Source organism: Plodia interpunctella, chromosome 5 (assembly GCF_027563975.2).
Source record: "Plodia interpunctella isolate USDA-ARS_2022_Savannah chromosome 5, ilPloInte3.2, whole genome shotgun sequence".
NCBI lineage: Eukaryota > Metazoa > Arthropoda > Insecta > Lepidoptera > Pyralidae > Plodia > Plodia interpunctella.
The window spans coordinates 1,021,800-1,093,888 of record NC_071298.1 but is presented as its reverse complement, the minus strand read 5'-3'; the positions used below and the strand labels follow the sequence as shown (position 1 = coordinate 1,093,888).

General features: G+C 34.2%; 1 protein-coding gene across 3 annotated transcripts; it reads right to left on the bottom strand.

Annotated features, from left to right (window-relative positions):
* Positions 1-38,147: 38,147 nt before the first annotated feature.
* Positions 38,148-52,234, bottom strand: LOC128670202 (uncharacterized). Of its 3 annotated transcripts, XM_053745679.2 has the most exons (7): positions 52,166-52,234; positions 47,082-47,098; positions 44,406-44,482; positions 41,918-42,016; positions 41,165-41,393; positions 40,637-40,829; positions 38,148-40,069 (listed from the first exon to the last, which is right to left on the bottom strand). In XM_053745679.2, the coding sequence occupies exons 4-7, from the start codon at positions 41,995-41,997 to the stop codon at positions 39,762-39,764; spliced, it is 810 nt and encodes a 269-aa protein (XP_053601654.1). In that variant the 5' UTR covers positions 41,998-42,016; positions 44,406-44,482; positions 47,082-47,098; positions 52,166-52,234; the 3' UTR covers positions 38,148-39,761. The 3 variants fall into 3 exon arrangements, with proteins under 3 accessions (XP_053601654.1, XP_053601656.1, XP_053601657.1); XM_053745681.2 differs by lacking the exons at positions 47,082-47,098; positions 52,166-52,234 and adding an exon at positions 46,963-47,067; XM_053745682.2 differs by lacking the exons at positions 44,406-44,482; positions 47,082-47,098; positions 52,166-52,234 and adding an exon at positions 46,963-47,060.
* Between the last annotated feature and the right edge of the window lie 19,855 nt (positions 52,235-72,089).

Genomic DNA, 72,089 nt, shown 5'->3' with positions numbered 1-72,089 from the left:
CTTATTTTTATGTAGATCTCAAAATCATTTAAAGTAATCTTTAATTCATGAGACTAAAAACAGTTTTTCACGAAACTCGCAAAGTTCAGTACATAGCCTGCAGCTACACGAAGTTCTCAACGAAACAAAAACAAGTCGGGGAGAAAATGGAAAAACGGGGAAACCCAGGAAAACTTTCGTAATAAAATTCAATAATTCTTAGCCGAAGTGAAGTTAATTGCTGAATTCGCAGATAATTAAGATAGATCGCGTAAAAATGCCCGACCTCCTTTGTCTTAAGACATAAATAAAACTGTTGATTTTGTTTCTAAATGTACTTTTTGCAAGAAGGAAGGAAATAATTCCATGACTTGTTCATTATTTTTACAAACCTTTTCTTCCACCTAGGTACTCCATGTGTTTGTCTGTAATCAAAGCTTATAATTTTAATTTCACCTATTTATTACAATTCTCCACGTCGATTCAGTTTCCACGTCAATACAATGTTTTGATAAGAATTACCTAATAACGCATGCGAAGTCGGCTACCAAGGAAGGTATTCCTCAAATGTTTTTTTTTTTTACATGCGTTAAACGCAACTTGATTTCTGATATTTTTTTGTATTCAGATGTTCCTGCGCAGCGGTGATCACTTAAAATCATGTAACCCGTTTCCTCGATTGTCACCCTATTCCATAAGAAAAGAAAAAAAAGGATTTTATTAATATGTGTATCATATTTTAACGACTAAGTGTTGGTTACACCCATAGGTTTCTTTTATCTATGGTTACACCCGGTCTATATAGTCTTATGTATATGTTACCGGCTAAATCCGATTCCTGATAGAAATAAACCCACTCAGCTTATACAGGAATGACCTGGTCTAAATTAACTTAGCCTAGTCCAACAAGCTTCATTAAATATTATTTTATTAAATTTACCTATATATTTTGTCTTTCTAGATATTCTATAATGTTTAGACTAGGCCATGCCAGGTTATCCTGTGAGTGTGTATTTCTATTAGGATAACCTACTTTGGCCCAGGCTAAACTGGTTTCCCCCCGACGGGTTCCCATCTTGTCGCGATGGTGGGGCTTAGTAACCGGGGGGGCTGGTCTGACACAACCAGCCACCCCGGTGAACCAAGAGGAACCCAAGGCCCAGAGACTTTGGTGGGTGCTCTGGGCCTGGTGGACGGTCCCCTCAGTAGTACTGCCATTGGCTGGTGACCCGCCACCAGCCTTTGGATGTGGAAACTAGAGGGGACCAGAGGTGGGGTCGCGGGGGTTTGTCCTCCGCGACCACAGCGCGGCCGTGGCGCTGAACACGGTGCGGTGGGGCCGCAGGGGAAGAGGAGAGTCGGTATGTCTCTCGACGATCCCCCTGTCCTCTGCGGCCGAAGGGTGGCTGCCTCTGTATCGGGTGCAATGTGTGGGTGTCACCTGCCTATCACCTCTTGCGCCCGTACAGAGGCAGACTTGGGTGCCCTGTGGCACCCAAGATTTTGTGTGTGTGTTGTGATCACTGGTCCCTTCAGGACCAGTGGTCGGTGATGCCCGCTCCCCCCGTCAGCTTTCTGACTGGTGTGCGGAGTGGGCTTGATGGTCCGCGCCACGCTCGCGTGGCGTAAGGGGCGGGTGGTTAGCACTTGTGCTTGCTGCCCGCCCAGGTCGGGGCCGAAAGGCCGGCCGGGGGGGCGTCGCGGTCGAATGCCTAGCGACCCCGTGACGTCCCCCATAACGGCAGCGTGAAAACGCCCCAGGAGTTTAGTGGGTAGGCTGGGCCGACTAGCGGCCCAGGAGTCCCACACTCAGTGCGTAACAAGCATTCCCCTGGGTAAACAAAAAAAAAAAGGCTAAACTGGTTTACCCTATCGGGCTTAGGACGAACTGGTTTAGCCTAGGTTACACCAGTTTATCCTATCGCATGTAGGAAGAATTCGTTCAGCCTAGGCAAAACTAGTTTGTCCTGGAATCGAGTTTGGCCGGTAACATATATATGCTTTGCTATTTATATTTTTTATTTTATATATGTAGTTATTATTGTATTTCAGTATGTGGTAGTATTTGCGTTTAAGTTACTTTTTTGCGCCGCACAACTTTTCTCTGTTTCTCCTAATGGTTAGCCGGGAGATAGTGCTTATAGCATTAAGTTCGCCATTTGTTTATAAGTATATATTTACTTGGAACAATAAAGTTTTCTAAATAAATACACCAATCAACTCTGACGTTAACTTTAATCTGCGCATAAAAACGCAAAGTACGCCATTTTGTCTACACGTCAGCGGCGCAAAGGTCAAAACTAACGTCTTAATAAACTTACGTCATTATAATAAAAATTATGTCCTACCAAGGTTGCTTGAGTCAAATAAATTGCTGTTATTTTTAACAGGCAGATTATATAATCTATGTTTATATCATCAGATAATAAAATCCTGTAGCTTGGACCAGCCAATATCCCGAATAAACCCCAAAACGTCTCACTACGTACAAGGCGGATCATAAATTATTTCCAAAGGACATCGCGCCAAGATTGCGAAGCTCTAGGCCAGAATAAATTGTAGGCAGTTTTCATGTCAAGTTTGTAGCCATTGGGTTGATAATTGTTATTATATGGTCATTGGTTTGAATTAAGATTATATTGTCTAATCTAATATTAATATCACTGATATTTTTACTATATATAAACTTATCTATAATTCAATCGATATATATATATATATATATCGATTATCAACTCACAAATCGATTAAAAATTTATCGATTTGTGAGTTGATTGATTTAAAGCCCAACAAAAAATAAACCTTTCTCGTAAAATGGGATAACTCAATATACCTCAAAGCAAGTAAAGTGAAGTTACTGGATTGGCTCTGATCGTCATTCCTGTTGTCGCCAATAGAGGAGAAAAATCAAGAAAAATTGCAACCCTTTGTCTACAAACCGACTTGGGGCAAAAATATATTTTTGTATATATGTTATGTATGTATGTGTGTGTGTATGTATGTATGTATGTATGGATGTTTGTAACGCGATAACTTTCGAATCGTTAGTCCGATTTTTATGGTATGTAGCATGTAAATTTAAAAGGTATGTAGCATGGGGTAACAAAATCGGTTAGGTCGTTTTTGAAATATTTACAATTTTGTAAAAAAAAGTATTGTGTTCGCGAGGTCTAAGTTCGCGGCGAACAACTAGTTTTATTTAGAACAGTATAACAAATCTACTAGGTTGCATGTACTGGAATTGTAGGGTACAAGGTCTCCAGATTTTTCCCGGTGTCCTTCAATTAATGAATAAAATGAATGAATGTATGTTATCTTAATGTAAAAAAATTATTTCCCGCATTATAAACGCCTAATAGTCGAATTTTACTAGTTTCTATTATAAATTATATGATCATTCTGAAAATTGTTTTACCGGGATACAAATTTCGTACACGGAAAAGTCGCTAATAACACGCTTAGTTGACTTTTAAAAAATCAGAAATCAGTGTAACACACTCGACAAGAAGACTGAGATTAAATCTGTTCAATTATTATTTTTATCAATTAATGAGGGACAAGGGGAATAGACAAGTAATAAAATCTAATAAAATTGGACTTACAGAGAGCTATCTGACAACCTGAAGTGGTGTACTTCTGAAATGTTATTCCATTAAAATTTTCCGAGAAAACATAATAATGATAAATACACTGTTTAATTTCGTATTTGTTTCGTGACTTGAGTACATACAGATATTATTTGATTTCACCGACGTTTGTATAAATATTCATTTTTTCAAGATAAAAATATTACGTTTGTATTATTTGATATTATTTTCGTGTTTACTATTTTTTATGTGGTTCATATTTGCTACGATATCTAAAATTATACAAATATGTATTGTATAATAACATTATGCTACCTTAAAACTAATAAATAAATATAAATATATTAGGACAAATCACACAGATTGAGCTAGCCCCAAAGTAAGTTCGAGACTTGTGTTATGAGATACTAACTCAACTATACTATATTTTATAACAAATACGTATATAGATAAACATCCAAGACCCGGGCCAATCAGAAAAAGATCATTTTCCATCATGACCCGACCGGGGATCGAACCCGAGACCTCTCGGTTCAGAAGCAAGCACTTTACCACTGCGCCACTGAGGTCGTAAAAAAAATAGAAATAACAAATGCGAAAGAAAATTTATTTATTTGTTACATTTTGACACTTTATCTACTCAACCAATATTCTTCAATTTTTTTTCACACATTCTTCATACCGAGAATATTTAGACTAAAATTTATCGTAAAACTTTTCTCAAGAGATATTTACGCGGAGACGTGGGAAAAAATTGTAATTAATAAATAGTAATTTACAATATCATATGCTAGTACCATATTCCGAAAATCTCTTAGACTATGACAAAATGTAAGAACTGTTCATTTCTATATATAGAATATTTCTCCAATAGTTAATTTATCACACTTCCTATTCACGCGAAGCAATCTCTTTAAAACATACCTGAGATACCTCCACGGCACTTAAATGGCAACACTATGACTATCCAATGTCCCATTTGGCAAAAAGCATTCCTTTTCAAAAGCATCTCCATTCAGCCTGCGGAAGGTTGGGTATTATTTCAGCGCAGAAATATTGTGATGGTATAATATTGGCCTAGCGATCTGCTCTCAAGATGCGAGCTTAGATCATGGAGTAGAAAAGATATATTTTAATTAAGATACATACAGGGGTTGTGATCTTACACAATATAATTATTATTATTAGTATACCTCAAACCTATTATGAGCCAAGCGTTTGTATATTTGAGGCGGGTAATCTCCGAAACTACCGAAGCGATTTCAAAAATTCTTTCACCATTAGTATATTATCCAAGATTGCTGATATACAATATTCTATTTCAAAATTCCCACGGGATCGAAGCCCCGGGCGTCATCTAATAATAAATATTTTTATCATTACTGTCAATATCATTATACTCTCTCTCATCTTCTCGTGGTAACTGTTGCATTTAGGGTTGTGACGCCGCGATTCCCATAATAGCGTAAAAAAGAAAAAACTTTAAAGATATAGCTGTTATTTCTCACCCAGTTGCCTGAGTGACGTCAACGACTGTTCATTGCTGTTATGAATGAATTGTGCCATACTGAGGGTCGACTAACAATTAGTTTTCTTACCTGTTCAGACATGAAAAAATTTCTAATTCGCTTTGTGAAAGCTGTGTGCATAGGTGAAATAGTTTAAATAAATAAATTATGCATATTTAGAAATACATAACCACTCTCTACTTTTTGGTCTTTACGTCTCCTCATATCTCATATCCTTGTATATGAGACTTATTGGCGCTTACTCTACGATAGAAATAGAAGTTGGGTGACCTACATTAACGGCGATAATCTAATGGACGCTTAGAGTTTTAAGATCCTGCCATTTTGGAGTAGTCCTGACATTAAATGATAGCCTTTCTAATTCGATCGACTAATGCTGATTGAATCGAGCATCACAATTTAGCCATTCGTAAACATTTTGACGAAAATTTTATGTTAAAATGCTTCTTAGTCTAAAATTTGGATATCCAAATAAATCTTGTACATTTTCACAAATGCTGTTAATTGATATTAAACGATTCATATTAAATGAGATTTTAAGAGCCCGGGCACAATTTAATAATCATATTTTTGACGAAGCATGTACAAAATATACATCGTAATAGGTACATAAAAATATAAAAATACATGCAAAATTTTTAACTAAAAAAAAATAATTAATATACCAAAAAAAAATTTTTTTTGGTAATTAAATAAATATGCAGATAATTATTTTTAATGTTTTTCTTTGATCACGAGTATCAGTTTGATTGCATGACCGTCATATTGGATCGGAAACTAACAAGCCATTTTGTAAGGCTTCCCATTCATCCTTCTCCTATGAAATATAGCAATAAAAGGCGGACAATGCACGGAAAGTGAATAGGAAGTCTATAGATAGGTACACTTCATTTTCTGATCGGTCGGGCGCAGCTGCCTTGAAGGTTTGCTAACGATCTCTATAGATAGATAGAACTAGTCTATCTATATGAAGTATAAATGTGAAGAAATTTTTGTTACACAATCACTCATCTCTCTCTCTCTCTCATATTCGCGTGTTCCCAGTTGTATTCGGAGCTGTGGCGCCCCAAAGAGAGGTAACATAAAAAAAATTGCTATGATTTTACAACAGGCAGCACTCTTGACGTCAACCTTTTTTGGGATTGCTATTATTGCCTATCAGCTACGACATCCATTGGAGGATATAGAGTAGTCTTAATGCAGGGCGGAACCACACGCCTAAAATGAGACAGTCACCCATCATTATAATGTAATATAAGTAACGGTATTCACGCTAAACCATTTAAGGTTTCCTGGCATCACACGCTCAACACCTGCGGAAGCAACCAGAAAAACGCTCAGATAAGAGAGAGACTAGAGATATCCATTGGCTATGATCATTACAAATCTTTTTCGTTTCTTTTATAATTATATTTCATTCATTTGTCTTTTAATTATTAATTAATCTTTCATTAATTTATCTTTTACTATACTTTAATTCACTATTCATCTGTAATCAATTCATCAGTTTCAACATTATTTTTAATTGTTCTGTTCTTAATAGAAGAAGTACCTCAAACTAATCATACATTTGTATCAATTAAGTACTTACATTTCCATTTGCCTTTCAAACCTTTTTCTTTAGTTTTGTCATATCCTCTCAATATACCTGAATAAATAAATAAATAAAATCTTATGTGAGATAAAAAGTAGATCAAATTTAGAACCTGAACTTAATAACATTTAAATCGTCCCTTGTTCAAAATTAGAATAATGAGAGTCCTTAAATTCAATTAAGGTCGTCCTTACGTAGATTTACGTAGATTTAGATAGACGTCGAATCCAGACAATTAATAGAGAACTTTGTATGTGATTATTCATTGGAATCATTTGTATTTATTGAAAGGTATGAAAAAAATTGATAAAAGATAATGTGGATGTTTTTTTATCTCATCAGAAGTTATGGTGGTGTAATGGTTAAGGCGCCCGCCTGTGGATCGAAAGGTCTCAGGTTCGTATCCTACTCGTTCCATATGAGTTTGTATACCAATCTGACTCATACTTATAGTAGTTTTCATCGACCACCACTTGCTTCCGGTAAAGGAAAACATCGTGAGGAAACCTGCACAATACAGTCGTCAGTTTCACTAAACTAAAAATAGTGGCAGGTAGTCGCATACACACTAGGGAGTTCCCTAGATCCCTAGATGGAGCGAAGTAGTCGTAAAAGTCATGTCATATGCCTTTAGGCGACTTGAATAAAATATAATAATAGCAATAACACACTTGGCATATAATTTCCAAAGCAGGAACGGAATAACGGCAAAACCAACTTAATATGTTACTAAAATGACCGGATTTCTACCTAATTTCAATTCCCCGAACTAACGTACAAAATACATTCAGAAATAGACGAGAATGAACTAGGAATGTCAAACCAAGCGTAGCGGAGTGGTATAAACTAAATAATCGGATTAGTATCGAAACAGATGTCTTTGGAGTCAGCGTCCTTTATGGGCACATTGTAATTGGATTTCGCGGTAAATTGGCTAATGTAAAAACGGACATTTAGATATCGTGTGAAAAAGCATATCTAATTTGTTCAAATGAGATAATTATTTTGAGTTTTCGATCAATTCTAATTGGTGAAATATGATAGGTAGGTATTTTAAATTTTCGAAAGTTTTTGGAGTTCTTGATCCTGCAGATTTAGATTTGAATAAAATCCAGTTTGCAAATTATGAACAATTTGAATAAATTTCAAATGGAAACTTGATTGCACTGCCGTCTATTTAAACGGCTTTTCTTTAACTTAGATTAATATAAACTACTTAAAAAAATTAAGAATTATTATGCATGTATTTAAAAAAATTACAGTCCCTGCAGTTCGTTGTCCGGAGGTAGTGAGCCCAGAGGGAAAATAAAGTATTTTAATACACATACAAGTACCTATATTTTTTTCAAGTCAATTTCAATCTGAAGCTCGTCTATAAAGACATATTGTTTTGAGTTCGGTAACACTCGGGGGAAATCGTGAAACTCGTTCCATATCTACCGAATATTGTGATAAAATAGAAAGATCTGGCTGGCGGCAAAAATGAGTAGGCATGTTGATATCGCTTCTATTTTTAACACCTGTCAAAATGGAGGTACGTTATATTTTAGGTGTCTGAAAGACCAATGGTGGTTTAGGTCGGAACAAAATTGCATAATATTTCAAAATTTTGTGATATTTGTTATAAGAAAATATTTTCTTTTTGTAGATAAATAAAATATGTGTTTGAATTAAATTACAGATGAAAATTCACAGACAAATTATTCGATAAAAACAAATAAATACATAAAATTTGTTATTAAACAGTTTAATAATGGGTACTATCCTAATTCTCTAATATTATAAATGCGAAAGTAAGTTTGTTTGTTCCTCTTCACGCTCTATCTACTAAACTAATCTTCATGAAATTTTACATACATATGGTTCGAAATGGGGAGAAGGACACAGAGTACTTTCCATCCCGGAAAAATACTGTTCCCGTGGGAAAAATTCGCGGGTGAAGCCGCGGGAAAAAGCTAGTTTATTATAAATACCAGCTATATAAATTTGAACACCACAAACGTACTTTCATTTTAATATTAACATTGTAAATAGCCATAGAGTCGACATGGTTACATTTAGCTCCAAAACTAATTTCAACTTTTTGTGTTTAGCGAACTGGCGGCGGCGGGTCATTGCGAAACGGCTAAAATCATCTTTTTATTATTATAATTATCACATTGTTATATGGTTACGGCAATTAGGTATTTCTATTTATACTATAAGTATGGTAAGGGTTTGTGAGTTTGTATGTTTGAGACGGGGTAATCTCCGAAAGTACCGAACCGATTTCAAAAATTCTTTCACCATTGGAAAGGTACATTATCCAAGATTGCTATCGACTATATTTTATCTCAAAATTTCCACGGGAGCGCAGCCTCGGGCATCGTCTAGTATTATTATAAAGAGGTAAGCGTTTGTGAGTTTGTATGTTTGAGGCGGGTAATCTCCGAAACTACAAACAAATGCTTTGAATTTGAAATGCCAGGAAGTTAAGCCGTAGTCATGCTAATCTGAGCCTGTTAAACAAGCGATTAAGTTCAAATCTCTAGGCGTTTGAGCTAAAATACTATTAATTCAGCTTTTAGATATAATAAGCCTTAGTAGACTCCTCTAGGGATGTTCCTCAAGTACAGTCTGCTAACTGACAAACATTGTTTTTTTTTAATTTATTTTTTTATCTAGCCCGTTGGTGTTTCCCACTGCTGGACAAAGGCCTCCCCTTTTTTGCCCACAAATCTTTGTCGAGGGCAGCTTGTTGCCACCCGCGCAGGAACCCAACAATATTGTCCCGCCGTCTTTTCATGAAACCCACGTTTTTTTACAAGTAGCTAAGTCAATAGTGATGCTGGGGAAGAAGAAAAATATAATCTTATGCCTATAAATAATTTCTAAATTCCTACACATCAATATTTTATTACGTTTACTAAATTAATTTAAATAATTGATTAGATTGAAGGATCTACGTAGGCTTCTATTGTGGGCGTTGATGAGATTTTGTCAATTCCTATACACGTGCCATATATTACTTTATGGGGTATCTATATAATCTAATATTATGCTATGGATTTGATCTAATACTTGTGAGACTGATTTATAAACAGACATGAAACATTTATTAAACTATTTATATAAAAATCTATGATCAATATAGATCCATATTTCAAAAATTGCCTACTAAAAGACACGCCAAACGCTTTGTTGCAACTATGTCTGGCGACTTTCCAATATAAGGTTAAAGGAATTATGAGCAATGGCCGCGTGTAGTTCACACGACACTAATTTATAGAACACGACACTACACTAAAATGAAATGGAACATTCGCCGTATTTTCTCCGAGTTATTCACTTAGAAAAGAAAAATTGGAACGCCTTTAAATTTGAATTTGTTTAACATAAAAAGTAAGTTATTTGTTTTTAATTCCCTGTCTACGGGCAAAGCTGGCTGGCTATAATATAATGCATTTAAATTTCGATTCGATTAACATAAAGGGTTATCTTTTATCTGAAATTTCCCAGGAGGCGGGGCCCTGGGGTGCAATCAGTCTGGAATAAATCTCCAATAAGTAAGTATCAAGTTTTTGTTCAAGCTTTTTTTAAAATGTAATTAAAATTTTTATGAACATTTTGCCAAAGATAACATATTATTTGACTAAATCTTTTGATTTAGATCGATAGGTAAACTCTTTATTGCACCATTCACAAAGGAGTTATAAGTTACAACAAGATATTCAAACATAATGAGTGCAAAAGCGGACTTATCGCTAATGCAATTTCTTCCAGCCAACCTTTGGATGGAAAGAGACACACGTAAACTGAGAGGGCGCAATAACAATATTAAAATAAATAGACAAAAAATTAAATATTAAAATAAAAAGATATAGGAGAAAAATATAAACATACAGACAAGCGTAAATGTTGTTGTTATAGCACAATTAATAAATATTTAATAGATTAAAGAAGACTAATATAATGAGACTTATATACTTTTACAGTCAGAGTAAAAGTCAAAATTCTTGAAAAGAATAACAAATAAAACTTAAGATTATTATTTTAATGAGAGAAGACTGGATTATAATTTTATTAAAGTCATCAAAATTGTATGATATTGAATTTATCAATTTATCATTGGTTGGTAGTTATGGTTATATATCACTCCCTTTACCCCGCACCCCCTGACATAATAAAAGTGAAATTAATACGAGTGTAATATTGTTGATACACGCCACTAATATGTGGACGTGGGTTTGGACTCAAGCCAAGTATCTAATAAAGATGGGAACACACAAAGCGCATTATCAGGTTAGTACCTGATATTGTCCACTGAACCTTGGACCTCCACACGAGCATTTAAACCATTATTTATTTGAGTATTGTTATTAAAGTTTGTTGTCACGGGATACCTCAAAAAATATTTTTTAATACAAATAACGCTTTTGTAGGAATTTAGGATAGTTACATAAAGAATTCTCCCGCTACTGATAGATTGGTTTAGTCCGATTGCCAATTGCCAAATTGCCGATGCCACACGAGTTTGTATACCAATCTGACTCATACATAGTAGTTTTCATCGACCACCACTTGCTTCCGGTGAAGGAAAACATCGTGAGGAAACCTGCACACTGGTTAATTCTTATTAACTTGTGTGTGAAATGGAGAAGGCAATGGCAAACCACTCCATTAATAATGCCAAGAAAGATGTTGTGTGTGTTTCATTCCACGTAATAACCACGACCCTCAGCCATGAGAACTATGAAGAAGATAACTAAAACGATGGTTGAGGCTTGGTGTGCCACCAGTATAGGTCAGACGAATTGGTACCGCGGCTCCAGATTGTCGTGATTCTTCGCGGACATTTAAATCTTTGACCGCATATCGCGAGGGCAACAAGCGACGTACAGTCGACTGTACATCAAGTTGTACCGCATGAATCTGTAATGCCGCGATAATAGGGGTGAGATTGTAATGAATGTGGGTAGGTTGGTACATACCCTTGTATATCCCGATCCCTTGTATATCTCGATGGGTGGAGAGAGTCTCGGAATTCGAAATTTACGATTTCTAAATTTCGATTTTGGAAAAGCATCCGGCGTATCCAAATGAATATACCGAATCACTATAATAAATATAACCACTATCACTATATTATATATCTTATATATAGTAACTCGCGTTCCTATCTATCCGGGACAGTTCCCGAATAGACAGGAACGCGGGTTCAATTCCCGCTCGATTCCAGAATTTTTTCACTTCATCATTATGTATATATATTGAGGACGGTATGGAAATGTTAACAATTATTAAGGTAAAAAGCAATGTCTTCTTTCATTAACTCTATATTGGTATGTAATTACCAGTATATATTATTATGAGAGTAGTTGATCACTGCTTTTCACTTTATATATCTCACTTATTCTAATTTCTATGTTTAAACATTAATTATTCTTGATAAAGTACATAAATGTCTACATACAAAGCCCATTATTATATTCCAAATACATTAATACTGCAAATAAAAGCGGTAAATAAAGTCTTCGCCTGTGAATATGCAGATAACGTCAGCTCGGGAACGGCATGGGAGCCTCATTCAGCGGTAGTTAGGCTGTAAGCAGCTGAAGGATGCTCAGCAAACAATAGACTCGCAGATCTGAGCGGAGCGTAGCATATGGTACAATATTATAGATGGAGCGAGTTTAAGCTAAAAGTACGTGGATTTCAAATAGATTAATTAATGAGTTAAACGGAGTGAAGGCAGGTGGAGTAAGACGTTGACTGAATGGCAACTTAGGATAGGGGTAAGAAGTGACGGACGTATACCAGCGAGGTAGGCAGATGACATTACTGCAGTGGCTTATATATGTGGGATGGAGGCTCAGAGTAAAAAATCTAATTAGGCAGCACTTTTTATTTTAACAAAAACACACCTTAGAATCACGTCTTAGCGCTTTCGCCTGAATCCGCCATTATTCTATTTCCACTTCCGTCCCTTTCACTCCTACATCCCTCTCTCTCACTCACTCCGTTCCATTTCCCACACTCGGCCATCCTGCTCTCATTATGTGGTGGGTTATTAGCTCAGCACCTCGCCCTACAATCACTTGGGCTGGCCAAGTGATTGTAGGGCGAGTGGCTAGTAAATCTTTCAAAAAACTCACGGATTCCTCCTCTCCTCCACGGATTCCTGACTCCGCGCGGATTCAGAAGTGAGTTTTTCTAACAGAATGCAAATTTGTACGTTAACTCGTACATAATTGTCACAAATTTTGGAGTGAGTTTAGTTCAACTCGCCGACGCACCCGCAAGTGTAGCGCTAATGCTCGATCGAGTTTTACAGAACACCAATTTATCATATCCGCGCGGAACCCGAAGTGAGTTCCGTCGACGGAGAGTAAGATGAGACGTCTCTTACAAAATCGAAACCCAGGATAGAGGGCAGAAAGGAGCTGTGATTTGTATTGTGTATTTTGTTATGTTGTAACTTTCTTGCATCGTGCACATTGATATAGAATGCCTGCACATTGATATAGAATGTTGTGCACGTCTGTCATAAATATAAAACAAGGTTAAGTTTTCAATATGTAAAATGTGATTGTCTTGTGTTTATGTTGGTGTATGTGCCTAAATAAAAAACTCGTGGATAAGTTAATTTTATAGATTGTGCAAATGAGCGTCAATACTATCACAATAATACAAATATCAATGAATAATGCGACGAGCTTTGAAGCATTTATTGTCTTAACTCGAGCCGCCCGTGAATTGTGGCACACAGAAGTTCCATCTACCGGTCACAGAGTTGTTTAATTTCGTCTGTCTCCAGGCACTCGACCAACTCAAGCTGTTTTCAGTACCTACTGGATGTCGACTAGTTTCGGGACAACTTACTTATAAAATATTTTATTACCCCTGAGCTGCCTTAACTTGGTTCAGGTTCATTTTAATCTATGAAAGGGATGGGATACTGCTATAGTTTGTTATGTATTAGGAGTTGAATGTTATGGTCCTAATTCACCTTTTTTTTAGTACTCCGTCATTATTTTGTATTAACATAATACATATGATACATATTTGAAATAAATATATTGCTTATTGTTCGAAAACAGAGATCAATAGTAATTAAGTACTTAAAATATATTTGTAAAATAAACTAATATCTAACTTTTCTACATAATGGAATTGTATCCATCATTTATGGTATATAAACACCCTTCGATCCTGGAGATAACAAAAACAATTGAATAACAATAGGATCGCAATACGATCGGGCCGCGCGCGAACTAAAAGTTTACAAAATAAAAACTGTATTTTTAAATTCATGTTCAGTATATACATTTATTTGATTACAAACTTTACCTATAACGAAAACTAGGTTACCACCTTCATTATTTCATGACAATGTGGTACCTATTACATTTAAAAAAATCAAACTGTATCAATCTAGCTGGGTACATTTCAAAGACATTTCACTATCAAAACCACAAACCAATTTCCTCTGGAACTTTTCAAAAAGCGTCCCTGAGCTTTCATCCCACATTCCGAATGCTGGCTCCGGTACTATTTTAGTGCAAAAATATTGTAATGGAATACCACAAGGAGCGGTTGGTAGATTTTTCACAGCATTTCACACTGGTCGAGTGAAAGTCTAATTTACAGTTAAATCCTTACGTGTTATAAAATAAAGTCGGCGTCTGTCTGTCTGTAACTTAATCTCTCGACTACACGGATTTTCATGCGGTTTTCACCAGTAGATAAAGAGATTCCTGAGTATGGTTTAGGGGTATAATTTATTGTGCTTTTACCTGAGCCAAGCAGGGACGAGCTGCTAGTAAAAAATAAACCAGCCATGTCCACCAGTGACATTAACATGAAGCTACCAGTACCTTACGCAATGGTAAAGTGCTTGCCTCTTAACCGAGAGGTCCCGGGTTCGATCCCGGGTCTGTTCTGATTGGCCCGGGTATTGGATGTTTATCTATATATGTATATGTTATAAAATATAGTATCGTTGAGTTAGTATCCCATAACACAAGTCTCGAACTTACTTTGGGGCTAACTCAATCTGTGGTGATTTGTCCTAATATATTTATTTATATATTTATATATTACCTAAACTGATAGCTCGATAGTCTTGGTTTCGACTTTCCATGCTGCGTAAATGTGAACGAAAAGGTGGAACATACATGAATGGTAAAAATTATCAATCCCACTAAAGCTTGTGAATATGTTTGTTACTTATTCACGCTCAAGCGGCTGGGCCAGCTGATACCTTGAATTAAAACATAGGTTTTATCCCGAAAGTCCGCGATTCGCAACAGATGGCGCAATTACGCATATAATTAATAAAAGTAACAATTTTATTCAAATTCAAAATTTTTTATTCAATATAGGATGATATACATCACTTATTGAAGTCAAAAAAATTACTTAAACTAAGTCTACTACGGTCGGGTCATGATGGAAAATGATCTTTTTCTGATTGGCCCGGGTCTTGGATGTTTATCTATATATATGTATTTGTTATAAAATATAGTATCGTTGAGTTAGTATCCCATAACACAAGTCTCAAACTTACTTTGGGGCTAGCTCAATCTGTGTGATTTGTCCTAATATATTTATTTATTTCAATTACAATGGATGCAACTAGTATATTATATTAGAATTGCTTCAGTCATATTATTAGAAAAAACCTTTTCCTACCCTGTTAAGTGAACAACTACATTTTTTTTGTAAACTTCCCTTTTTTCATATTTTTTAAAGATTAAATTAAAACTAACTGTCAATCTAAAAAAATCTTTACTCAACCAATGTACTTGCATAATTTGAACTGGATTTAAGAGTCGTATAGAAGAGTTATTGGCAGCTTGCTCTGCGGCGAAGAAAGTCGAGTGACCTAGATTACTTGTGCTAATCTAATGGGCTATAAAAACGCAAGTTTCCTAAAAATATTTTTTCTCAAAATGCATTAAAATGAACATTTTAAGAAAAAAAATCGAATAATGACATAATGAACTTAATAATATATTTCAATTGAAAATTTTTAAATAATTTAGTCAAAACAACTCAAGTCAAAATAACATAGAACAAAATTATACTAGAATTAAATAAATCTATACTTTTCTAAATTGTTTAGTCAAAGTTAACTCCAAAGCCAATAGATACAAGACAAATTTAAAATTATATCTACTACGAATAAATAAATCCATATTTTTCTTTAAAAGCTAATAAACTACTAGCATTTGGGAACGACTACTGCTGAGCAGATATACCGAAAGAAACTCCACAAAATGAATTTGGTGTGTTTACGCAAATCTACGCGCAAATGTGTGCGCGTAAGTATCTCCTTACACGCATATATTTACGCGCAAAGACTGTCCTGATACGCATTTAAGCAGTATGAACATGCCAGAAGGGCTTACCATTCTTTTTTTTATACATGTATTTTTTCAATAATATAACATATAATACACATATAATTCTAAACTGTTTCATACATAAACGTAATCTATTAAAAACAGGCGACAATGTGTAATCGCTGTAAAAATCCCGGAGACCAGGATCTTCACACTCGTGCGACGGATTACTCTGTAATATCATGTAAATTAGTCCCTTATTCAGGTAGATGGGGCAAGTCAACGTCTGACAGCGTAAATTAATATACGCTTTTCTGAACGCTTTGGAGCATATGGTTTTCATTAAATTTTACTTCATTTTTGCCACGAAATTGATTTGTTAAGGGTAAGGGAAAACGGGGTTTTCTTGTGTTAAATATTTTACTTTTATGTGGTATTGTAGCTTTTGGCCGCGGCTTCGACCGCGCGAATTTATCTGTGAAAGCGAAACAGATATAAAGTTCATAGAAACTTTCACACCTGGGGGTTGATTTTTGAAAAAAAAAACGTAGCATATATTTGAACGGGGTCTTTTAACTATGCATACCAATTCATCAAAATCAATCCAGCGATTTAGCCGTGACAACGGAACAGAGAGACAGACTTTTGGGATTTACAATATTAGTATGAAAGAATGGCTCTCTATCCATACTTCCATACTTATAGCGGAGTTCAGGACTAAGACGTCTGGACTTCATATAAAATTATTATTTCATGTAAATAAAGTTTGCAATTAAGGTAAGCAATAGTTAACATAGAATTTATTTATTTTATAACAGATGCTTTTGTTGACAACAAATTGTTACTTTCTTATTAAATATGTTACTAACACAACACAACCTTGGAGAAAAGGCTGCGGTGAAGTTTGTTGCGCCGCTTCTTCTTCACCTGCACTTTGGAAGCCGGCAGTAGACTTAGTTTAAGTAATTTTTTTTGACGTCAATAAGTGATGTATATCATCCTAAATTGAACAAAGAATTCCGATTTTTTTTGAAAATTGCCGCTATAGTTACACATCAACAGCGTAATGGAACTACACGGCGACAAATGCATATTATTTAATAGATTCCATTTGTGCAATATTTATACCTATTACTGTACTAAATAAAACATATCTCATATCACGTGTACACCACATAATATAGATACGACACGATGTCGCATCAACTTTATGTTTGCTAAATTAATTTTCTGTCTTTGCGCCAGCACCTCATGAATAATTCTCAGCTTAAAGTTTTAGTTTTACAGGTACTCGGCGCTAACAGCTTAATCTGTTTCTATGTCGCTGTTTTACTTTGTGTATTAAATAAATAAATATAAATATATTAGGACAAATCACACAGATTGAGCTAGCCCCAAAGTAAGTTCGAGACTTGTGTTATGGGATACTAACTCAACGATACTATATTTTATAACAAATATATATATAGATATACATCCAAGACCCGGGCCAATCAGAAGAAGATCATTTTCCATTATGACCCGACCGGGGATCGAACCCGGGACCTCTCGGTTCAGTGGCAAGAACCTTACCACTGCGCCACCGAGGTCGAATTATGGATTGATATAGTACCGTGAACAGCACATCAAGTTCTTCTTCATAGTCGTATTCCTCATGGCTGAGGGTCGTCGTCATTACGTGGAATGAAACACACACAACAACTTTCTTGGCAATCCACAGGCGGTCTTAACTATTATACCACTACCGCTTCATACTCGTAACATCATGTTACCCTGCATAAAACTCTATGGCACGGTAATAGAGACGAACTTCCACTGAATTTGGGTAGATTGATGTGCTGTTGACTGTACAGGGATTTTGTTGTTTTTACTAAAGCAAAACTATTGGTTTTCCAATTTTAAATTAATCAATATATAGCCGCTCCTAGCGCCACAACATCCCTTTTCAACCAATTTCGTTTTAGCGAATAATATAATACGAATCTTTAAAGTATTATATTTCGCTGACTCCGGACTTCGCGGCTTCATAACCCCGAACGCAACCGGGAACATGCAGAAACGAGAGAGATAATATGATCCTGAAAAATTATGCCGCACTAGATTAAAAATTCCTTCGGTATTCATAATAGTAACAGTATTAATTTTGCGACAGAGCTTTCTCAAAATAAAATTTTTTTGTATAAAAATCCATTGTTTATTTTAAATACATCAGATTGTTCTGATAACTGCAAATGTTGTCCGCGACGCAGAAATGTAGCCGCACAAAGGGAATCACATACGTTGACAACACAGTACATACACAAACTTTATACGTTTGCCAAATTAATTTCCTGCCTTTGCGCTGGCCTCATGAATAATTTCCAAGTCGAAAGTTTTAGTTTCCCAGGTACAGGCAACTGCATTATGTTGTTGCCATGCCCAAATCTCTATGCAGCTGTAACAGGGACGAATTTGCAATGATTTCGAGTATATTATTTTACTGTTGACTGTATTACGTGTTAACAACTTAATCTGTTTCTGTGTGATCGTTTTGTTGCGGATTTTGTATAGTATAGATTGCTTTATAAGTTCAATGTTAAGTATTTAAACGATTGGGGCATAATGTCGGATTTTCAATTTTATATGTTCTTTTTTTAATTTTGGAACTTGGATGAGATAAAGGTCTTTTCCACACATTAATATAAGGGGATGCCATTCATATGATTACATTAGGTTGAACCCCACGAGGGCTTTTAAGTAGATTTAGCTAAAGCTAAAAAGTATGCACGTGCGTTGCATACGTATGTCATATTTACAGTAATATCAGTTAAATAGTGATCAAAATATTAGCAATAAAATCATCGAGACGATAAAAAAATTTCCTATCAGCTAAACAGAAATTAAATGATTATGAGATGACACAATCAAACCTGCGCTGACGGCCGCCGTTTTGGTTCAACTTATGTACAAAGGATTGTACGTCGTTTAGTGTGGTTTTAAGGATTATATTATTATTCTAAGGTATTCAATTGGATATTTATTATAAATTCCAAAGAAATATAAATAGAAATTCGATCTCACATATCATTTGTTTGAAATTGAATATACTGTATGTAAACGCGTGCTTATTCTTTACTTCCTGATCTAACACGCATAAGCTTGAATTCCCAAATCGCCTACGCAAGTACACGAACTGACGTACATTTTAGATACCGCAATCTTGATGAATTTACTCGAGGGAAACGATCTGTCACGTAGACTTGCTTACTTCCTACATCTTAAGCCTCAGCAGGCTTAGTCCTTTTAAAATATTTAAACATTTTGTTCGTTTCCGAGTTTGGGGTCCTCGACAGTTGTCACCTAATTTATCTGTGATGTTATTTTTCTGTCCTTGATTAAATAAATAAAAATATATATTAGGACAAATCACACAGATTGAGCTAGCCCCAAAGTAAGTTCGAGACTTATGTTATGAGATACTAACTCAACGATACTATATTCTATAACAAATACATATATAGATAAACATCCAAGACCCGGGCCAATCAGAAAAAGTTCATCATGACCCAACCGGGGATCGAATCCGGGACTTCTCGGTTCAGAGGCAAGCATGTTACCACTGCGCCACCGAGGTCGTGATTAAGTTAGAATACCTATGTACATAGGTATGAATGGTACCTTTCATAATAAACACATTTTTATTTTATATCAGTTTTATTTATTTGCCTTTGGAATAGGATATTTTTTTCAGACAACCTAGCTTTAATTACTCTGCTTAACAATTATGTAATTAATAATCTCCACACATCTTCGCCCGTAAACTCAAGTACATTGTGAACTATACATTATCCTTTTACAACAAAACCAATTCTTGTTTCGTTACATGACAAGCAGTCTCAAAATTACCGCCCGGCTAAAGTTAAGGTCACAACGATAGCGACTAGCGATATAGAATACTAGATGTTGCTCGGGGTTCGCTCCCGTGGGAATTTTGAGATAAAATATAGCCTATAGCAATCTTGGATAATGTACCTTTTTAATGGTGAAATAATTTTTGAAATCAGTTCGGTAGTTTCGAAGATTACTCACCTCAAACATACAAACTCACAAACGCTTACCTCTTTGTAATTATAATATAGAAGTATAGATAGATAGAGAAAATAGCAATATAATTTGCTTATAACATTAAACAATATTTGTGTCGGTATATATTAATTAAAACAAATAATATAAACCAATTTTAGTTTACAATTTTCATGTTGGTTTGTTTTTTAAACCTCGCTCTATAGACAATCACAACAGGGCCTTCACTAATTAAACCATATCTGTAAAACACCAGCTTTTGAAACTAAAATACAAATTCGGAATAGATTTTACTATAATAGTGTTTGAAAAAGTAATGTATTTATTTACTTAGATTTTTTATTTTCCCAAGGACGCATCAATGGGGCCTTGAACAAATCGCTGTTAGTCAAGACTCCGCCTTACCCACCATTTATTGTGGTCGTTCCATGCTCGCACCCAATCGCTCTCATTTATAACTTACTTCTTATTTCGGCAATCAAGTTTATGTGGATGTTAGAGGGCTCTGTAAATGGCTGCTCTGCTACGTGGAACGCGAAACTAAGAAGATTTTCTTTGTTTTATCATGAGTGATAGTTAATCGTATTACATTGGAGGACAACGATGTGCCTATTAACAAATTGTTATTTAATTATGCTCTCAATAATACCAAAGCCAAATATTCAAATAATACCGTGATAAGAAAATAAATTTTAAAAAAAAAAGTGTTATTAATTTTTTTTTTCTGGTTTTTCTTCTTAATGGCGTGTCAAATTTTGACGACCTCGGTGGCGCAGTGGTAAAGTTCTTGCCACTGAGCCGAGAGGTCCCGGGTTCGATCCCCGGTCGGGTCATGATGGAAAATGATCTTCTTCTGATTGGCCCGGGTCTTGGATGTTTATCTATATATGTATTTGTTATAAAATATAATATCGTTGAGTTAGTATCACATAACACAAGTCTCGAATTTACTTTGGGGCTAGCTCAATTTGTGTGATTTGTCCTAATATAATATACATTATATAAAATGATAAAAAATCTATATAACTACTTTAGGAACGTACGTAAGTATACTGAATTTTTTGAACATGTTTTAGTGAATTAACATCAAAAAATTACTTATAACTCTATTGCCGACTTCTAAATCTCAGGTGAAGGAGAAGCGGCGCTAAAAATTTCACCGCAGCCTTTTTTTCAAAAAATGCGGGTCTCATAAATACATTAAACCTATGTGGATGAACACGATATGATTATGCATTGATATGACAATATGATTTTACCACGACCCTCTCAAGCAAAGCAGAGCCAAGCTGTTGTGCACTAGGGGCCTAGTGCACCACAGCTAGTTATAAAATAAATAACTAAATCATAGTGGTTCCTACAGAGATTGCAAGTAGTTCTTTGACCCTATGAATATTGGCTCGACTCGAATAACAAAACGTTATGATACAGCTATAAAACAGTTCGTACATCAACACAATCTCCAAGGATTCAGTGTTAATAGGAAATGGCGGTGGTATTCTGAAACACGAGGTTGTTGTTATTGGCGGAATTAGCACGTCTTTGAAGAAATATTGCTTCGACTCTCAGCGTTATAAGATGGTCTTCCATCGGTAGAACACGCAAAAAATGTTCATTTAAATTTAGTTGAAAAACTGTTTTTGACAGTGTAGTCTACAGCAAATTAATATACCTAAATACATCTCAACCATCGACCAGTAGTTTAACATGCAAAAAAATATTCATTGAAATATTGAAAACTATTTTCAGATAGTACAGTCCACAGCACATTTACCCAAATTCGTCGCAAAATAGTTGTTATTACAGCCAGCAGTATATTCAGGGTTATAAACTTTTACTAATCCACCAACATTTGCAATTTGAAATTCGAAACAAATATAATTACTTACACCGAATAAACGGCCAAAGATATTTCTGTCACCACAAACTTTCACGTTAATAACATGAAATACTTACGTTTGCAAGGATCCTGAAAACCTCATAAAGACCAAAGATGTTGACGAATCGTTTTGTTTAGGCCTCGGCTATTGGCAGACAACCTTTAGAATCATTACTGTGGGCACATCCCGGCTATACGTGACTGGGAAGCAGAACCGAGACGACAATTAAACCAATACGCTCGGCCATTTGGGGATTACCATATTGCGGGGGATTTATCTATTGCGGGATTCGAACATGCGATCTTTCAAAAGGATTTTAAGCGTCAATTTCGTATAATCAAAATAATAATGCTTTTGACTCTGAGTCTGGGCAAATGAGATTTAAAAATGATACGAACGATACGGGATATCCTTTGAATCAATTAATTTAACTATTAGGTTTTTGTCGGTAGAGTATATATTACGACACAAACTCTGCATTCTCTTTTGTTTCACCTATGGATGTCCTGTCTCGCTTCTAGCTTAAATATTTCTGTCTGTACATAGTTTTATAAAACTGTCGTGCCAACTCGCCTTTCAGATTGATATGTCTGGCTACAATGCTGCTTAGCAAGTCTAAGAAGAATAGTATGAGTATAGATAGTATGAGAGATGACCTTAGCTTTGACGCTGTATGGCGTCGGAAGCAACCAAGAAACTACTTCGAAGAGACCATAGCTAATGTGACCACAGCTATGGTCACTGTGTCATCGACATTCTAACTCAGGAAATATAGACAGACAAAAAAGAAATAAAAATGTAAGCCACATGGCGCCAGAAAGATAGGCCAGGAAAGTGACTACTTGGGTCCCAACTGATGGGAAAAGATTGCAAAGCAAGCCGAAGGTGCGATGGTCTGACGAACTGTCGGCCTTCTATAAGGAATGGTAGCAACTGGCGAGGAATATAGGTGGTTGGAAACAAACAAAGAGAGGAGGCTTTTGCCCAGTAGTGGGACCTGCGAGCTACATGAAAAAAAAATACATACTTAGAAATCACAATATTTAAAATTGTCAATATGCTCAGCACAAATTCAGTAAAGAAAACTTTAGCGTATTTCCTTCAAATTCAGTTACTAAAATTAGATGCACCTGAAAATGCGGCGAAACTTTCAATTGACACGAAAGCTCGGGCGGCACGAAACTTTTCTAAAAAAGCTCGCTGGAAACTGTCAAACTGAACTTAACCGTCTCACTTCATTGCTTATTACGTGACCGGAAATTGTAACTTCTATACCAATTTTCCAACGCCGCCGGTTTCAAGTTAAGATCATAGAACAAAAGGAAATACCTACCTACTTTAGTGTCGCATTTATTTTATAGAAGACTTTGTTCGTGGCTGTGCTGCGTGAATTTCCTACGGCAACAGTTCTTTCTTCCGGAACGAAAGGTGCTTATGTCCTTCTCTGTTCTCTTACCAACGTATATGCAAAACTTCAGAGCTAAAAAGCTTAAAAAGGTAATAATTTAATAATCAGGAAAAAAGTTAGTTTAATAAGAAGATAATTCCCAAGAAGAGAGTTTGTACCTTTTAAAATTGTAATCATGAATGTTTAAAAAATAAATCAGTACAGTGGTCCTAGTGTCCAATTTCTAAATATATTTTTTAATGTTTATACTTATTTGCCATCCAAGAACCATTATACTGCCTGCCAATTTGAACTAAGAAATAAGCTCTGTTTCTGAGCTTCACTTATCTGTGTTGCATTCAGGGCTGTGACACCGCAAAGTCCAGGGTCAGAATAAAAAATAAATCATAAAATGTCGGCTTCTATTTTGCAATCGGGATCAATCTATCCTTGGGAATGCTGTTGTTGCAAACTAAAACTAAGTGTTCCTTAGTCGCATCTTACAACATCCACGACATATGGAGTGGTCTTATTCTAGGGCGGGACCACACGCCACGAAAACAATGAACAAAGATACATATCTTCCATTTCCCGGGATCTAAGGCTGGTTGGTGTACTAGTTCCGCTTAATCAGATTTTCTGAACTTGCCCTGCGGGAGGATTACTTAATAATAATCTGCGCGGGAACATAAATTGGACTAGTTTTCATTGAAACTTTGCAGCTTTGTGAAATAACATCTCGATAGCTAATAATATAAATGCGAAAAGTTAAAGATTTCGCTTGAAACTTCTAATAATGTTAGATTTACTATTAAAATATGAGTGCAATAAATCTATACAATAATAGACGGCATCCTATTCTGCCTGGGATGTCATACAGGGCGACTAAGGGCATATAACCTGAGCTTCCTTTTAATCTGATCTTTAACTTCAGAGCAGAGCTTCAATGGAAACTAAAAAGTAACGGGGCAAGTTTATTTATTTCACTAATAAAAAATAAAAGTACAATTTTATATTAAGCAAAAGATTAATTACAACAAACTAAACATGTCATTTAGTACGACAATAAATTCAAATTAACAGCGTGTATAACGTTTGCCAAAAATACAATTCGCTGCTGTAGATATATATGCATCATGCATACACATGGTACATGTGCAAGTTTCAACAACATTTCCACTAGACGCAAAGTTTAAAGAGGTCCATAAATTCATAATGTTAGCTAGTTCGGGATCTGGGATCCTTGCCGAACATCTGTGACAGTCTGCGACCGCAAACGTCCCCATTGATTCGTATCAATTCACATTGGACTAGTAACTACCTTTTTGAGGATCGTTACTTTCTTGTATAGGTTGGTGGTCTAAAGATTAGGAAGCTTTTAGATCGAAACCCAATCGCGCTAATAGTATTCGCTGTATCGCTATTGAACTTCGATCGTACCGCTTTTTTATTTTCCGTTCCGGGATAGCTAATATAATTTAACAGTGTTCTGTAACTAGAATGCTTGGATCAAATTTAACCGTAAAACAACGTTGCGGTTGTCAAAACAACAAGTTTCGAAGATCAATTTGTAATCAAAACGATAAAAAAATGGTAGCTAAAGTTGTTTTCTTCTTCATAGTCGTATTCCTCATGGCTGAGGGTCGTAGTCATTGCGTGACTGCGTGACATGAAACACACACAATAACTTTTTTGTCATTATTAATGGAGTGGTTCGCCATTGCCTTCTCCATTTCACAAACAAGTTAATAATAATCACACAGTGTGCAGGTTTCCTCACGATGTTTTCCTTCACCGGAAGCAAGTGGTGGTCGATGAAAACTATATATGAGTCAGATTTGTATATAAACTCATATGGTACGAGTAGGATTCGAACCTGGGACCTTTTGATCCACAGGCGGGCGTCTTAACCATTACACCACCATCGCGTCCAAGTAGTTTTATATATATATAAATTTGTTTACTAAATCAATAACCGCTAAACAAGATGGAATTCTACACACTCTGGCTGACTATTAAATCGTTCGTCTATATTATTATGGATTTTTTTTTTACAATTTCATTAAGTAATTGTATTGTAGTGACAGATACTAAGGGTAAGATAAAATATTGAAAAATGTAATATTGATTCTTATCACAAAATATGTTTTGAATTGTATTATTGTAAAACTTTATAAAGAGAATATACTGACTCGTTTCGTCTATTTTACGGACACTTTCCCAAATGTATTTTCCCAACGTGAATAATATTCTAAGACTGCAATCCTGTGCATCTGACTGTCAACACATCAAAGTGTTTTATGGAGCTATACGACAACAATAACGGAGCAGAGATTTTGGATCTGCCAAGATTGACGCTTTCCATTTCTTCCGGATTTTATGGTTTTATCTCTTAAATTGTTACTGCGCTGTACGATTCAGCTGACGTTTTATTACTAATATGTTAAAACAAATAAATTTATGTAAGAAAATGAATTAAATAGACACTATCATTTACAAAATGAATTTATTGAATCAATTTATTTTAGAAGCAATGGTTTGCTTTTTGTGTATGTGAAACAGAGCGTAAAAAAGACGGTGACCGATAAATTTATATAATAAATGGCTGAGGATATAATTGGGAAAAGGCTAAAATGAAAGAGAGATTAAAATACAATGAAATGAACTGATGAAATCCATTTCTTCTAAAAATAGATTTATGCCATTAAAAGTAAGTAAATTTTATATCTCAGCCGAAAAATGAATGTAAACACTTTTTTTTTTCGAAAATACATATGAGAAAATGTATATACATATGTAATGTATACATAGAAAAGTCTCAAGTCCATAGAAAAGTCATATTGAATCGAAAGTAATATAACTTTACGCCCCTCGATAATTTATTAAGGTAATTCGGCACACTTTGATAATCTCCATTTTTATGGTCCTGCTATAAAATTTATGCGGTCGTAACGGAGAGCCAGCGAACATATAATTGATACGGAGCATTTAGCGGGTATGTAGGATAAATTGTCTTGTGTCGTGTGGTCCCGCCCTAAAATTGGACCACACCGTATCTTCCCGTGGATGTCTTACAAGGCGACTAAGGAACATATAGCCTTAACAGCTAATAGGCTAATAGCATTCCAAAATGCGACGACGTCAGACAGGCGGACGGTTGACAAATCATAGCGATATTTTAAAAATAAAATTGATTATGTTGTACGTGAACCCTGGGCTTTGGGGCGTCACAGCCTTGAATGTGAATACACGAGGATGAAGAAGTGTCCAAGAGCGAGCGACCGAGAAAGAACCAAAGTTAGGACATATTTGAAAGATATATTTGCTCTGATTTCACAATAGAATTAATCTTGACGATTAAAGAAATTTTATGTGATGAATTTTATCTGAGTAGATAAAGGTAACAATTAAATCATTTTGGTTGTTAAAAAATGTTTGAAACTCTTTAAAAATTTAAGTACAGTCAACAGCACATCAACCTACACAATTTCATTGCAAACTCGCCACTATTACCACGCCATAGAAGTTCATATAGGGAGTTCATATATATAACTTGATGTGCTGTTAACTGTATTCCTTAAAAACACAAAATTTTATAAAAATAAAAAAGTAACAATCACTTTAACTTAACATTCGAATCACTTGAATTATTTATTAATAAAACAAACAAAGAAATATTTCTTTCAGTTTTGGTAAATTCATAATCATTATGTCAAAATAAATATCTTCAATAATATTCTTGACTTTATGCCTATGTAAATATATAATTTTAAAATTCTACAAAGTTGCTTAATTTTATTTTTTAACACTAGTCTCATAAAAATCAAATATCGACGTAATTTTCTTAAGCAAATAGTAAGAAATATTATTCATAAATGAATCATTGAGGAATGTATCAACAGGCTACGTACATTGATCTAACAATATTGTGTTTGCTTTAGATTAAGCCAAACATAACATATTACTGGTAACAGCTTGGCTAAGAGATAAATCAAATATTGTGGCGGATACTACTAGGTGCAAACATAGTGATATTGATGTAAATAAAACTTTTAATGTTATTTGCATTGACGTTTAGTAATGCAATGCACAATTCTTAAGTAAAAGTGGGCTTCTTCTTTTCGAGTGTGTTATTACTAACACTAGTGTCATGTCAGCAAAATGAACTGATACATTCGCAATGAGAGTAACACAGAAATATGTATTATTTTCATACTATAATTTGATAATTACAAAGTTTAGTGAGCTTCAATTGTCAAAAATAATCAAAAAATAATTAATTTGATGAGTAAGCAAAATTCAAATACCTAGCCTACCTATTTACAAAAGTATCGTCAACATACCGAACCGTAAAATGGGAAAATATAACATAAAGTTCAATATAGAAATATTAAAACATTAAATAGAAAATTGCTCGCAATGTGTTTTGTTCACAGACATTTAACAATGTAGATAAACAATGTAGTTTTTAGTCCGCCATTCACATGTTTTTGTAAGTTTTTTTTTATAGCCTATTTAAGTGTCCAACTGCTGGGCAAAGGCCTCCCCTTTCTGCTTCCATAAATCTCTATCGGGTGCAATATGACGCCACCCCCGCAGAATTGCCTCTATATCGTCACGTTATAAAGTTAAATAAAATAAATAATTAAATTCAGAATTGCCAGAAGTTGACTTTAGTACATAGATACCACAATCTCATCTCTTTCTGCCAGCATTGGAAATGCTTGCATTATTGTGTGTCCGATTGGGGGTAGTGCAAATTATACTGTGGCAATACGTGGAGATAGACTAGTGCATGGTCATATACCGCGGACGAAGATGTACTCCAATAACTGTTACGGAATGTGTATAAAAATTTATAATAAGATTCCTGGGGCCATAAAAGGTTTACCATTCCGAAGGTTCAAGAAAGCTATGCATGATTTATTATTGACTGAACGTTTTTATAGTGTTAATGATTATCTTCAGGCCAAAATGTAATGGGATTGAATTTATTTTATAATTATTGACATTGTTTTTATTTATATTTTTTTTATTATTTTTATTTTGACATCGTAATAATTAGATGAAATTGTATTGAATTATTATTATTAATTACTATTTATTATTAATTATTATTTATTTTATTTTTATTATTAATTATTATTTATTACTATTTAATGAGATACATATATTTTCCTACGCCTCAGGTGGCAGAATATGTTTGACTTTATATAAGACCATCTGTATACCTACACATGTTTTAAAGGAATAAATGATTATGATTATTATTATGAATATATTCTAGGCAATAAAGGCCTCACTCCAGGCAACGCACGTGTGATTTGACACGTACCATTCTGTGACAATAGTCACAAGATGGTAAATGTCACGGTAGTGACCATCATCATCTCTAAACACAACCTAAACTGATCTGCAACGCAAATTCGTACCATCGACTTATTTTTTTTTTGTATGATTGCGATTCATTTTAGGTTCCTAAATTGAACTGAGTTGTATTGGAATCGTTCCGTAAAAGTTGATAATAGGCAACATGTCTGTTTGTCTGCTTGGTAGTATAAAAAAAATCAATGTTTCCAAAATATGACTAATAAATACGAAAAATCTGCCTACGATTATACATGATACATCTCAAAAGATGTTTTACAAAACAACGTTCATTAATTTAAATAGTTGAAAATTAAAGAATTTTATTAACGAATCCTTGACATATTATAAAACTACGTCGTCTATCTGTCTGTCTGTTTACGATAAGCTCAAAAACTACCGCACGGATTTTCATGCGGTTTTCGCCAATAGATAGAGTGATGTGAGTCCTGAGGAAGGTTAAGGAATTTTTACCCGATTGTGTTTTTACCCGAGCGAAGCCGGGACGGGCCGCTAAATATGTAATAAAAAAATAACTCAATAATAAATATTAAATTAATTAAAAAGTTTTTTGTCCTCTATTTGCTAAAGTAGATTTTTGATATTGTGAACAATAGCAAAAATGTAGCTACTTCCGTTGTCTGTTTCAAACATAGGTCTGTGAAATCACTCTGTATTGTAAACTCAGGAGTTCCTTATTGCGCGCAACTTTTAATGGTAGCGATATATTTTCCTTTTAGCTGTTGTGATACGATGAGTTCATATCAAGGGATAGCTTGTCTTTTGGGTTTGAATATAAGGATTATTATACAATGTATACAGATAGAAATAATAAAGAAATTATATCATAAAATGCATTTAGTGTCGGTTAAATACTATTTTCTGATCTGAAATCTAAATTACACGTGAGTTTTTAGGTAAATTTATTCTATACATAATAATCAACACATCTTGTGATTTTTAATTTAGCCAAATAAAGCAAGACTCCAATAAGTTATCTAAGTATAACTTCCTTTAAGTGAATATATATTCAAACTATATATTGTACTATATTTATAATTTGAAGTTGCAAGTATATAACCAATTTATATCGTTATCATCATATCGAGTATAATTATTATCGCTATATCAAGTCGATTAAATGCATCTGGCTTGACTTTTACGACTACTTACCGCCATCTAGTGGCAGGTTGCGACTACCTGCCACATTAGTGAACTAAACAGTCCACCAGTGTGGTTTCCTAACGATGTTTTTCTTCACCGGAAGCAAATGGTGGTCTATGAAAATTCAAATTCAAATTCAAATTCAAATCATTTATTCAGAAATTAGACCTTCACAGGCACTTTTTCTCGTCAATCTTTAAATTTATAGTTATTTCTCACAAGCTAGAAACTACTGGCATTTCGGAACGACCACTGCTGAGAAGAAATGCCGAAAGAAACTCATTTGAACAGTGTTGGTCCCTATCATGCCAGATCGGCTTACCATTATTGTTTCTTACAAAAAAATTTTTTTTTTTCTTTTCTTACTAATAATATATAAAAGTACATAATGTACATAGTCAAAAGGTATATCAAAACAGGTTATGATCGTGATCCGAGTGCTGATTATAATATATATATATATATATATATATATATATATATATATATATATATATATATATATATATATATATATATATATATATCGATGTGAAACACAATTAACTTACATGAAAATATATGAGAAACGAGATGACCAGTTCCCTCTGGCAGCACCCGTTCACGAGTTGACGCATGGGACAGCCATCGCGTAGCTCAACCATAATAGAGGGAACCTCACGACCCGGCCCACGACGCCACCACCAGATTGACCATTTGAGTGAGCATGACACACTCGATTCCCATGACTTCATAATTACAATTCTTATTCGTCGAAATAGAAGTATAATTCAGACACTTGAAGATCACAAATCACGTACATGTTTTACAAATAAAATTTAAATGCCATACGAATTATTATAACAAAATTCAAAATTGTGAATAAAATAATAAAAAACAGTAAAATAAAAATTAGGAGATCATGTGTGGAGTGGCAAAGTTGTCGGGAGGATCCATGCGTTTTTATCAGTCAAATAGGCGTTAATTGTGTAATACGCTTTATCCATTAAATTTTTCTTAACATAAATTTTAAAATTTTTCATTGGCAGATTAATAGCCTCTGCAGGGAGTTTATTGAATAATTTTACACTTTGACCCACGAAAGACCGCCGAACCTTTTTAAGCCTGAATCTATTCATACAAAGTTTGTGCTTATTTCTAGTGTTTACACTATTTACTTCGTTTAATTTTTTATATAAATGTAAATTTGATTTGACAAAAATAAGCACATCAAAGATATACTGACATACAACAGTGAGGATGTTAATTGATTTGAAGAGTTCTTGAAGAGAATCTCGAGGTTTTAACCCATAAATAAAACGGATAGCTCTTTTCTGTAATACAAAACTACTATATATGAGTCAGTTCGGTATACAAACTCATATGGCACGAGTAGGATACGAACCTGAGACCTTTCGATCCACAGGTGGTCGTCTTAACCATTACACCACCACCGCTTCAATTTATATGACATACCTGTATACAAAAGTGTATGGTCACTAAACTATATCATTGTATGCAACTACTGCACAACAACAAACACAAATACACCGGTAACCACAAAGTTAACTTTCAACACTATTTGTCGTGAAAATAAATATAATTATTGCACACAAATATCTACAAATATATTGTTACTATTACTGAATTGTTAATATTAATTATTACTTGTATTGTAAAGATTTATTTGCTTTTATTATTTATTTACAATTATTAAATACGGAGCTATCAAATTGACAAGTAAGCTCCAGTGTTGCCAGCCGCCAAAAAACAACAAGAGAATATCGAAATAAATAAGATGAACAAATAGAAACATACACAAGTTATTATCTCCGAAAGACAAAATCTCGAATAAAATGTATTCATCAAAAGTACCGTTCAAAATTACATTTTGTCGAATTGTTTGTTATCTGCATCCTCGCCACGGTCCTTCTGATATATCTACTATGAAAGTGGATCCTAACTGATTTATACTTGCGACTAGGGTTTGATAAACTGGTATCTAGTCGTAAAATATTGCAAACGTAGGGATCGCATGAACATACTTGCACATATTTCAATCTAGATGCCACACTCGAGCCGCTCTTTGCTCTCTGTAGCCGGCTATGACTTGTGGTAATGTAACATTCAATCGGTATAATTCGTTGAAGCTTTGTTTTTGCTGATGTTACAAGGGGTAAGGACAAATCCTGTGCATATGCTGAGGTATGTCCAATATTGATAGTTTATTGGGTGGTGGAAACGCGATTCAACCATTCAACATTTCATACCCATTGCTATTTGTTATGCGTAAATTTGGATGTGCAAACGGATATTTGTTTGTTTTGACATATTTCGATGAAATTTCTTACCCCGTGTAGAATATCTTCATGTCACTACCGTGTCATCTTGATTCTTGAAGTTACGACGGGAGCGAACGACGCAAGACGGACCCAACGCATCTAGTACAATATAAGAATTCAATTCTACTAGCTGTGTCTTATCCCAGTCCTAGAGTGTTAGATAAAAAAATAATTTATCTAATTAAAATTTGACGTTTGTATTTATTTTATTTATTTAAGCGTGCATGCGTACATGCAAAAAGCGATAGGCATTTCTTTTGTAGAAGCGGTATCTGGCTCAGTTTAAATCTATGTACACAACGTATGTACATAATGTAACCTTTGATATTTTTGCCATGATTTATTGTTATGGGGCTTAATAACCCCGACTAAGGAAGAATATTAAAACAATTTCTTTGTATTTTAACCTCTGACAGGAAAGAAGTGTAATATAAGTTTTACAAAGTTAAAATCAGATTCCGGTAAAATTGTAATCTTTCATTTTCTCTTTACTTCAATTTGACGTGTTGCAATTGTGGCAACCATTCATTTTGCAATACAATTATAATTGTGATGTTACGTGATCATGTTTGCGATAGGCAATAGACCAACTAAATGTACCTATATGTGCAAAATTAATTACCTAGTTAACTCACAACACGTCGGGATTAAACCAACATCATCACACACACACACACCAAACATCGTGTTATAAGCGAAAACCCATAAACCAATTTGGGAATTACTCTCAAATTGAATATCCGTTAAATTAGGGAAGCCACCAATACGCACCAATGATTCATGTTAACCTAAAACAACACAAGTGTACTGCATCCACGTAATTTATTGGCGATTAAATGCTACCTAGATTTGAAATTAATTTTGGTTAAGACAAATATTAGACCAAATCACACAGATCAATCTAGGTCCAAAGTAAGTTCGAGACTTGTGTTACGAAATACTAACACAACGATACTATATTTTATAACAAATACAAACATATATAGAAAAACATCTAAGACCCGGGCCAATCAGAAAAAAGTTAATTTTCCATCATAACCCGACCGGGGATCGAACGCAGGCCCTCTCGGTTGAGAGGCAATCACTTTACCACTGCGCCACTGATGTTGTAAATAATTCATATAGGTACTTCCTAGTAGTGATCGGATGGTTGAACTGCAGGATTAGGGAATAGGAATAGAGCCTAAGGTTCAAACAATCAAATAAATAAATTATGAATTGTTATGAATTCATACAACTAGGTTTCGGAATTACACTACTACAAGCATGCAATGCATGTGTGCGTGTCTACTAGCCGCTCGTTGCGTACGCGCCGCAACTGGATAAAACCGGTTTACGCGCGCTCGGCCAGTAGACAAGCTGAGGACTGCGCAACGGCTGTCCTAATGTTTCGCATCTGCTCAGTAAAAATGTATGAATAGGATCTGTCAATATAATTTTTAAGTTCTTGGGACATCACAATCGATTAAGTCGTTTTTGAAATATTCACAATTTTGTAAAAACTCATCAAAAATTTATTGTGTTCGCGAGATCTAAGTTCGCGGCGAACAACTAGTTTTATTTAAATCTCCTTTACCAACCCTACTAAAATTGGTAACAATTTCGGACGTTCCTTAGTAAGCTTAGCCTCTGTTCCGATTCCCTACTCCTGTGGTTGAACGTATGGTTTAAAGGTTACATATTCAAACCCTATCCGTGTAGGTAGATCTGAATTGCAGATCAAATCTCTCTCATTTTCGGTTATATTCGGAGCTGTGACGCCCCAAAGGCCAAGGTTCGCGTAAAATACACAAAATTTTAAATAGACGGCTGTGATTTCACAACCAGAGGGGACTCAACCCTTTGGGAATGTTATGTTATTAGCTATTAACTTTTAAGGCATGGATCAATAGGCAATCAGGCAATATCCTTTCCATGAATGAGGCGATTAACATAGCCTATGGAGCCGATAGGCAACAATAATATTCTCAAGGAGGGTTGACGTCAGGCAGGCGGTAGTAACAATCGACTCACTTAAGGGGAATTTAGCAATAAAATAACTTAACATTCCAATAAACAAACGCCTATTGTGGTTGGCTATGGCCGTTGCCAAATGAACGAACTTAGTTTACTTGTTTCGCCGAAACGCCCCCTACTTTTATTTACCTTTTCGACAATGTATTGTGAGACGGCTGAATTAACAAACTTTTGTCATTAGACGCTGAACTAAATAACAGATTACAGGAACATAGATTGCTTGTTTAGGTGATATGTGATCGGGTTTTCAATGAATGGTAAAGCCATTAGTGTAATTAATAGACTTTTTGGGTTTCCTTCTAATTTTTCGCTTTTTATTTTACATTATATTTCATTTTACCGATTGATTAAGTTGTTTCATATTGGCACTGTGTGAATTGTGAGAATTCAAGTACTATACCCACCAGCTTTGGATAGATACCAAAAATATATTGTACCAAAATTGACGACCTCGGTGGCGCAGTGGTGGAGTGCTTGCCTCTGAACCGAGAGGTCCGATCGACGGGTTCGATCCCCGGTCGGGTCATCATGACCCGAAAAATGATATTTTTCTGATTGGCCCTGGTCTTGGATGTTTATCTATATATGTATTTGTTATAAGATATAGTAACGTTGAGTTAGTATCCCATAACACAAGTCTCGAACTTACTTTGGGGCTAGCTCAATCTGTGTGATTTTTACTAATATATTTATTTATGTTTATGTTAAAAGATTTATGCATGACACTGTAAAATCTGACTCTTACTTAGACTTATTTTAGAAAATTATTAGCCTTTCGCTTCTAAAAAGTACACGAAATATATTAACTACGTATATTTTTCAGAATATTCCTAGAAAATGGCTAATGCACAACTCAAACTACTGTGTGTTAAAACTGATATCATATGGTAAATGTATCTTAATTCGATTGTAATTTAGTAAATAAAATTTTAAATATTTGTATCCACCAACCTGCAATGGGCCTGCGTGTTGGATCACTCCTCCACTCCTCCTTATCTATCCATAAGGAAAGCCTGTGCCCCAGCAGTGGGTACAATCAAATGCCTGACGATGTTGAGATATTTGTAAATATAACATAAAAGACCTCAATTAAGACAATGACAAGATAATTGAGGGTGTCCACAGTTCACAGAATTATTCTTCATCGAAAGCACGTTTCGCCGAATTTTTGTGTTTATTATCATGTTCTTACCCAACCTAACCTAATTATAATCAAGCAGAATTTATCGATTATTTTAATTCAAGCTTACCTATCCAGATTTTGAGAAACCAAAAAAATTTTTCGGCGAAACGTGCTTTCGATGAAGAGTGATTATGTGAACTGTGAACACCCCAGGTAATTGATGTGGCTACGTAGTGTCTAAATTAATATAATTTGCTATTTCAACTCGATAGTAAAGAGAAGACATACCAGATGACTTTAGAAATATTCAGGGTTCCTTCGTATGAGAGTACCCTTTTAAATAAATTACAAATCTCTTGAGTAACTAGCTTCTTGCTAATGGAATTCGCTTCGTACTAACAAATTGTAGGAATATTTGTATGTGTTTTACGTTACATTCACTGCGTTACTGATGTGTTATTTTATTTGTATGAAAATAAAATTAATGCTACAAAAATTTTTTATATATAAAATTTTGGATGTGTGTGTGAATGTTTGAAAGTTTTTGTTACTCAATTAAAAATAGAATATTAAGTAATTACTATAGATGTTCTATGATAATATATTATTAGAGATATTCATGTGAGCGGAGCACCGAGGAGCAACTTGTATGAAACTAAAAAAAATGATACAATGAAATATATTTGGAATGACTGAGAGCAAATCAGATCTGTATGGTTTGTTTGCTTTAAAAACGACGACAATTTGTTTGATAATATTTTATGTTTGTTTTCCAGTCAGTCATGTAATAATACATATATTTCTGTATTTAACTCTCAAAATGTGAAAAAGACATCTAATAATATCGACAAAAAGTTACCCTAACTCAATTTCCGTCAGCTTGCCAACGGCCAGTATGTATCGGACAGACAGACATCGGAACCTCTGAGAATAATTTATATGATAAAGGTTAGATCAAGACACGCGGTAGCGTTAAGCCAAGTTCAAGCTAAGAACTGGCGAGCAGCATCGCACGTAATATTAACCGAAGTATTAATATCCAATATTCAGCCATTCATAATTCAAAATCTATTTAAAATGAACACTTTAAATTTGGTTTATATGTTGAAATCTCCTAAACAAATAGTAGCTCAAAATTTAAAACATAGAAACTAAAACAAAAACAAGATAAACTTTGAGGTGTTGTAGAATTTACGTCGTTTGCTTTGTTTTACTAAAAATGTTAAACGATTTTATTGATGAATCAATTTCAGAATTGTCTACTGAAATTGCAATTATTTATATAAATCAATAATGTTTCGGTAGAGCCGAAAATGAAATATTGACTTTAGATATATTATAATTGAATCGAACTTGGCTATTATTTTCACATTTACGTTTTAGTGAGATATATATATATATATTAAACGTCAGGCGACTGTCTTCGAAGTTTTGACGTGGGATTTCAATCGACGTAGTTATTTTCTGGTCGGCGAAAGATGGAAAGGTAACCAGATTTTAGGGCCTCATTTAATTTAATAAAATATATTGTTTAGAGTACCGAAAGCATCTTGAATCGCCCATTTGGCTAAACAGAATTATTGAGATTATATTTCAAAGGTTATTCCTATAAGGAAATGTGAATAAACTAAAATCATAATAATGCTAAAAAGTAAAATCATAATAGTGTTACTTAGATTGATTATTTCTTCTGTAAAATCAGAAAATCCTGGAATACATTTTCAAATCTCACAATCTCGATCTTTTATCGAAATCGGTTAAGTCATTTTGGTTAAACACCATTACACTCGGAGTCAGTCAATGTAGTGCCTTGAATGTTACCTTTACAACCATAATATATCTTCAATGACACTATAAAATTGACAATCACTTAAGAAGCTGTCGCCAGGAGCTCAGGAATACCCTTATCATTTTCGTGTCATAAGGATTACGAAGTCGAATCAAATTAAATTATAATTCTATTGATGACTAGCTATTGCCCGTGGCTTCGCCCGCGTTTTTATGTGCGTCCACTCATAAATTATTTTTGTCAATATCTGGAGTTCTAAGTAACTTATGGCGATAAAACCTATACCAGATTTAAGTTACACCATCTGCTATACAACTGTGAAAACGCATCAAATCATCCATCATCAACCCATCTAGTCGTTTCGCGCGATACACTAACAAAAATACAGGCAGACAGACAAACATTCTTAAAATAATTGTTATGGCTTCAGTTAGTCCCATAAAGATCCCACCACACTATAATGTTTCTGTGATATCTCTTATATACTCCTATATACAGACATTGGCCTAGGTATAGTTTTATTATATGTATTATTATAAGATATTTTGACAAATTATAGATATATTTAATAAATTGTAATTAGATAGATAGATAAACTCTTTATTGCATCATTCACAATGGAGTACAGTTACAACAAGATATTCAAACATAATGAGTGCAAAGGCGGACTTATCGCTAATGCAATTTCTTCCAGCCAACCTTTGGATGGAAAGAGACACAAGTAAACTGAGAGGGTGCATTAAACTTAACAGTATTAAATAATTAGACAAAAAAATAAAATATTAAAATAAAAAGATATAGAAGAAATATATGAACATACAGACAAGCGTAAAAGTTGTTGTTATACAACAATGAATAAATATATAATAGATTAAAGAAGAGTAATATAATGAGACTTTACTTGCTTTCTAAAAGATGACCAGGTTTGGGCGTTGCGAATTACAGCCGGCAATGCATTCCACAAACAAGCGGCCTGGACAGTAAAGGAGTGGGAATAGAACTGGGACACGTGAACAGGAATAATATCATAATATGTTTCAGTATACCTTTTGACCATGTACTTTATTGTGTACTTACATTGTTATATTACTGATAAAAAATTATACATAAATTTATATTTAAAAAATGGTAAGCCCTTCTGGCATAATAGGGACCAACACTGTTTGAATGAGTTTCTTTCGGCATTTCTTCTCAGCAGTGGTCGTTCCGAAATGCTAGTAGTTTGTAGCTTTGGTAAACATCATTTAATTTAGAATATGACGTGAAAAAGTGCCTGTGAAGGCCTAATTTCTGAATAAATGATTTGATTTGATTTGATTTGATTTGGAATAACTAGGCGAAAGGAGTTAACGCTATGTCGTACCTCACGATTATTGATTATAATGAGAACAAGTATTAATTACGTTATGTAATTCTTAATTTACGCCTTATTGGAGGTAAATCATAGTGATACTATAAGTAATCATCACCGACTTAATGGATATACATACATATTATCACGCCTGTAGCCCATGGAGGTAAGCATAGACTAGGAATTTCCATTGACCACTACCCTGAAAAATCTCACAAAATCTCACATAATGTATATGTATGTTACGGCTAAATACTGAAGACAGCTGCGGCGCCTCAATGATTACAACTAGGCGTAACCTACTGCTTGTACGAGTAGGTGTTGCTGAATTACCGAATTCATATATAAAACCTATGTTTTACAAACAAATGACTGACGGAACAATTTTCAATATTACCAGTTTATTCATAATACCGGAATGTCAATATAAAAACTATTTTATTTGTGAAATATTACGGTATGAATGAAACAATGCGCTGATACGAACAATACTCGCAAATCTTAATTATTAAATTAATAAAATAAAAAAATTAAACATTCGTTACATTCAAAACAGACAAAGGCCAAAACCATTTATTTGCTTACATTATTTACAATGTTGTAAATATTTATTTCTTATCGAGCTCTTCACTAGCTCTCATTTTAATTTTACTATTTTTGAAGATTATATTTTTGAATTACTCTTTGTCACATTGCTGGGCAAAGATATTTTGTTAATAAAAAAACTGTTTTTATGGGACAGTCTTGCGCAAGTAGAGCAGGGATAAAGGTAACAATAACATGCATTTTTCATCAGTTTGATTAATCACATCTTTGTATTTTATATATAAATATAACGAAAACTATAAGATGATTCAGTCAGTATCAATAATCAGTACGAAATGCCCAATCTATCACGTACTTCTTATCAATAATACGCCTAATATTATCTAAGTAATACACGATACAATTCACGTAATTATTATCCATGCAGTTCACTAATTAGTTCCTAGTATTACTCAATAATCATATCGACTTATGACGATAGAAATGTAATTAACGGTCATATGCTGCAAATAATAAACATCTCTAAACACGATAACGAGAAATCAATTATTATTTTGATTCTGATTGACGTACAATTTTAGTAGCACCAATAATAATAATGTTGAAGACAAATAATGAGATGATCGTATGAAAAAAATCCCAAAAGAACCGAACCAAACTGATTCGTCTTTTCAAAGATCTAATTTCTTTAACATCTTTAAGATCAACGTATCCAATAATATGTTAGTTTCAATTCAGGATTATCTTCTTATAACCCTAAGAGTTTTATCGACAAAAATTACTAGTGGGTTGACAATAATAATGAAAGTGAATGTAGCAGTGAATGTGATGACAGTTGCAGCCATAGGTGCCGAGGCCCATTTCCTGAAGGAACCTTTGTCGAAGCCGTAGCAGAGGGAGATGCAAGCGGCCCCGAAGGCGACAGTTCCGAAGATAATGTGGGTGATCTTGGAAAGGGTTCCGGGCATGATGCGACGGAGCTCGTAGGCATAGAGGGATGTGATGCCGTTGACGAGTGACGCTACTGTGAAGACCAATGCGACGAGAGCTGAGAAGGAAACAAATATACTAAGGGCCTTGCACCGCTTGCTGATGAAGTACGAGTATGTGGTAGCGTGTAGGTATAAGCAATATACGGAACAATAGAATTAATGTGTTTAAATAAATAAATACAATAGGACAAATCACACAGATTGAGTTAGCCCCAAAGTAAGTACGAGATTTGTGTTACGGGATACTAACTCAACGATACTATAACGAATTTATAACAAATACATATATAAATAAAAATCCAAGACCAGGGCCAATCAGAAAAAGATAATTTTCCATCATGACCCGACCGGGGATCGAACCCGCGACAAGTGTTGATAAGTTTCGCAAGTGTTGGATACGGTTAACCACATATCACATCAGGCAGATTTATTTAGCAGGTTAGTTTATCTGTCAGATTACAATATTATGATATTTTATCAAGAAGTGGGAAAGGCCTGTTGCAGAAATTACTGGTTTAGTGGTAACCAAGCACACTGTGCTATTACGGTGAAGAAAATGCAAGTCCTTGAAATTATTTCTATAAATATGTAATCTAATTAAAATATATCTTTTATTATATTACCAAATTGTCCATGAAGAGTATTCCAGTGTGACGTTTTGTCTAGAATCTTAACGAAGCTGCCTGCAATTGCCAGAGCTGACCCCAAGATCTGTAGGATCCAGTGTGCTTGGCGTTTTTGCAGTAGCTTTAGAGAAGATGACCAGCTATTGTGAGGTGACAGACATAGAATTGCTTGAGCCATAAGGAGTTGGTACTGAAAATGGGAAAAATTAACTTATTGAGTGTACAAAAATCTATGTCAATATTTTTGTTAACAACCATTTACTAATTTACTATGAATACGTACATTTTTATTATGTCGCTGGTAAAACGTAGGCATTAACTGTACGCTTTCTAGAGGTTCTTTAAATATGAAAACGTAACTTATACTCAAAGTATAAAACTACTATTAATGACGTGCATGTTTATATTATGAGTATCTTCTTCTCCTAACTTAACCTTACCAATTTTGTTTAAAAAATATTAAACTACAGTATTTGTTCTAATAAGCCTATTGATATATCCCATTACTGTTGGCAATATAGTTACCCCGAGAACACAAAGTACGATGTGAATTGTAGTAGCATTCATTGGACCCTTCTTGAAGCTATACAGCAATGCTATTCCCACAGTAGCTCCAATGAGGATATGTATCAGAAGGTTCAAGGCAGCGTTGAAGATCTTCAGCTTGTTATTAGACTGGTCTTCAGTAACTATCAAAGGTAATGTATCGTCCACATTTTCTTCATCCATTTCTGTATTTCCAACGTCACTTTCACTGTACACAGACGCCATTGTTAAATAATTCAATAACAAAACAACACGAGATCACGTAAATAGTTTATAGAATTTCAATGATTTTACAATACCGTAATAATATCAAAATTAATCAAAACACACAACTCTTATTAGTGTGATGCATGCAATGACTGATAATGAACATAGTTTTACAATGAACGGAGATAAAAATCGAAGAAAATTCAATCTAGTGATAAGTAAAAGTCCTTGTCCAAAGTTTTACTTGCGTCAACTTCTTTCTTTTTGTTTCATTTGTCGATCTTGTATTTGACGAAACGAGATTATAAAAGACCAATTTTCTTTATCAACGTATTATCTATATTCTTTGTTAAAATTACTTAGAAATTGACAAAATCCGTAACACTAAGAAGAGCAATCAAAAAGAAGGTGAGAATATTATAGAAGTAATAAAAAAAACTGATTTTTATTCTATCCTTCAGTTTTCTTTTTTAATCGTGGTTCATTTCGTTTGCCCACAAATTACATCAATACGTAAACACTTACCTTTGCTTCATACGATCTTTCACTGTTTTTGTTCTTCTACGTTGTAACAATGAAGTACCATTTCCCCGAGACATCGCCATAAGATCGTACTCACACTAACTAATATAAAAAAAAATTAAACGCATTAATTTATTTCAAAATTATATTTCTTTGTTCTAAACGAAATGAATCTCATTTTATTACGTGAACAGTGGTCATATCTTTGCGTCCAGATAAAGATGACAGATGAATCAAATTTTATCACCACCACTAGCGATGATAACATTCTATTCGTTTGAAGCTGACAGTTCCATGGCAGCTGTCAACATACACAATTAACTATCATAAACTAATAGATTACCATTGCTGATTACTATGATGATAATCTATTCTGGCGTCATAGCTATTATGACAAAAGGGCTTATTATTAACCTAAAGACCAACACTGTTCAAATGAGTTTCTTTCGACATTATATCTCAACAGGTGGTCGTTGCAATATGACAGAATTTTTAAGCTTTTTGAGAAAATACTATATAAAATTTGACGTGTCTCTTAAAGTCGGATTTCTGAACAAATGATATGAATTTTATGTCAAGAAGCTGAAGAAGACATGCAATTAACTTGTGTCATGGTTTCCATACAATCCTGTAAATTGTTTATTTATTGTATTTATATTTGTGTTCCTGTTTATCAATTTGTTTAAATATTGAAAACTTTATTGCATAAAATTACAAATAAAAATGTACAAAAGGTGGACTTAACGCAATATGGCATTTCTAGCGACTGCTGGTTGACTAACAATTAGACCAAACAGAGATAGCAGGTTGGTGCCATAAAGTGCAACCTGTTATATATTTGGAAAAATAAAGTAACATTCTGTTTATTTATTGATACGTATGACCCAACGTATTCTTTTTACATCACAGGATATTCAAAGACTACATTGTGACTTCATTCAGAGAACATTTAAATTTTTACGGCCACTAAATTGAATAAATTTAATAATTGTAATTTATGCACACAAATATACAAAAATAATGACGCTCATTATTATATACAAATTAGGACCACGGTATATAAATACCTCTTGACTATATCCTGGCTTGGTGATCTACTCATCATGTTAAAAAAAAATCCTTAATTACTTTTCCTATATTATACTTTACAGCTTTTGCTATATAATTGGATTCGTACCTTAAATTTTATCTGTCACTTGTCAGATAAAATTTAACTGGGTGTAACTCATAACATGTATGAACTGATAACGATATGTCATGAAATGACGAATACTACGTAAAAATAATCTTAGGTTTTCCCAACGTCACAGTTTCACAATATGTCATCAATATTTTTGAGTTTTTGGACGGTGACAAAAATCGGATGGATCACGATTCGATCATTACGCCATTTAATTAGAGAGTATTAGGTACTCTTAACTAATAAACATACCTCACTGTTGCAAGTAAAAAAATATGTTTTTTGAAAATACTCAAGCGTCTATTTAAATGGATTTGCTAGTACATGTCACACATGCTTTTAACTTAAGTTTTAAAATAAAATTGACGAAACGAAAAAATCTGGAAAAAAATTCCAGAATTTTTCCATGTTTTTCCATTTTTTTCAAAATAAAGTCAAAAGCATGTGTGACATGTATTACAAATCCATTTAAAAATCTGACATAATAATAATATAATAATATATTAGGACAAATCACACAGATTGAGCTAGCCCCAAAGTAAGTTCGATACTTGTGTCATGGGATACTAACTCAACGATCCTATATTTTATAACAAATAATATAATATATAGATAAACATCCAAGACCCGGGTCAATCAAAAAAAGATCATTTTCCATCATGACCCGACCGGGGATCGAACCCGGGACCTCTCGGTTCGGTGGTAAGAACTTTACCACTGCGCCGTCGAGGTCGTCAATGATACTAATAGACATCGTCGTAACTATTCGTATATATTGTAAACGGAATCCTTTAATCCAGTATCGGAATGTCAGGAAGAGTCAATGGCAAAAACACAAAAAACTCTCGTCATAAAAATGTACAAATCTACAGTTCCATAGACACTGTTCGCAAATGTGTATGGGTGATTTTCGTGTTCACAAGTTTGGTATAATTAAGCTACTCTCATTCTACTATTACAGTGGGAGGTTCCATATATTGACCTTTCCTAATCGTATGCCCTCAACCCTTTTTGCTATTGTAGTCTATCAGCTGTCAATACTCTATATTCCTTAGTAAACGACGCAACGGAATCACAATTGTCCGATTTTAGGAGACCTCACGCCGCACGTGACCAAAGTCTTAATCATACGTTACAATGATCAATTTCAGCCTACATGAATATTATTATGTAATGCTTTGTCCTAATTTTTTTCATGTCACTTCCTACAGGCCTGTGTCAGTCTTATCTATCGATACAAATGATAGTAAAAATGCTATCTTGTACATTTCAATATTTGCTGCTACATTTGTAAAAAAAATAAATACTTACTGCGACCAAAGACCGATCCCCTATTGTTCTCCTTTTCCCTGTACTTCAAATTAATTAATTTCAATTACGTGACCCACCTGTAATTAAAACGGAAGAATTCCTTTGCAAATTACTCCCACTTGTTAATTCTTTCGAACGGTTTAACTAACGAATAAAATATACTTTTCCGGCAAAGTTCCAATGTTTGTTTTCTTTTGTTTAAAGTGTTCCGCGGTGTTTTAATCATTCGCGTCAATCAATCATCGCTTGAACAAATTCTATTAATTATTTTGACTTGTGATTGAATTTTAGTGTAATATAAAGAAGTCTCCCTCCGCGCCTAATCTTTCTTTTTATAAATCATGCAATGGATTTTATAATTTTTACTGTTATACAATTTATTTCTGAAGATTTATATACACATCTCGTGTGAAGCCAGGAGGCCGGGTCACTACTTATATGGCCTCAAATTTACCCATAAATATATGTGATACACGGAACATATTTTGCTATACGGCGTGTTTCAATACTTTGAAGTAATTACACGTTTCTCAAAATGATTCACGGTGGTTTATTTCGAATCAAAATATGTTAGAAAGATAGGGTCAAAAAAATAGTCGTTTTCTCGTAATGAATGCCGTAGCACAGGTGTTATCTATCAATTCGCATTTATCGATATAGAAATACACGATTCGCATTCGATTTCGAGATTTCCTAATGTGGAAATTATTTTTCTTTTTCATCACGAGAACGTACTAATATTTATTATATTTGCAGAGGGAGATAGGAAAAAAAAGGTATTTAACGTCGAATATAAATTATCACGTGGCTTAATAGGCTGTTTTCCAAGGAACAATATTCCTTGTAAGACTTTTAACGTAACACAAAGTACCCTATGTGTTATTCCAGGTTATATTCTACCCGTATACCAAATTTCATAACAATCCGTCCAGTAGATTTTGCGTGAAATAGCGTCGCCCGCGATGCACACAAATTTTAAACGGAAAATTAGATTTTTTATGTATGTATGAAAATAAAATTAATTGTAATAAAAACTAACATTCATATGTTAGTTAGCCCTGCGGCCTTGCTGATATTTTTTACGTATATACCTTTTTATATACCTTTTTGTATACCTTTTTCTTTTTTGGTCTCAGACGAAAGCTTAAAGTCTCAGAAAAGAGTCGAAAAGTGATATGTTAACTGAGACATCGAATGATATGTACAAGAAAATATTTATATTATATATAGAATAAGAGCTATGGCTTGAGTATTACCGTTTGTTTTACGAAATAGTGACGCCTGAGCCAAGTTTTATTGAATTGTTTACGATAAAAAAATTCATTGATACGTATAAATTTTATATTGGTATAATTTCAGCTGCGTTTTGTCTCCACATACCATATATTAATATTTTATTTACAGTTGATAAATGTCCACTAATGAATGTGCTACTTCTCCATCACCTCCGTTTTTTAAGTCGGCAGGAGAATTCGTTTAAAGGGAAGAATCTAATTAATATATACATACAAATCTAATTAATATATATTGTTATATATTATTATCTATCCGTATTACGAATAACGAGCGAATTTCACGGGGTCATTTAAATTTTGTACTTATATAAATTTTCGGAATTAATTTTTAATAATCTAATCAATAAAATAATAAAAATATCGTTAGCGATGTATACGATATACTCAGTACATCACTTATTTACCTTAGTAGAAATATAGATCTCCGATTTAATTGTAATAGATGCTTCGGCCAAATATTTAGCCGTAATGAGAACATACAATTTTAACAGTAAACTCGATTACTTAAATTACCAGCGCTTAAAAATCATAACAAGGTCTAAATATTCTTCTTCTTAGAACCACTGTGCTTAGTTATATAAATACCCTCAAGGAAGCGGCGCTATTCCTCCCTCTCTACAAAATGAAAACTGCGCACGTATACGTGTACAGTTTACCACTGAAGGTTTATCTTTCGAAGTTTATGGAGACTTATTGAATCTCCGGCAAAAGGCGAGGTGTCACTTAGTTGCTGCTGCTCGCATGTTACAAACATATTTTTAAAGAAAAAGTTTTGAACGCGTGCTCTGTGTATAGATTATATCGATAGTTTAAAATGTTGATAACTTAATTGTTTGTTTTTCAATCTTATGTTTTAAGTAGTCATTTCCTATTGAAGTTGTTGTCATTTACATTATTAGAGGTAAATACTTAATTAAAAACAAAGATTATTTGTTTGCAATAAGTAATACCTTGCAAATCGTATCGTGTCGTATTTTCACAATGGTGTACCGTAAAAAATGAATTACAATAAATCTCATAATTCATTTATATCTTGGTAAAACCTATACTCACTAAAATATTATATTGAATATAATTTGAATACATCGTTACATACTTTCCTTTACATATTATAAAACATAATCATTTGTCGTGTTCACAATAAACTGAAAAATTACTGCACGGATTTTCATGCGGTTTCACCAATAGAAAGGAATTGCCAAGGAATAGTTCCTTAGAAAGCTTTAGCCGTATAATATATATGCGAATTGTTATGTTTTTACCTGAGCGAAGCCGGGACGGGTCTCTAGTTACGTATATAAATAAATATTCTTCAAAAGACAAATAAAACGAATATTATTTATTTGATTCGTAAATAACAAATACAATATAGCCAGCTTACATCAATAAGTGAGCGTAATAATAATAATAATAATTTATTTATTTCATAAAAAACATACATATTTGGACTTACGTCTAATTAGGTACAGTAATAATGTATTTAGGTAATCGTAATCACATAATTATTGGTTGAGTCCATCACACTAGTGTTTAAACTAGGCCGAGCCTGTATTATAAACACTAGGTCCCTTCACAAAATAACATTTTAGGAATATTTATTTACATTTAGAAAGAACATTTATTATTTTCTCAAGTTAAGTACAAAATTATAATATATTACGAACATAAAGGTGTCTAACTAATTAAACAATTCAAACTACCTACATAATTACCACGGAGGTACAAAATATCCCAAGATTGGCGTAAACAAGCATGACTCATGCGCCGTGCGACTGTGAGCATTCAATTCATTTTAGTTAGACTACGAAGAATATGGAGTGTGGCAAATAAGTTAACGCTTTTATTTATATAAATTCAGGTTGTTAGTATTTTAGTTTAGTACAAAGTTTATTAACATATTAAGTTTGATTTTGAAAGGTATTTTATTAGTTTTATATTATGTGGTAAAGTATAATATATGTATATATAGTAAGTTATGTAATTAGGATATATATGATATTTAAAAATGTATTTTTAATATTTAAGTATTATCATTATGATTTATATATTAATATAGATTACAACTTTATTATGACAAGATTGATAGAAGATTTTCCGTGTCATCGTAATTTAAGGTTTTAAGCCATCTTTGTAGTTTTTTCTTCATTAGATATTTATTAAGGTTGTGTATTTCAGTTATTCCGTTTACTTTATTGTAAAGTTTAGGTCCTGTAAAACATTGAAATTTTGTAATAAAATAGGTTTTACGACTAAATGTTGGGCAGACTTTATCTTTTCTACGCATCAAATTATATTGATCAAGTTTAAGGGGTGTTGTTTTATGCTGAAACTTAACGATGTTTGCTACATAAAGCTGTCGCACACTCAAAACATCGCTTTCTGTGTATAGTGCTTGGGTCGGATACTTGAATGGCCTGAAATGGAGTACCTTCAATAGACTACGCTGTGCTCTTTCCAGAATCAAAAGAGTTGTCTTTCTGGTACCACCCCATGCTCTTATACAGTATGTTAAAATGGATTGTCCTAGCGCAAAGTAGACGGATCTTAGAAGCTTAATATCAGCGACGTGCCTCAGTTTCCTAAAGATTGGTATTAGACGCCTAATCCTCGCGGTAAGTGCATTTATTTGGGGTTGCCATGAAAGCGTTTCGTCAAGAAGTACTCCTAGGTATTTAATGTTACTAGATCTTTCCAAAGAGCTACAGGCACATCCTGAATGAGCATTGAGGTTACAGGTGTGGGCTTTAATTTGGAATTTTGAGGAGGATGGCAATTGGTTACGGTTTATACCAAATGTAATAAAGTTAGTTTTCTTAACATTTAGTGTAAGGGTATTAGCACATAACCAACTCATTACCTGTCCCAGCCCTACCTCAGCGTTTTTACGAGTTTCTTCCCAAGTGTCACCATGAAATATTAGTGCGGTATCATCGGCAAATGCGAATATTTCTCCCTTGAATAAGTTCATGTTGCACAGGTTATTAATATATATTAAGAAGAGGCTTGGCCCAAGCACGCTGCCTTGTGGTACTCCAAATGTTACTGCAGCATCGGAGCTAGCATAGTCATCAATGACAACTCTTTGCGTTCTATTAGAAAGATAGTCCCTAAATAGTTTTAGAGCCAGACCACGAATACCCAGCCGTTCCATTTGTTTTAAGAGCTTAGGAATAGAGACCGTGTCGAACGCTTTAGCCAAATCTAAGAAGATGCCTAAGGATTTCTTTTTATTATCTATTAATTTTGCGACATGTTCTGTAAGCTCGACCACTCCATCTTCAGTTGACATTCCAGCTTGGAATCCAAATTGTTTTATGGAAATGATGTTATTTTTATTAAGGTATTCTACTAATCTTTTATTCATGATTTTTTCCAATATTTTTGAGAGAGCTGAGAGTACTGAGATGGGTCTATAATTGCTTATTACGTTCTTATCTCCGGATTTATGTATGGGGTGGATAAGTGCCTTTTTGAATACCCGCGGGAAAACACCTGCAGATAGGCAAAGATTGAATATGTGCGTGATAACTGGAACTAATTTAGGGTGAGTCATTTTCAAAATTTTAGAGGATATGCCATCCCAACCCACAGCACAATCGGTTTTCAATTTGCACAGTATCGAGCCAACTTCGTATTTAGTAGTACAATCCAAAAATAATGAGTTACCTACCAAGTTTCCACCATTTGAAGCACCGGGGCAGTTATCGTTATTGGGTATTTTTTCTGCCAAGTCTCTTCCAACGTTTGCAAAATAGTTGTTTATTTGGTCTAAGGACGATTCAGGAGTAGCCGAAATATTGAGTAAATTCCTTGGCGGTGTTTTTTGAGATTTCAAATTTGTGATTGAATTTATTGTCTTCCATGTCATTTTAGGATCGTTTTTGTGTCTTTCAAGTTCATTTTTTTCATATAGTTTCTTTAGTCTTTTAAGTAAATCGTTGCAATGATTTTTATACAAATTGTATTCTTCTTTTAGAGTATGGTTATTTGGTTCTGACCTGCATTGCATGTGCATTTTATCTCTTTTTAAAATACATCGCATTAGCCCTGGCGTAATCCACGGTTTTATATTTCTTTTTTGTCTCGGAATCTTTTTAAGGGATGTGTTTTTGGTGATACACGTAGATAAGATATTAACGAGTTCTTCGGCGGACCATTCCGGATCACTCGACGATAGAATACTACTAAAATCAGTGTTGCTTATGTCCGTAACAGTGGTTTCAAAATTGATGTGCTTGATGTGAGTTTGAGCTTTGTTTCTCTTTACTCTAAGGTCAAGTCCAACAATGACTGCATTATGGTCGGTTATCGGGGAGTTTAAAACTATGTTTGTGGTCGAATTTATAGACTTAACCATCGAGTGATCCAGACATCTATCTTCACGAGTACACAAAGTATGCCCCGCTGTCAAACCGTGTGAAGCTAACAAATTAAGGTAGTCGGATGAGTCAGTGTTGGTACTTTCAGGTTTGATGTTAATATTAATATCACCAGTTATCAGAATATTTGAGAAAGACTTAAAACGTGTTAGAATGTCATTTAATGATTCAAGAAAATTAGAAATGTTTGTAAATGATGGTGATCTATATATAGCAATAATAAGAGTATCATAGTTTACTTTAATAGTCATGCACGTGGCATCAATCATTGGTATTTCCTCGATTGAACAAGGTAAGTCAGCTTTTGTGTATACAACAAGACCGTCATTTTGATTTTTGTATTTTGTCGTGAAGTGTATTGTATAATTTTCAAGAGTAGGAAAAACAACAACTGTAGAATTCCAGGTTTCTGTGAGTACAACAATGTCAAATTCTACTTTTATTCGCGCTAAAAGTAATTGAAAATGGTCGAAATTGTGCGATACACTTCTTATATTCTGCGTTATTACTTTCAGTTTGTTTTTGAAAGGCAACGAAGGGCATTGCTCAGGGCTACACATGCTAGAATTATTATTAGAGACATCGTCAATACTGTTAAGAAGTTGGTTTACACAATCGAATTTTGAAGTTTGGGGTTAATCGACTCTGAGTTTAAAATCGTTTTAGTTAATTCACTGTTTGAAAAGAAAAGTCCTATTATTTTAGATAAGTTACTCACAAAGCGCACAACCTTACAATAGTCCACACAAGAAAGTTGAAAACAAAAACAGACAAATTCAAAAAAACTACACAATTGCAAATATTGTATGAAGGTAAAATAGTAGTACGAATACACAGCATACCCAAGGACCATGCCTGGGGAAATGCCCACTGTCAAGGGCCAGATTAGCTGGTGGACTCTGACTAGTCATTTGGTTTTTTCTCTTAGTGCTTGCAGCTGTGACTCACTTCTAATTTCGATGGCAGGGAGGCCAACGTCCTTGCGCAGGGATATTCGCCCTCTCACGGTCCAGCAAAATTTGTACCCGCTATCATTTGCCACGCCCCGTGCCAGGAATAGCATTCTCTTGGTCTTAGGTGTTAGGCTTTCGGAGATGTATATGGGAAAACTGGGGCTATTGTAGCCAATCTTGGAGGAGTTAAATTTTTCAGTCGCAGATCTCCTATTGTAGGTCCTGGCTGCATCGACTATTTTATCCTTGGTGAGGACTGAGTGGAATTCGGTCACAATGGTGCTATTTCCCTTCTTGTCGTTAAACTGGTAAATGTCTCTGACATCTGAGGATTTGATTGGCACCTCTAGGGCCTCGCAACATTTTTCAGTAAACGCACAAAGTTCTTCTTTGCTTTTCAACTTAGCTGTCTGCACATTGCGAATTTCAATTTGAGAAGATTTTTGTTGTCGTTGTAAATCCTCGACCCTAGCTTCCAGTGATACGATGTGTTCTTTTTGAAGGTTACGTTCTTTCTCCAGTGATTCTACTTTAAGCTTCATATCATCATATTGTTTTGAGATGAAGTCCACCAGTTTCATAATTTCGTCATGTGATTGCGTCATTTTTGACATCTGTGTTGAAATGTCCGCCATACTTGAACAAAGGTTTTTTATATCTTTATCCTGGCCGGACTTCCAGTTGTTAAGCATATTCATGATATCATCTCGTGGTTTTCCTGAGGAACTTGGAGGAGAATCCTTTTTTCTTTTTTGTCGTTTTGTGACACCTTCCGTTATTCTGTCATCACATGGGGCAGCCTCAGACTCAGAAGTGTGAGCAGGTGTGGATGGAGGTGATCTCTCTACTCGAGGCATTTTTTTACCGAAAAATTGAGACAGGTCCACAGTTATTGTGGTGTTGACCACCAGTTCGAGTGTAGTTAAAGTAGGAAGTGTGACTCACTATTTGTTTCGCTCGTTTCACCTGTCCTGTCCTTGTCTTCCACTACGTCGGGCTTCTGCTCTCCTAGTACTCGTCACGAATTTATATTGTATTTTAGTAATTTTAATAATTAATTAATGGAAAAAGACACAACACACGTCTGTTCACTTCTAATGCTCGGACGAGATTTTTGAAAGCGAAAGAGCGTATCCATCAAAGCTAAACAAACACCGCGAATATAACCGAAATCGGAAAACTCCGGTGGACTCTGGCTACAGATAGATGTCCGGAGTTGTGGAATGGCAAGTGACGGATTCTTCCTTTTATTGGCCACACCGGAACATGGTTGCGGATTAATTGATTTCAGTATTGCAATTAAAAGTGTGAAATCGATGTTTCACGGTACAGGACGGTATTTATAGGTTCGTGTTTGTAGTATTTGTAAGTGTTACGTGCCTAATATATAATTTTTTCACCTTATAAATAATTAATCTACGCGTTAAATATGTTTCTTTAAATTAATAAATAGATTAAATGATGGAAACTAAATGTTGAAACTGCATATTTCAACTAGAAACTTAAAATTGATCTTCGGTGCAGAAAGGCCTAGAAAGCACACATTGTAATAAAACAAAGCTCATGTTACATTAGTTTTATTACGGAGCTCTCGTGACAACGTCACTTTGAATAAATTTGAACTGTTAAATTAAAGGGTTCCATATAGGTATTATTACTAATTAATATCATGTTCGTACCATTTAATATATATTTGCATTACTTCAAAATAAGCATATTCAGACAGCAATGCTCCAATTAAACTGGAAACAATTGAAGTAAGATAAACATAAAAAAGAATACACATGTTTGCTTTGAGATTCGCATCAACAATTTTTGTTTCAACAACACGTATAGTTTGAACACTGGAAAGGAAAATAAAACCGTAACTAACAAAAATAGTATATAAACCGAGTTAGTTTGAAACGATACTAACATTCATCATTGGAACGTCGGCAGGATTTTAACTGGCAAAGAAAGAATGAATTATAGTCTAACTTGTTGAGCCTTAGAAGTTTGCGCGGTTAGGACGTGTTGCGAGTTTTAATTTATATTGCTTTTAAACGGTGAAAATATGTTGTACAATAATTTTCTTTAGCTCTGAAGGGGCGACTTGAATAAAATACTATTTTTTATTTACACTGAGCTAATATAACGTTTGGCGGGGGTGGCGCCCTCTCTTTAGGTACCTATTATCGCATAGTCATGTCGCCGATGTCCGCGTCTAGGTCCAGCACTCACAGCCCTCCGTCCAGTCGATAGTCCTTTTTTCCTTAGCCTATCAAAAGGTCATAGAGACATAGTTAAGTATATAAAGAGGCTGAACGCCGTCACAAGCTCCAAAAAAATGAAGTAACGGCCCAGCTTGTGCCAGATTTTCAAAAACATCTATAAACTTAAAACTAATAGTAATGATACATTTATTTAAATACCATATTATCAACATTAATGATCTGAAGGCCTGTTTCGAAACATATAAACACATAGCGCGTTACAAATAATAGTACTTATCGATATAATAGTGTTACTTTTATTTAATAATTTGTATTGTGTTGTTTAATACGTTTAGATTCAATAACGTGCTATGTATTTTATGCTTCATAATAGCCTCTCCCATTTAATGCTATACCTACTGCATATGTTATTTGAAACTTTGAAGTATATTTCAAAGTGTGCAATTTATTAAGAAACATTTCTTCTCTCGAAACAATGGTCGATGAAAACGCATGGACATGAAAAGTCGAATTGATATTGTAAAAATACCCGTAGAAAAGTGGCTGCTGAAATCACAGCTCAAGATTGGGATACCTAACTAATATGTAGGTTAGGTTGTGAGTACGACTAACGTAAATTTTTCCCAGGCAAAAAGATTTTCTGCAGCGTCACGACCTAGATCGGACGAGGATTTCAGAGGATGATAGCTATCGATCTGGCTTCGTATCAGATAGCCTGTAATACACTATTCCACGTGTGATAGGATTAATTAATTGGAAGGTTCAAATGTTAAATATTGGAATTTAAATTTAATATTAAAACTACATAAATTCAGTTATTTGTAAAAATATTTAATAACAGACAGCTGAAATTTCATCTGACATAAAATAAATTGTATGATTATTTGGAAACATTGCCTTCGTTTAATCAATTAATTAACCAAAATATCGACAACTACGCATATTTGTTTAACTTGGCTCCCATTTACACATAGATAGTAAAAACAATGTTCTAACAGGGTTACGAAATGAAACTATTTATCGTGTCCAATACATGTCATGCTGAAAGATGACACGCGAACAAAAGCTGGTGTATATCTCGCTCAGAGAACATTGATATTCACCGTGCCAATTCTGTCAGCCTTCTGGGCACGTTACTTCAAGGCTAAGAACTGCAGGGACTGGCATTTTTGTGAAAATATTTAATTATGCATTATTCTTACGTTTTCATAAATTTTGCTAGTCATTTTTTTTTAAATTAATTTTCGTTTAACGTGCTCTTACAAGTTGATATATTAAAAGTTATCATTAATCTACGTAAGAAATGTCCAAGTATGTTTAGAAAATAATAGTGCGATTTAGAATTCATAACGTTTTTACACCTGAGAATAGCAACTTTGCTTGTTTCGGGAGTTATTACAGTAAGAAAAACTTCAGTGCTAAGTTAAACGACAGGTGTTTTACACCTACATCAGCGCAATTTTAAACTTTAACACAATTAATATTTAATTAACATTTTTAATTTTTAGTTTTATCTCTTTCAGTATACATATTATTAGGTTGTTTGTAATTTACTCTTAAAATTATTTTTTTTCTATAAAAGTTATAATTTTGTTTTTTCAGGAAACTCCTTTCATTTTCTGTCCTCACTTTTTAAATTTTAAATTATGTTTATAATTTGCTTTGTAAATAAAGCAATTATGAGATCATCTATCGATCTACCTATATATAAATTAGAAGAAAGTTAATTTCATTTTGACAAAAATATGAACGTACAAATATTTTTACGTGAATAAAGCAAATTTATCTCTTTTATAACAACATCTTTTGTAACCAACTCATGTCGTAAAGTCACCTGCACGTACGTACAGTCTATATAAGGTACTAAATTATAACTCTGCAGACATTTCTTACTTGCGGGGCGTCCTCGAGAGAACAGTCCTAAGTCTGTATTATACTCCATTCAGCTAGATAATATTTTACAGTTGAACTGGTTGAGCCACGACCAGGGGACCAAAACTAGACGGTTTCAAATGCCTTGAATGATCCATGCCCTAACGCGCTCCATCACGTTGACGTCCGTCGACGGATCAACGTAGAGATTTATGAAGTTTCGACGTATTTCAACACATGCTAGTATCGAAACCTATAGAAAATGTAGGAGCTGCAATGTGATGTGTCGTTGCATTGGAGCAAGACGGCGCAATGGGCATAGTTCAAACCATTAGGAATTAGTACGTATTCGTTGTACATAGTTCCATAGTTCTAACACAGTCATGTACAAAAGACAAACTTGAACGACGTCACGTCCCGAACACGTTGACGTCAAAGTTGAAGGTGCAACCCACCTTTAAACTATTTTAAGCCGACGCAAGCTGCTTTCAACAGTTCTTTGTGAATGTCTTTGAGAGATGCTGTGTCCAGCATTGGACTTCTTGTGAGATAGCATTAAGGTACCTATGATTTGAAAAGGCCAGTTTTGGTCGGAATATAGCCCAACGGAAGACACGAGCGCTTGTTGGAATTAAAAAAGGGTAACTAATGCGTTTACGGTAGCTTAAGAATTTTTATTACTTTGGCCCTCTGTGGTTTTAATTTTGTTCTGCAAAGTATTCTCGTCAAAGTGGCTCTTAGATGGAAAGGTACTATCCCAAGTTGAGATGTGAATTTCTTGCAGTCGTATTCTTGAGACGAGGGCTTAGAATAATGATCATGAAACACACCCAATGACTTTCTTAGCTATATTAATGAAGTCGTTTACCATTTCACACACTTGGCTTCATGAAAAAGCCTTAGAAGGCCTAATTTCTGAATAAATGATTTGATTTTTGACGATAAATATCAACTGAAGTTTCATGAGGATATTTTCCTTCAGCGGAAGCAAGTGGTGGTCGACGAAAATTATCGTGATACATGAGTGAGATTGGTATACAAACTCACGTGGCACGAGTAGGATTCGAACCTGCACCTAACGGTTAACCATTAGACCATCACAGTCATGTAACTAGGATCCGTAAACGTAATTTGTTTACAGTTTGCGTACAGCTATTTCTGTTTCTGACTTCACCGCATTAAAACAGACTGGTATACAAAATATATGTTACGACTAAACTCTGAATTGCGGCTCCACATATGTACAGCTGGTCTCACTTGTATACACCTAGATATAACCTACTTATATAAGGCTCGACATGTTTAGTCATGACCATTCCAGCCAGGCCATTTAGCTCTCTCTCATTTGAGCGTTATCTCGGTTTCTTCCTCAGCCTGAGCTTCTTCCGCAGCCTCTGTGCGTTGAAGCACAGGGTTCGTTTTCCTACTTTTTCGTCTACCCTTCGCACGGCCTTTGGTATTTCTAGTTGTCAGAATATTGTCAAGTATAACAACCTGGACGTGGTCAAGTCAGCTTTTCCTGGGTTTGCCCCCTCTGCCAGAGCCAGGCGAGAGTGGAATAGCCAGACATTTGTTTCCTATATAAATTGCCGGTCTACGTAAGACGTGGCCAGACCAGCGCAGGCGGTACTCCTGAAGTTCGTCTGCTATGTCACAAACACGAAGACCGCCTCGAGTACGTGAGTTCTACACGCGGTCGAACCGCGTGACACCACACGTCCAATGGAGCATTGTCATCTCCGTAACTCACTACTCCCATTAGTGCCATTCAAGCACCGGCCACGCTTCATTGTCATATAGAAGGACAACGTCGTAGGAGCGTAGGGGCATGGTGGTGATTAAGCTAGAAATACCTATAAGCATAAAAAATTAAGCCATAATGTAACACAGCATACTGTACTGTGGTATAATGATTTTTTAGCATAACGTTCTTACGCATAATGATTTACGCATAACAATTTGAACCATAACTAACCCAACCTAAAAGTTAATAATGTCACATTTACCTACATATGTATGCCAAAAATCAATTACGCCTTAGACCTATATACCTGCCAAAATATTGTATGCCAAAATCGTTATAATTAAATAAACAAATATATTATTATAAGTTCGAGACTTGTGTTATGGGATACTAACTCAACGATACTATATTTTATAACAAATACATATATAGATAAACATCCAAGACTCGGGCCAATCAGAAAAAGATCTTTTTCCGTCATGACCCGACCGGGGATCCAACCCGGGACCTCTCATATCAGAGGCAAGCACTTTACCACTGCGCCACCGAGGTCGTCAATGCCAACCAACCAATGTTATGCCAAAGAACAATAGGATAAAATAGTTTATGCGATAAAAAGTGAATAAATATTTATTATACAAAACATTACGGCATTAGCCGGCAAAAAGAACAGAGCAAAAAAAAAAGCGTGTGTCCTGCCATTTTCTAAAATTGTTGTGACAGTGACCATTGACAGTGACAGCTGTCATCCAGTTTATTTTTAATTAGAGCCGTCGCTAACAGTCTAGATGAAAATTATCCGATTACTCCTAGATATTATAACCACATTTCGAAGTTTTACTGTAGCATATAAAGCCACAACCGGTGGCTCAATGACGCGCGGTAACTTCGTTACCAATTCGGGTTCTCATTCACTATATACTCTATTTTATGTCTATCTATAGTCATGTCGTTTTTACTACAATACAAAATTAGTACATGGTACTAAACAAAGTTCCCTTCAAATTCTTGAAACCTATCTTATTTTAAACGGATTTAGATACCCACAGTTTTTATTTAGACGAAAACATACGTTAATGACCCCGTGCGAATCCAGGCCAGGTCGTTAGTAATAAATAAATGCAATAAAAATAAAATGCGTTTACATAACAAAATATTGTATTTATATATAGGTAACAAAAACTGTGTAACTTATTTAATTAAATAAACGCAGCAGCTTTCAGCTATTTCCCAACAATCGCATTCCTAAAGAGGGTTGTCGTAATGCGCATGCATTGTCCTGTCATAAAATCAGAGCCAAATTTTAAAAAAATAAGCGGACCGGGCGCCACAGCCGCGTTTTCATTCGCGAACATGCAAAGATGACAAAGAGATTTTTCTCCCTTCACCAAAATGGCGGAAAGGAATCGGAGGAGCAAATTTGCTAAAAATAATTCGTACTCAATAACAACTTTCACTGACGTAAAATTAAGGAAAATAAGGGGTAATAAATTCTTTATAAGCATCAAAGCCCCGGGGCAAGGAACCTTATTGTTAAGAGAATGGTATTTCCAATCGAATACAAAAGGCAATTAGTTCTAGAATTTTCCGATCATTGAATCATTTAACTTGTAAGCGGAGCTCTATTATTTATTAGAATTTTTCACTTAAATTATGTTATCAAATTGTACTCACTGTTTCCGCCGCCCGGAAACTGGTTACCGAATTTCAAAATGGTAGTTGTTGTCCAGAAAACAAGTTATAAACATGTTTAGAGGTGAGCTTTATAGATTTTCATACATGAAATGAAACATAATCATCTTCCTACAACGATCCCACTTTTTGTGTGGTCGACGTGACAGCGTGACAGCAGCTTCCAATTCTTCTTTTCTGTTGTTGACCGACCAGTTACTTTCTTTTTAGCCATATACTATCTAACACATTCATCTCTTCTTCGGCCTGTAGGAACAATAATACACAAATCTTTTTTGGTTTCTGATAACAATACCAATAATTGTTTTTATTTTGTCTCATAGGACGAAATAAAACAATACGTACTTAAATAGTTCCCGTCCCTTTGAAATTACTCAGTGAATATAAATGCGTCACTAAGTATATTGAAATCAGTGATAATTCATTTTCAAATGAATTGGACAACGAGAAATCGGTCAAATTTAACTTGCAAGATTTGTAATTGATATACATACAAGTGAAGTTATATAAGCTTTTAAACATATGAAGAGAGTTTTATTTGTACAAAATAAAAACTTAAAAAATTCTGAACTTATATATAATAGCCACTTAAAACTCAAATAAAATTAAACCATTCCAAATTCAAACCAGTTATTAGAATCGCTTTTTAAACCTGAACAATAAACGAGCTATTTACCCAGTAAATATTTGGGTAATTTCGGACAACGCCCGGGGCACGGATAATTTCACCTTTGACCCGACCGATCTCAGCCTAGCTTTTGAGGTCAATATTGTAATACGGGTGTAATGTCTCAACTTATTACGCTTATGACCTTCTGTGCCAGCGGTCAATTGGGGGTTAAGTTATCTAAAATAAATACTTTTATTTACATAATTTGAACAAGTAATTATTATGAGCCTTTTCTAATTAATGCTGACCGAATTCTTTGTTTGAAATAACTTTATTGCACATAACACAAAAGTAAACATGAATAACAACAACGAACTTGTCTTTATTTATTCTTTTTGCGCTGTGTACACTTTGATAATGTATCTGGCCATGTGACGATTTTTAAAATGCCTGTGTGCCTGCTTAAAAAATTGTGAAACTGAATAGCCAATTGACCAGTGTTTTTAACTTTTCTTCTAAATTTATTAGTTTCAATTAGTAGCTATATGGTAGAAAATTTAATATATTTTTTATATAATAATATATATGACATGTACCGTAAAATAAAACTATGGCATTCTGAGCAATCAGTAGAGATTTTTAGATTAATAAAATATAGATTGAATTAATAATGTTTTGTATCATATTTAGAGGTGAGGCATATAAAAGGTAAGCATGACATTTTGTGAGAACTTCCAAATTTACAATGCAAATGTTACTATTACTGGTATCTAATGCATAACCTTCTAAAGGCGCATAAGGTACATAGGGACTAACATCTTTTGTTCTACGATTTTTGTCTAAACGTAAGTGAATTAATTTTTTTTTCTCATTTTAGTTTTGATGTCGTTTCTATAAAACGTTAACTCTATATTCGATTCCGCTACATAACACTACCGTACTGCAAAATCTCGTATACTAAATCCAATTTAATACGACAAATTTGTGTTTAAGATAAAAGTCGTTTTTCAGATTGAATGAATAAATATGAAACTCAGTGAACTAATTTCGAAATAAATAAAATCGTAAGGGAACAATAATATAGTTGAGCCGCAGTTTGTCTATCTGGAGACTTTGTAATTTAAACACAACAGTCGATTCGTAAACGTCTAAACGGCAATAGTGAATCGTATAATTGGACATGAATAATTTATCTCTTCTTGTGCGAATAAATTGATTCGAAATGTTGTATTAATTTTGATCTCACTTCGGCGTGGCTGTCTAATGGAACACACTTTTAAATCGGGCTATTCATTTCGGAGCAAAACAAATTTGATTAATTGTAAATTGGACGTAAAGCGTTTGGTAAATGAGTTTGCTCACTGGTTAAAGATCAAAACGGAAACGTTTTAATTTGGCAATACGTATTTTGTCATCGCAAAGTCAAATTAATTTATAAATTTTCGTATTGACGCTCTGAACTCTTATATCTTATACTAGCTTTTGCCCGCCACTTCGTATATGAGTAAAAATCCATTTCCCGTGGAATTTCAGGAAATCCCTTCTTAGTGCTCCCCTACACTCCCCAGGGAACCTACATGCCAAATTTCAGCTTCCTATGCCCAATAGTTTTGGCTGTACATTGTTTGTCAGTCAGGCACACAGTAACGGAGAGAAGAGTTTAGGTATATTGATATTGATTGATTGATATGATAAAAATTTGTTTATGTGTGAGTAGAATTCTTATATGAAAGAGTTTACATTTTAATTTTATTTGAGGTAAATTCAAATATTTGTGGAAATGAGTGAAAGCTTTCACGGCTAAATCGTTTTACGGTCGAAAGACCCTCGTTCACTACTTTTTTTTATTAAAAATTAACCCCCAATATATGAAAAAGTTTTCATAGATGAATTCACGCGGGCGAAACTGCGGGCAAAAGCTAGTCTTTAATAAAGTATAACTAAATAATTAATTTCTACAAATATTTGAATTTGAAAGCGTAACAGACAGATATACAGACAGACTTTCGCTTTTACAATATTAGTATTCACGAAAGTTTCAAAATTATTTTTACTTACTTTATAATGTTTTTATACTTTGTTGTTTTTATTTTACTTTATAATGTTAAATTCAAATTACTTTAAATTCATACTTCGAAATGGAATTTTGACAAAAGAGGTAAAAATAAATTAAAGAGTAAGTACTGTTTTATTTTAGTCTGTATTAATTGGGTCGGCTGGAACTATCTGTGAAAATGCAAAAAAACGCTAGCAATGATACTAAACTCAATGCAGCGGTACAAATTTCCTCCGGTACGAAACATAAACACGAGTCGAGAAAACCACTTTCAAGGCTTTTATTTGGCTAGAAACTTCTTTTGCGATGCTATTTCTGTTCTGCAAAGACGCTGTGTTTATCACTGGGAAGATGTTTTCAAGACACTCATTTATGAAACGGATTAATGAAATACTAAAGAAATTTCATTGGTGGATTTGTTATACATGTCACATATAGTTCTGAACTTATTTTTGAAAATAATAATGATATGAAAAAATTCTGGAATCGAGCGGGAAATTTTTCATCTCACTATTATTTTCAAAAATAAGTTAAAAACCATGTGTGACATGCAGAGGCCTATAACAAATCCGTTTAAATAGATGCTTGAGTATTTTCAAAAAACATAATTTCTTGCTTGTAACAGTGGGGTATGTTGATTAGTTAAAATGTACCTACTACTCTCTCTAATGAAAATACTGTACGTCGGCGTAAAACGTAAAGAGATGAATTAATTCAGCCGAACTGGCATGGGCTCGATAGCTCAGTGGTCAAGAGCACTGTCCCGGATAGACAGGGGCGCGGTTCCCGCTCGATTCCAGAATTTTTTCATCTCATCATTATTTTCAAAATTTTCTTTCGTATTTGCGTGTTGTCGGTTGCATTTGAAGCTGTGACGCCCAAAGCTCAGAGTTCGTGAAAAAATAAAAGTAAAATTTTGAAGATTTGGCTATGATACTACTAGAACTCTCTTTGGGAATACTATTTTTGCCTACTAGCTATTAAGACTACGTGTCCTTTAATTGCCTCGCACGACATCCACGGGAGGATATGGAGTGGTCCTATTCTAGGACGGGACCACACGCCGCAATTAAATGCCAAAGAATTATAGTCACTAATATTAATTGCTGAAGGAGAATATTAAATTCTAAATATTATCTTTTTACTCCTCCTATACTTGTCAATTGCATTATCACAAATTTGTCTTTTTGTGTAACTTAAACATATAAAATATTATTCTTCGTTTTATTACTATTGCATAGTAATAAAAATATATAACAAAAAATAAATTACGTTAAAAATAGCGTGCCATATCAATGAAATGGTTGAAAAATATGCATGTACAATATCAAGGCGTTGCATAGTTTTATCATATATTCTAACCACAAAGCACTTTACTGTTTAATAAATCAAGTAAATCTCCCCTTAGAGAGTGGATCCGAAGCAATGTACAAACTTATGTACATACAAGTACACAACTTGGTTGCAACGTAACATGTCTAACTACTGGTACAACCGCAAACGAAATTACTATGAGTGTTTCTATATTTCTATAGAAGCGGTGGTGGTGTAACGGTTAAGACGTCCGCCTGTGGATCGAAAGGTCCCAGGTTCGAATCCTACTCGTGCCATATGAGTTTGTATACCAACCTGACTCGTGTATAGTAGTTTTCATCGACCAGCACTTGCTTCCGGTGAAGGAAAACATCGTGAGGAAACCTTGCACACTGGTTGATTCTTATTAACTTGTGTGTGAAATGGAGAAGGCAATGGCAAACCACTCCATTAATAATGCCAAGAAAGTTGTTGTGTGTGTTTCATTCCACGTAATAACCACGACCCTCAGCCATGAGGAATACGACTATGAAGAAGATATTTAGCTACAAGATATTTGCATTCACTTGTTTTTTTGCAATCGAGCGGGGCAACATTTTCAATGAGAAAGTGGGGAAAGTCAAATGGGAAGCTTCATGGTGATGTATTAAAATATTTATAATAAGCATTTTTTTCAATTTCAGATCAAATTAAAAAATAAATTCGAACTTGTCTTTTTTTTCCTATAGGAGTTAAGTTTATATGATAGCTTGATCACGAGCAATGGTAGCAATAAATTGTCGTTAGACTGGTGGGATGCAGTAAGATATTCGATGTGACTTACAGTCACATACAAAGTTACATGCGCGTGGCGTCGCTTTGATTACAATTTTTACTATATTTTTGTTAAGTATATTAAAAATATTTATAAAAATTGTTAGCAACTTTGGCCTCGACAGTACATAGTTACTGCAATAACGGATAAATTGCTGCAAAGCGCACGTTTTCCAGTTGGTTTGTTCAATGTTAAGAGTTTTGATAGATTGTTTGTCGAATTCAACGAATTAAACAATTTTCGATTAGGTTAGTTCATGATTATCGGTAACAGAGTTTCAATCAAAATTTGATTGAAAAATACGTTGCAAAGATTATAATAGTTCAACAGCTATAGTATAATAAATACGCTATCAAAATAAGCACAGTTTCCATAAAAAAGTTAATTTATGTAACACTTTTAATGTATTAATTGGTGGATCCGTAATTGTTTCATGTTCAAAAATAAAACCATATTTCTAAAAGTCGGTAATAAATTGAAGGTGAGAAATTACGCGCCAAGTTAAAAAAAAAAAAACAAACAGCCCGATTTATCTCACAGAGGCAAACAAAAAGAATCCCTTATAACGCTGGATATTGAAAAGTATCCAAACGCTGGTACCTCTGAATAATTCAACAATCAATATGACTCGGCAGCGTTATAAAAACGTCCACGAGTCGTTCCTTATTTAGATGGTTCATATGAGAACACGTGAAATCGCTCACCTCTTTTTATGTCGATTCGGCATGAAATATTAAAACCTGTTTCAGTTTTTCATATGATAACTCTGTCATGTCTTAGGTCACTTGAATAAAATTCGACACAAATGTTATAGGTATACATTATACAATGACATCGAATATTTATCTAAAACTAACACTTCAATTCAACTGCTCAATTCTTTAGCGCAGGTGGAGAAGAAGAACAAACTTCAGACAGTTGAAAGTTTGATAGTAAAAAGATAATAAAAAAACGTTCTACAAAATTATACTTAATGCATACTTGTTTTCCTAAAATTATTATTAGTCTGTCACCAAGCCATTGTTTATATAAAAATCAGGATTTTTATATAGATAGAAGTTTATATTAAAAACAAGAAACTATTCTTTGATCTAAATTACATTCCACATTGAACAAACAGTTGAAAATAATATCACTGACACATCGTTGAAATAAACGCAAAACGTTTACCGCAACAACTCTACGAAGAGTCTCTCGCAAATTTTCAACGATAACAGAAAAAACAAAACGTTCAGACTATAGGTCCTCATAAAACACGGTTTTTGCAACGGAAACCGCCTTAAAAACACACTTTTATAGCACCTTTCCGGCACTTTATCAAGTAAACAAAGGGACTTTCATAACATTTTATTCCAGATAGTGCGTTAGTGTGTTTACTTTAGGGTTCCGCTGTAAGAAATAATTTAAACTTTAAATAAGGTACATGTATTTTTTATTCTGTTCTTTTATTTCCGAGTATGTTAATTGCTAACACTGGTGTCAGATTTTTAGAAGTCGCCTAAAAACATCGGGCAAATTGTTACCGATGGAGTCTAGCCGCTTCTCGCTAATCGCATACACACTAATTAACTTAAACCGTCAACCAGTGTGCACGTTCCATCATGATGATTTCCTTCACCTAGAGATGTTTGTTACACAGATTTCTTTGCAGTTCCAATGACACTTTGAAAAGAGTACCAACTAGTGCTTGTTCGGCTTGACTTTCATATCAATGTGGGATACAAAGCACGTATTATTATATCTAGCTTTTGCACACCATAGTGTCGACACGTTTTTGATGCCGTGTCAGCATATTTGGTATTGTATCTCGTAGCCTAAGGCTTTATCGCCAGTCCGTTCCTAGCTTCCAAATCCGCTCCATCACTGCCTTAGTGATTACTAATCCTTTTTTTTTTAAACACTTTCCCTTTGGCCCTTAATTACGAGTATAACAATTCGAATGTACATAGCATAGTTTGCAAAGGAGGATATTTAGAGAAATATGTAGGAGTAAACTCTAAAGCCAATTTTTTGAAGCCTCTGCTTCATCTATATTTGAATTAGTTCTTTGAAGTAGCAAATAGGTTACTCAGTTTTCCATCAAGTTAAAAAGGACTTTATATGTAAGGTGCAAAGGTAAATGTTGCTTGACGTCTATCATTGCATTACACGTTAAAGCTAACTCCTATGCAGTTAAGTTGGTAATCTTGTTAAACTCAAGATAGTCTGCGGAGGCTTGAAAAATGGCAGAAACATAATATGAATATTTATTAATATCACTACTGAAAGTATTGTATTATATGTGCTATCACACACAATCGACAGAATTTTTCATTGTTAGAATTAATAAAATTAAAATAGTAATATAATTATATAAATATATATGTTACGGAACATATTTTGCTTGCAATAAATAGGACTTAGCTAGTTTTCTTGCGAAGCCTATTTCAATTCAATAGAAAAAAATGTAAATGTTATAGATTCGATATGATACGCGCCGGCTTCAGATAAAATAGCGGTTGCTGTAAAAAATAATGGCTTTGTTCTCTCTTTTGTTTATCTATCTATCTTTTTCTATATTTAAAAAATATTCTTCCTCATTTAAATAGTGTTTTTTATGGAAGAATAAAAAACAACTTACATGGGAATGTTAATGACGTAAATCATTTTAAAGTTAGGTAACACTGGCCGCTTATTTTCGTCAGAAGTTTTATTTTTCATGTTGTGTTCCTAAATAACATGCATTTAATTTGGTTAATAAGGTTCAACTCTTATCTATACTATTATTATAAAGAGGTAAGCGTTTGTGAGTTTGCGACTTTGTGAGTTTGTGACTTTGTGAGTTTGTATGTTTGAGGCGGGTAATCTCCAAAACTACTGAACCGATTTCGAAAATTCTTTCACCATTAGAAAGGTACATTATCCAAGATTGCTATAGGTTATATTTTTCTACACCAAGTATTTTCACAACATCTAGTATTTTATAATCATATAATTTGAATCTACTTGTTAGTTTATAAAACTTGTGTTAGGAAAGTCTGGTCTGTCATAGTTAGCGTACACGTACTTCCAACCAAAAACTTAATTAAATTTCACGTAATGAGTCAACGTATAGTTTATATTAGAAACAAACATTTATCAAAGAAAATCAACCTTCAGATACGGCCAATATTATATAGAAACACGTAAGTTCACGTTGCATTTAATATTATTTTATGGATGTCGCAATGGAAAATGTTTCCTTTCATCTTTTTGTTCTCGTTTTCTTTTCATACGTCTCCACGCTTGAGAACCCGCGCATTTGTCTGAATTGGAGTTTTCATATTCCTTTTGTGGCAGTTGTAATGACGTTGGTCTAATATACTTTACTAGCTTTTTCCGGGATGAAAGGTATGCCTATGTCCTTCTCCGTACTTCAAACTATATGTATGCAGAATTTAAAGAAGATTGGTTGAGTAGATAGAGCGTGAAGAGGAAGCAAAAAATAAATTTATTTCGCATTTATAATATTAATATTATAAATGCGAAATAATATTAGTATTATAATATTAATTAGGATACGTAGTGCCGGCGACTTGGTTTCAGTGGGAAATTTTTGCGAAGTTCTTTCTATCATATCAAATGTATTATTGCTAACACTAGTGTAAATTTTCTTCAAGACCTACCTACCGACATACCGTTCGCCTGAGATCGAAAGGTCCCAAGTTCGAATCGAACTCGTTCCATTTGAGTTTGTTTCGTTGCTCGTTCACTTGAGTCTGGTACAAACAAATTGGTTTTTTAAACCTTTAATTCTAAAAAATTAAATAAACAACTAATGTACTAATGAATATAAAAGGTTTTAGACAACATTACAGGAGTGAAAGTGGTCATTAGCCTCTACTTATTACGATTCTTACTCCAAAGCCACAAATAATCTCGGGCAAGTCAATAAGCCCTTATAATACCCTAAGATAATATTTATATAGCGGCTCATAGATTCATAACAGACTGACAGTCAGCAGTTAAATAATTAATAACTAGCGCTGAAGGTTATTTGGACAAATAGAAGTCAAAATAGTTAATACTCGCTACCCATCTCGGCTTCGCTTTGGTTAAAACGTTATTAAATTATACACCTACCCTCATCACATTATCTATAGGTGAAAATCGAAAAAAAGAAATGAAACTGCGTTTTGCAATAATATAATTGCTTATAAATTCTTCGTTTTTCAATTTATTTTTATTTTGATTAGAAATACTACTAATACTATTCCTGTGTTATTGTTTGGCGCTTAGTTTATAGTATGTTTGTTATTTTTCTTTTAACCAGTTTGGCAATATTAAAATATTATAAACACGTAAGTATTAAAAAATATGTTTGATGGAAATTTAAAATAAATAATAAGTTTATTAAAATGGGTAAATTTTATTAAATAATACACCAAGTTTTTATATACAGTAAATATTCATAGTACAAATTCGTGTATTTTACAGCGCTGAAGTTTGGAAAACTTCGTTATCTACAAAGAAACTGGGCCTTTCGAGTCCTAAACAAACAGTTTAAAACACAAAACCTTTTCTATTTTACTACGTACATTTTTATCGTGGCATTATGTATGCTAAATGCATGTAAAGTGGCCGTTTTGGTCTAAGAATTGAGGAGAAATATTATTTTACATCTATAGATTTAGGCTAGGCAACTTGGGTCAACAATAAATTTTTTGTATGTACTCGTATCTGTAACGCGATAATTTTCAAAACGTTAGTCTGATTTTGATGAAATTTAAAAGGTATGTAGGATCTGTCATCTGATCTATCTGTGGGGAAGCGGTGGTGGTGTAATGGTTAAGACGCCCGCCTGTGGATCGAAAGGTTCGAATCCTACTCGTGCCACATGAGTTTGTATACCAATCTGACTCATGTATAGTAGTTTTCATCGACCACCACTTGCTTCCGGTGAAGGAAACCATCGTGAGGGAAACCTGCACTGGTTGATTCTTATTAACTTGTGTGTGAAATGGAGAAGGCAATGGCAAACCACTTCATTAATAATGTCAAGAAAGTTATTGTGAGTGTTCATTCCACGTAATAGCCACGAGCCATGAAGTAGAGAGCATCTGTCAATATTACTTTTAAGTTCGTGAGGCATCAAAATCGGTTCATTCTTGAAATATTCACAATTTTGTAAAAATATATTGTGTTCGCGAGGTCTAATTTCGCGGCGAACGACTAGTGTAGTTAATGCTAAAATTTATAGCCAAAAAAATATGAATAATATTTTTTTTATACTACTGATAAAGCTACCAGGTATGCGGCTCACCAAATGAAGAAGTGATCACCGTAGCCTATACATGCCTGTAAGACCAAGGGTGTCACTCGCGCGTTGCAGTTCGATCGATTACGAAGCATTGTTTTCTTTCGCTTTTATATGCCAATTATTTCGCTCAATACATCCGACAATAGTGGTATTCAGTGGTATAATTACCACCGAATTTGGTTTGTTTGATTTGTTGGTGACTGTAGAAGTCATAATAATTAAAATAAAATAAATATATTAGGACAATTCACACATATTGAGTTAGCCCCAAAGTAAGTTTGAGACTTGTGTTGTGTTGTCTAATTCAACGATACTTTATTTTATAACAAATACATACATAGATAAACATCCAAGACCGGGGCCAATCAGAAAAAGATCATTTTCCATCATGACCCGACCGGGGATCGAAGCCGGGACCTCTCGGTTCAGAGGCAAGCACTTTGTCACTGCGCCACCGAGGTCGTCCAATAATTAAACTTTACCGTGTAAATTTCCACGCTTGATTAAAGTTACTTGTATTTCGGTTATTAACAAGCGATTGTTTTTCGTTAACTTGCGTTGTTAAAAGTTAAGGATTAATGAATGAGAGGATGCTGGGGAAATTTTGGATTCTTCTTTATACTTTTTGGTTTATAATAACTAAAATAAAACTTTCCCTCAACTAAATGAACTTAAATAAAATGTCACCAGTTTTAGCAATAGCTAATACTGGTGTAAATTTTTTTAAGTCACCTAAAGGCATCTGATACGACTTTGAACTTTAAAATGTAACTGACGGATAACAAGACGAAAAATATTATATATTACGCCAATCAATGATTAACGTACAAATTACAATATAATTGAGTCGATTATACATCTTATTTACAACTAAACAATCACACCCGGTAAGTCACTGATGCGTTTACTTTAAAAAAAAAGGCAATACTTACAAAAAACTTATACTATTTCTTATTCAACTCAATTCCTAGACATTTTTCCTTTGTATGTAAAACAAAATCTACCAAAATTATTATAAAATGCACGTCGTCCAAATAAATTCTAGATTTACACGAGCGTCAAAACAAACGCTGTTCACTACAATATACATTACGGTTTAAGTGCGTACCAACACCTCTCATAATGGGACATCTGTGTTAATTCCACGACCTTTTTTTTTTAATTCCCAACCCGTGTCAGGAGTGCCAACCGCAAGGGTTAACGTAAAAACAGTGTTGAAGAGTCGACCCCCTTTTTACTGGCACGATTCAGTGCAACTTTTAGGGTTGGTGCTCTCAATTCGAGTATGATACTTATTTATCCACTGGATATAGATTATTGTTAATCTGGGGGCGCGGGAGTGCCCCCGCCAAGACGAGCCAAGCGAAGCGCAAGGGCACTACCTACCTTTTCTCGAAACGTTTCGTCGTATTTTTGATCCCTCGTAACATTGGTTTGGATCATGCCAGATAATTAGAATTTTCAATATATAATACCATGAGTACATTAATTAAACATACATAAAGTTTGAATATCGTACTTTAGATTTTATAGATGTCAAAAAACTCATAATTTCGTCACTGATTCACTGACTGATTCACTGATCATCAAAATTGTTAGGGTACTTCCTGAAGTCCTAGAAAGCTGAAATTTGGTATGTTTTGCTAATGTCACGTAGATTTCATAGGCATTCGTTATCCTATTTGTGGAGTAAAGAAACGGCCAAGCTACACGTTTTAACTAGAATGTAGAGTATCTGAAGTTAGGTCTGGTAAAGTTAGGGCGCATATATATCAAGAATCTTGGCTCTACATGAAATCTGACCACTTTTTCATAGATTTTGACAAAAGTGTAGAGTTTGTGAAGCAGACTAAACTCATCTTGGCAACATTTTTACATGAAAATGTTTTTGGTTGAATTGTATTTGATGATGAACGTTTTAATATACACAGGATTTTCAGTGGTTATGATAATGACTTCACAATGCAGTTTTTGATGTAACATACAGTGAAATTGGGGGAAAAGGTAGACATGCGGTTGGGGCAAAAGGTAGACATATTATAGCTGAACTTTTGCAAAATAATAATCGAAATTTATTGAATATTAGTTTTATTAACTACTTGTATATTAAAATAATTATATATTAAATATTACTTGTGTATTAAATATTAAATAAGTACCTGATCTCATGATTTATCCCACACATCAAACTGCTGCATTCCGCGGTAATTCAGATAAACTGCAGCAAGATGTCGCAACAACATCCCACCGATAAGAAACTTAAGTAATGTTAGATCCTTCAAAAATTAAACTAAAAAAATATATATTTTAAACAATCAAAATTCTTAAAGTTGCAGGCGTTATGAAAAAAATTACACCCATTTAATATTCATTTCAATCCAATTATTGTTATAATTGCAGCCGTCGTGCTTTGCACTTGTGCTTCTAATATTTTATTGTTTTATTTTTTTATTATTTTGTGTCTCCTTTTATGGCATTCGCGGAAGTCGATATTTACCAAAACCTTTTTTATACCAATGTAGGTAAATGAATAAGTAAAGTCAGGTAAGCCAGTGTAAAGATAATAAATTGAGAATATAATTTTGTTCCCAGCTGTCCTATCAAGGCGCCGCCAAATATTTTGTTACATAAAAAAATGTCTATTCAAAACTAGTTTGCGTTATTACAATACAGTTAATACTTAACTTGACAACTCTCGGAATGGGTGATTAGGAATTCTTATTAAGTTATCTACGCATAAAGAAGCGTATTTCATTTAGAATAATGACGTGAAAAAGTGCCTGTGAATGCCTAATTTCTGAATAAATGATTTGATTTTGATTTTGAAGAAATACACTGAAAAGTCTGCAAAGTCAATTTGCTATTATTCTGAATCTTATTCTAATATTACAAATGCGAAAGTAAGTTTGTTTGTTACCTCTTCACGCTTTACCTGCTCAGCCAATCTTCTTGAAATTTGGCATACACTTAGTTTGAAGTACGGAGAAGGACATAAGAATTTCGGGACAAAAAATATACTTTTTAAATGGATTTGTTATACATGTCACACATGCTTTTTAACTTATTTTTGAAAATAATAATGAGATGAAAAAAATCTAGAATCGAGCGGGAATTGAACCCTCGCCCTGTCTATCCGGGACAGTGCTCTTGACCACTGAGCTATCGAAACCATGCCAGTTTGGCTAAATTAATTCATCTGTCTGACGTACAGTATTTTCATTAGAGAGTAATAGGTACTCTTTTAATCAACATACCCCACTGTTACAAGTTACACTGTTACAAATATAATTTTTGTCCCAAAACTTCCATGGGAACGAAGCTCCGGGGTGCAGTTAGTAAGCCATTAATAGAACAGTGCAATTGTGCAGTTAAAAATTATATAGAAAATATATTTATTGATCCTCTCGTCGGTAAATTACTAATACTCAAGTTGATTCCACTGAAAATCAATATGGCGCAAAAAC

Excerpts from the sequence above, each read along its gene's own strand:
- LOC128670202 (XM_053745679.2), bottom strand. The coding sequence starts at position 41,997 with ATGGCGATGTCTCGGGGAAATGGTACTTCATTGTTACAACGTAGAAGA. Across the intron at positions 41,394-41,917 it reads AAAGATCGTATGAAGCAAAG|TGAAAGTGACGTTGGAAATA; the intron begins GTAAGTGTTTAC and ends GTCTGTGTACAG. Across the intron at positions 40,070-40,636 it reads TACTCTTCATGGACAATTTG|CTCTCGTCGCATTGGTCTTC; the intron begins GTAATATAATAA and ends TTTCCTTCTCAG.